Here is a 72,089-nt window from a genome sequence, read left to right on the forward strand (position 1 = left end):
GGGCCAGAGGAGCAGGGGCAGCACTTGGCAGCAACTTAGAACAGGGACCATGGCCCTTCTTCAGCACAGGCTGGGTTGGGGAAGGAATGGAAGGTAAGAGCAAGGAGGGGAGGATGGAAGGTGTAGAGGGGCAGGAATGGAATGTGTGTGGGGGAGACTGAGATGGAAGTTAAGAGCAAGGTAATAAGCAGTGGTATTAGGCAAGGTAATAAGAAGCTGGTATTTTTCTCCAGGGCAGTGGGGAAGGGCTTCAATTTTTACTTTTTTACACAGGGCACCAATTAGCCTGCAGCTATCCCTCTTGATGTGGATATATCTGGAAATACAATTTCCTGTGGATCATTTAGAGGGCACTTTTCAAAGGAATTCCACAGGGAAATCAGTGTTTACCCACGGAAAAAGATCCTTTAAAAATCGCCCTGGACCCAAGGTAGGAAAAGTTTGTGTGCTGCAGAAAGCATGAGTGCATTTCCCTGTGGGAAAAAGAGGCAGTGTGGATGTCGGCTCAGTGCAGGAGCAGATTGATCCCACATACTTTGTGCCTGCAAACTTCATGTTTAAATTCTTCCCATGGCACAGTCCCACTAGTGGATTTTCAAAGGGAAACTATGTCATAGCTGGCACTTATGGGCTAACCCTAGAGGGGTGCAGGGACCCCCTAGAGGTTGAACAGTAGAGGGGGAGAGAGAGAGAGAGAGGTTGCATCGGGCCAGCCAGCGAAGCTAGAAGTAGCGGTGAGAGTATGATGCACAGCTCCTACCACATCAGCTCCCTCCCACTGGCTCTCACAACTTGATCTTGCTATTGGGGTCCTCTAAAGGGCAGGGCCCAAGCCAATTGCCCCATGTCCCCGCCTAAAGACAGCACTAACCATTAAAATTCACTATTTCTGTCTTTCTCTGGAAAGTGGAAAATGGGATTATTTAGGAAAATCAAGAGGTGTTCTTGATGGAACCATACAATACTGATTATGGTTGGCAGGCAAAGATTCACAGATCACTGTCATTTCCTGCTCATACCCATATGTGACTTTTGTGGTTATAAAGAACTTCCTATGAACCAACACTAAAAAAAAATGAATACCAACATGCTATTATTTACCCCTTTTTTTTTGCTCAGTGGGACTTAGTCTTTTCCTTAGGTCTGTCAAGTGAAGATGTCTCAGTCCTACCGTGGAATCAGGGTGCTCCTCCTCATACTGGCTTTGAACTCCAAGACAGGTATGTACTGTACAGAAAACTAATCTAGAATATGGAGTACTATCCATGAGCAAATAGTAAAAAATAGGGAATGCACCTCATAGTAAAGTCATGTCAGCTGTGTTTATAGGTATTTATTTATTTAACAATTTATTTTTTTTTTATACCGACCTTCGTAGTAAATAACCATATCGGATCGGTTTACATTTAACAGGGGGTATAACTGAAGGAAACAATTCAGGTAAACAATAGATAACAATAGATATGAATAAGTCAAAGTTACAATCAACTGGAATCGAGAACTTGGAAGCTTATAATAAGCTGGAAGGAAGATGAAGGTAAGTAATAATAATAAATGAATACGATAGTGAGAACGGGTTAAAGCTTGAAGGTGCTTTAACCTGGAGGAGCCAGGTACTCTCAAAACTTATATACAGTTGCTCGTTACAGCGTTTCTTCAGAATCATATGTAATACTTAATAGCACTAATGATTTAGCAACTACTCTTTTTTGTTCTTTTGTGGTATGTGCATTTTATTTTATTTATTTATTTTATTTAAAAATGTTTATATACCGCCTTTACAATTCAAAAGAATTAATCAAAACGGTTTACAACCAAACATACATAATGAATAAACTTAAAATAAGACAAATTAAAAACTAACATTAAAAATAATAGCACAATAAACAATCATGTCCTAAGACTTTTAAACAATAAAAATTAACCCTGAATCTACAATATACATATTTAAAATAATATCAGCCCTGTCATTGCAAGTGAAGCACTATGTTGCCAGATAACTTCCCTGTGATTGAAGTGGGATGATCCAAGAAGCCCAAAGCGTCCATCAAAATCAAGGGCAACTATTTTGGCAATAAAGCCCTCTCCCAATTGCTTTCCCTCTTTTACAGTTTTTTTTTCTTAACTGCTGATTTGGTTGTGATGTTCCAGAGGCGTCTTCTACTGCTACCTGAAGCCCGGTCCACTTGCAACTAATTGACTGGTGTCACCCTACATTGTAGCTAATTATGTTGTGTTACCATGCTGTGTCCAACCATTTTCTAAAGGCTTCACTGGCGTAGCCCTTGCTGTTAAAGGCTTTCCCATTTTTTTCCTCATGGATCTGGTGTGTGATAGTGCCTAGTCAGCCTCCTCCTGAATTCTCAGTCTGGTTTCCTAAAGATCCTCATTCTATCCAGCTGCTACAGTTGTGTCACTCCCACACACCTCATCAGGAGCAAGTTAATTTATGTTTTAAGTTAAATATGATCATGTCTTTATGGGAGCAATTCTCAAACTGTCCACATTGGGACACAGTCCATGAGTTCTTTTATGCACAGACTTGGCATCAAACCATATTTTTTTGCTTTGAAACTCGTCTTACGGTGGGTACAAAAAAGTACCCACAGACATTTATATCTGCTTTTTGTGCAGGTACATTTTTTCATGTAAAATACAACACATGTAGATGTGAAAATGCCATCTAGGCAGATTATTTTCCTCTCCTAGAAATGGCTCCTCTAAATGTGGACAAAAAATACACAAGTTGTGGAACAACACACAGTTTTAGCCAAATTGAGGAAGATTCATTTTCAGATGGCCAATATTGTGCAGAAATTGCTCTTTACATGCATAAATGGCTTTATAGAATTAGACAGGTGGTCTACATTATACGATTCTCACATACAGTATCTTTAGAACAATGTATTTTGAAATTATACAGGTTTCTACATTCATATTAAAAATTGGGTGAGATGTGTTGCAAGCTGATTTATTGTGGGGGGGGGGGATTTCTCAGTCAACTTGCTTTAAAAAAAAAAAATAAGCAAAACCTTGCTTGACTTGTTTTCTGTACTCTGTTAATCATTTCATAAGAGAAATTATTAGAAGTGATAGGGAGAGATGGGTTGTTTTTCTTTTTGCTTCATGTGGTTCAAGAGACCTTTCTTTGGGGATTTTCTTGACATTAACCAACTGACAGTCTCCTTTAGAATTATACACACATACATACAGGATCTCTCACTACATACACACAGGCTTTCACTTTGTCTTAAATGCACACACATTCTCTCAGGGCCTCCCCTTCTTTTCTGCTGCTGGATGGGTTCTGCCATGGCCCTGATGGGCCTTTGATCTTCAGGCTGTGGTGGGACAGGCTCTGCTTTGGCCCCACTGGACCTCGCATCTTTGAGTCGCTGTGGGATGACTCCAGATCCACTTTGCCTCACATCGTCAGTCTGTGGCAGGATCGGCTCTGTCACAGTCCCACTGGGTGTTTGATAATCGGGTTGTGGCAGGATTGGTTCTGGCATGGTCCTGCCAGGCCTTTGTATTATGATCGGCAGCTTGTAGGATTTCCCCACGAGCTGCCTCAATTACCCCTGATAAGGTCCAATAAAACAAATCGGAAGGCGGTCCCACGTAGCCAAGGCAAAAACAAAAATGAGACAACCTTATACCGTGGAAAGATTTTTTATTGTTTCACAAAGCCCGACTCCGGCCGAGTTTCGCCAATTTAGGCTGCATCAGGGGCTTAGTCGTGCATATAATTATCTCTGCTTCTCAGTCTATCAACGTGTCACTCTCAAAATCGTACTGAACAAATCAGACGGTATATTGATGCATCCAGATATTTTGTATCAAAAAACATCGGGACAAGTCCTCATTTCGCTAAATGAGGACTTGTCCCGATGTTTTTTGATACAAAATATCTGGATGCATCAATATACCGTCTGATTTGTTCAGTACGATTTTGAGAGTGACACGTTGATAGACTGAGAAGCAGAGATAATTATATGCACGACTAAGCCCCTGATGCAGCCTAAATTGGCGAAACTCGGCCGGAGTCGGGCTTTGTGAAACAATAAAAAATCTTTCCACGGTATAAGGTTGTCTCATTTTTGTTTTTGCCTCAATTACCCCTGATACACCAGCAGTCTTCCACGGCAGAAATTCTGCTGATTTTCAGCAGCACTGAGTGCAGCAGAGGACGCTGCCAGGGTCAGACCTGGCACAACCGGGTCTCAAACCTTGCATTTGCATGGAGTGGCACACCCGGGGAGGCAGTGGGCTGGCAGCAGCAGGAGAGGCTGCCAGCGGAGCCTAACCAGCCAGTGGATGAAGAAGAAGAGAGCATTGGCACCGGAAGAGGGTATGAGCATGCTCATATTCTCTTCCAGCAGCCTTCACCATGATTCATACTTTGCGCTCCCTCCAGTGGCTTAGTGCCTGCCCGGGCTGTCTCCTAACTGCAGCCACTGCTCTCCTTGCACAGTCTCTCCAAATAGTGAGCAATGCCAGGCTGGGTGTGCAAAATCGACGAGGTGACTGCTGGTAAACGTCTCCCTCTCCTTCTTCTTGTGCCAGCCCCGGGTGGTGGAGGGCAATGGTGTGAGGTTTGCAGCTGTTGGAGCACATGCACGTGATTTTAATCTGAGGTGGGAAGGGAAGACATTTCTGGGATGATTTAATGAAAGGGAGGGATCTGGGCTTTTTTTGATGGGCATGGGACAGAGCCTGAATGATATGGGGGCAGTACAGTAATTGTTCGCACAGGGTAGCAAAAAAGCTAGCACCAGCCCTGGCCATGCCGCTCCCCCTCAGACTTTCCTTAGATGCCCCAACCTTTTGCCTGGACTTGGACTCTTTGTTCTCCTGGATCACCCTAGGGATCCACCTAGGATCTACTGGCCACCAGAACCCAAGGGCTCAATCTGCAGGAGAGGTGGCTGGTGTAGGCAAAGTTCCAGCCGGTCTCACCTAAGGGCTTCTCCACCAGCTGTCAGTGCAATCTGGTGGGCTCACCCTGTTACAGATTGCTGAGGCCATGGACCAGGCACTCCTGGTTGCTGTGTAGGCCATTCCTTACATGGTTCAATGGGTCCAGCAGCAGCAGACTGTTCTGGACCAGGTCACTGAGGTTCTGGAAAGACTGCGGTTCGCCTGGACGTGCTCCCAGTCCCACAACCAGCTGCTTCTCCGCCAATGATCTCACAGTCGACCTTGCCTTGTCTCTGGCCAGTACTGCAGCTTCCGACCCCAGGGGCTTCCTTAATTTGTGCTGGATACACAGCCAAGCCTCTTCCCTATGGACAAAGTGAAAGTGACATATATCCTTCTCAATTAGGAAGGTCAGTGCTGGCTTGGGACTCTCCCATCTGGGAGAGGGATGATCTTCTCCCCTCTAACCTGGATCACGTCCCTGAGTTCTGCCTCATATTCAATGAGCCTGGTCGCAGCATGTCAGTGACAGAACTCCTCCAGATCTGGTAAGGCTCCAGTCCAGTGGAGGAGTACGTGGTTTGTTTCCGAACCCTCACTTTGGAGCTCCACTGGAGAGAGAACAGACTAACAGTGATCTTTTGCCAGGGCCTCATTAGCCATCAAGGATGAGCTTGTGGGGCAAATTCTTCCAGCCACCTTGGACAGCCTTATCAGCTTGGTCATTTGGCTGTATCTCCACCTTTGGGAGCAGGCCCTGTGTACTACCTGTGGGACCTCCAGCCATTCCTCCCCCTCTCCTCCTCTGAGATTAATGGGGCTGCCACCCCATCTGAACAACCCATGTAGATAAAGTGATACAAGCTATCTTTGGAAGAGAAGCAGAAAAGAAGGCATCTAAACCTGTGCCTCTACTGTGCGGGTTTGGGGCACTTTACAACACACAGTCCAGCCCAATAGTGGACGAGGCAAGGAATCTCAATTTCATTATGGATTCCACTTTATCAATAAAACCTCAAATTTCAAGAGTTGTGAAAGGATTTTTTTTTTTTAATTCCTATGCTTCTTAGATTGCAGCCATTCTTAAGTGAGTCAGATTTAAGAACTGTTACCGATTCTCTCTCCCTTTCTTCTTTGGACTATTGTAATGCCTTGTATTTGGATCTTCCCCAAAAATCTCTGAAGCCATTGTAATATGCTCAAAATTCTGCTGCAGGATAATTATTGGGACACCTATGCACAAGCATATTTCACCTGTTTTGAAGAGCTTACATTGGCTCCCTGTTAAATGGTGAATCTCTTTAAGATACTGATGTTAGTTTTTAAAGGTTTCAATGGTGTTGTTCCTCCAAGTTTTAATGTAGCCCTGAAATTATACTGTTCATCACGAACCTTAAGATCCTCTAGCCAAATGCTTTTGAATGTTCCTTCTCCTAGGATTGTTCACCTTGATGAATCTCAGGAGAAACTTTTTCATGTTCGGGACCCTGTTTTATGGAACTTTCTCCCTCAAAGTCTAAAGGAAGAGTCCTCTTTGCTAAAATTTAGCAAACTCTTAAAGACTTTTCTATTCTCTCAGGCTTATGTGAACCCAATAGGAAGCAGATTTTATGATGTGCACTGACATATTATAACAGACTACAGTACTGATTATAGACCAAATATGACTATGATTGTAGTCAGTTAGAGATAAGGTATTTTATTTTTTTACATGTGCCTTGTTAATGTTTTATTATTTATGTTTTATGAATGTTTTTTGTAACCTGCTTAGTAATTTTGATTTGCGGTATATATGTTTTAAAATAAATAAATAAATAGATAAACACCAGGACCTAGGGTTGGTAGGAAAGGCCACCTTGGGCCATCCAGATCTCGATCTTCAAATTTTGGTTTCAGTTTGTCTCTCCGGGGATGGATTCTGAGTTAACCTGAAAGCCTTCCTAGATTCTGGTTCAGCCGGCAACGTCATAGCTAAGGAGCTAGTAAGTCGGCATGGGATTCCCAATAACCTCTTGGAAACAATCCTCACAGTTTCTTCAGTCACAGGAGAACCTCTGTCTGGTCAGATTATCCACTGCACAGACCTTCTGCAGATGCAAATAGGCCTGCTTCATCACGAGGAAATCCACCTTTATGTCCTACCAGGAGCCATCAAAAACTTTATCTTGAGCCTCCCATGGAGAGGCAACACCAACCCCCAGATCGACTGGGGTATGGAGATCTCCCAATGGGGTCCCCCTGTCAGATGCACTGCTTAGTCTTGCTCCTCAAAGATCCTGGGTCAAGTGACTGTCATTGATAACCCCAGCTAATCCCCATAGTCCTCAGCTGATGCAGATATGTACAGTAAGCAACAAGCAGAGATCTTACTGCCCCACCGTTCCTATGACTGTGCCATAGACTTGATTCACCCATAGGCTGAGTATACCCACTCTCTGCTCTAGAAATGGAAGCCATGAATAAATGCATCAAAGAGAATTTAGACGGAGGCTATATTCACACTTTGTCATCACTTGCTGGGGCTGTCCCTACACCCGTGTATTGATTATTAGGGTCTTAACTCCATTACTAAGAAAAATCTTATCACTTGCCTTGATCTTGGAGCTATTGGATCACTTATGCAGTGCCCAAGTCTTTACAAATGTGGACATTTGGGGAGCTTACAATTTAATCAGGACTCATGAAGGCGACGAATAGCAAAATGCCTTTTGACACCCACGGGTTGTGCAATGCTCTTGCTATGTTTCAATTCATGGTCAATAAGATCTTTCAGGTCTACCTCCCATGCCATACTCTACCTGGATGATATCTTAATCTTCTCCAAGTCCCTGATGGAACATCAAGCTCATGTCAAGCAAGTCCTTCAAATGCTCCATGAAAACCACCTCCTCGCTAAGCTGGAGAAGTGTCTCTTTTAACAGGAAGAACTTCCCTTTTTGGGGTACATTATTTCTGCCCAGAAACTCTGGATGGATCCAGACAAGTTAAAGGCCCTGTCGGTCTCAAGGCACTACAACGTTTCTTGGACTTCACCAACTACTATAGCAATTTATTCCTAACTATTCCTTGTTGGCAGCTCTGCTTATAGCCTTGACTAAGAAGGTATCAGATACCAAAAACTGGACTATCACTACCATTCAAGCCTTTGAACAATTCAAAGAAGAATTTACCCAGGATCCATGCCAACACTATTCAGATCCAACCAAATGCATCATCTTGGAGATAGATACATCCATCCTCAGGGTAGGCGCTGTCCTCCTGCAGCATAATACTTTAAAATCATCGGCTCAGTGTGCTGCAGCAGTCAAAAAAGCAAACAGAATGTTAGGAATTATTAGGAAGGGAATGGTTAATAAAACGGAAAATGTCCTAATGCCTCTATATCGCTCCATGGTGAGACCGCACCTTGAATACTGTGTACAATTCTGGTCGCTGCATCTCAAAAAAGATATAGTTGCGATGGAGAAGTACAGAGAAGGGCAACCAAAATGATAAAGGAGATGGAACAGCTCCCCTATGAGGAAAGGCTGAAGAGGTTAGGGCTGTTCAGCTTGGAGAAGAGACGGCTGAGGGGGGATATGATAGAGGTCTTTAAGATCATGAAAGGTCTTGAACGAGTAGATGTGAATCGGTTATTTACACTTTCAAATAATAGAAGGACTAGGGGGCATTTTATGAAGTTAGCAAGTAGCACATTTAAGACTAATCGGAGAAAATTCTTTTTCATTCAATGCATAATAAAGCTCTGGAATTTGTTGCCAAAGGATGTAGTTAGTGCAGTTAGTGTAGCTGGGTTCAAGAAAGGTTTGGATAAGTTCTTGGAGGAGAAGTCCATTAACGGCTATTAATCAAGTTTACTTAGGGAATAGCCACTGCTATTAATTGCATCAGTAGCATGGGATCTTCTTAGTGTTTGGGTAATTGCCAGGTTCTTGTGGCCTGGTTTGGCCTCTGTTGGAAACAGGATGCTGGACTTGATGGACCCTTGGTCTGACCCAGCATGGCAATTTCTTATGTTCTTATGATCACAATGACACACTTGTGACCTCTTCCTACTTCTCGAGGAAATTTTCCTTAGTGGAGAAAACTTATATCATAGCAGACCATGAATTGCTAGTGGTCACGTTAGCCTTGGAAGAGTGGTGGCACTTGCTGGAAGGAGACAAACACCTATTGACCATTTACACAGACTACATAAACTTCAAACTCCTGGCACGGGCCCAGAGATTAAAACCCAGGCAGGCCTGAAGGTCTCTATTTTTTAATCAATTTGACTTTGAGCTGCAGTATTGATCCACTGAAAAGAATTGTCTAGCTGATGGACTCTCCCAGTCCTTCGATACTGAAGGGTCTCTAGGCCCTCCACAACACATCATTGACCCAGCCAAGATTGTAGTTACTGCTATTGCGCTCACTTGCGGGACAGGCTTGTGAGCGGATCCACTCACCAACCCGATGCTGCAGCCCCGACATCGCCAATGAAGCCACAGCCTGAGTGCCACTGTCACTTGCCTCTTCCTGGCCCAAGTGCCGCCTACACTGCCACCTTGGTCATTTTTGCAACTGGAGTACCACCGATGCTTCCAGCTCTTGCCACTGCCAAGGTCCTTCTTTGTGGCTGGAGTCACCAACGCTGTCTTCACTGCCTGGATACTGCTGACTTCATCTCCTGCATCTGATGCTGGCTTCTCCCTAGGCGTGCCAGCAGGAAAAGCCCTGCGGCCCTTGCTGATGATGTCACCGCCTCATCATGTCTTCAGCCCTATAAAAGGGCTCTCTGCCAGTTCCTTGGGGCCTTCGTTGGATGTTCATGGTCGTCCGTGGTCTCTTCATCCTGCAAGGTCTTCCATGGTCATGCTCCTGTCTTGATGGTCTTCAAGTTTCTTGTTGGATGTTCCTGGTCTTCTTGTTCTTCATGTTCCTGGTCTTCTTGTTCTTTGTGGGAGCTCCTCCATGTTCTAAGTTCCATGTTCCTGGTCTCTCGTCGGTTCCTCATCCAAGTCTTCTGAGATTTGCCTCATCCAAGTCTTCAATCAAGTTCCTGATGTCCCTGTATTTGTTCCAAGGTCTGCCTTCTAGATCCTTTCATGTCCCTTCTCCAGGTGTGCCAGTGACGAGGTCAGCAACCAGCCCATGGGGGCTGTGAAGGGTGCTTCCTGGCACAAGGCTTGTCTCCAAGTCCATCTTCACTGGATCAAGTCCTTGGAGTCCATCCTTGTTTTAGAGTTCCTAGTTCAAGTCAAGTTCCAAGTCGTCTCGAGTTCCTAATCATGTACCTTGTTCCAGGTCTTGTGGAGCTTGTCCAGCCAGCAGATCTCTATGTTCCTCGATTCAAGCCATGTTTCTTATTCCAAGGGATGTCTTGGCTCCTGTCCTCATCTGAGTCTCAGTCCAGAGCCTGACTCACTCCCAGCATGGTCCGCGACCAACCTGTGGAAGGTTGTTTAGGGCACACAGCAGGATAGTATGGTCCGCGAACAGCCCAGGGGGCTGTGTAGGGTGCACTGAGGTGCAGTGCCCTGGGAAGCTGAACTCTAACCTGAACTAGAGCTTTCTTCTATGTTCCTCATCTCCAGAGCCTTCATCCATGTTTCTCGTCATGGAATGTCTTGTCCTCAGCCTTCTTCTGTCCTGACGCATTCGCATTCCAGGCAGCAGATCTGAAAGGGCTATCAAGCAGCTAAAGGGCTATCCTAGAGACAAGTATTGCATTGTTAGGGCTCACTCTGTGCATGCAGGTTCAGTGGAGATCTGAGAGCTTGTTCCAAGTCCAAGCGCCTCCCACAGTACCTTCCTTGGAGCCTTACCCTGAGGTTGTGCCTTGGTCCAAGGCTCACTATTTCTCAAGCAAGCAAGCGACCACACCCTGCTCTTGCAACAACTGTGACTTTCACAGTTCTTCCTGGAAAGACAGTGATGCCTTGACACCTGCGACAAAAGGTCATCCTAGTGTTACCCGGACACTGCAATTAATCTTGCAGCACTACTGGTGGCCTCAAATGAAAACCGATGCTCAATGCTACCTGGAGTCCTGCCCCACATGTGCCATGCAGAAAAGTGTCAGAGTATGAACATGGGGGCTGTTATAGCTGCTGCCAGCCCCCACAAAACTCTGGACCCATGTAGCCACAGACTTCATCTGTGACCTTCCCCTTTCTAGTGACCACACCACCATCTGGGTATTTGCAGACAGATTCTCAAAAATGGCATATTTCATTCCTCTTTCTGGCCTCCTGGTGGCACCTGATATAGCCAAGATCTTCATACAGCAAGTCTTTCGGCTGCACAGACTTCCACGACACATCCTCTCAGACTGAGGTGTTCAGTTTATAGCTGGTTACTGGAAGAGTTTGTGCCGTAAGTTTGTTATAACTCTGGACTTCACCTCCACTTATCACCCCCCAGAGCAATGTCAAACCATCACATTTTTGGCAGCCACTTCTAACCTATAAGCCCCCAATTTATAGAGGAATTTCATAAAATATTCCCCAGGAAGCCCAAGCTCAGAAGACTGGGGATGGGGCTTTGGAGGAGGAGTACTGTTACAATCAGCGGCTCATGGGATGGCCCTGCGAGCAGCCTCACTTACCCCTAACACCATCAATAGTCTTCTGTGGCAGGAACACTCATCATGGCTGACCGCGGCACAGGACACCGCCATGCTACTCCCCTCTGCCTCTTCTTAGGCATGCATGTGCAGAATGCTTCCTGCCTTAAAGGGCCCAGAGTAGGAAACCTACCCTGGTGCCTCCTGATAATATCACTGGCACTTCACTACTTAAGGCTCCTTCAGAGGAGCATTACACCTCAGCAACAGGTCCTCTGGTGTGCCTTGTGTTCCATTGCGAGTTGCTAATTCATCTCATTTTTCTTGCCTTGTCCATTTTTTGTCATTTTAATCTTCAGGCAGCGGTGGGATGGGCTCTGCTACAATACTGCCAGACCTTCGATCTTTGGGCCACAGTAGGATGGGCTCCACTGCGACCTTGCATCTTCAGGCCACAGCAGGAAGGGCTCTGCTGTAGCCCCACGTGGCCTTTCATCTTCAGACTTTGGCAGGATGGGCTCTGCCACGGTCCTGCAGGGCCTTCAATCTTTGAGCCACAGTGGAATGGGCTACTCTGTGGTCCAACTCTGGCAAGATGAGGCGGCCACCACATGAGTGTTTTTTGGGGGACACACTTTTTGCCACTCCAAAAATGTTACCACCTGAAGCGGCCACCTCAGCCTGCCTCATTATAGAACCGCCTATGGAGGTGACTTACGAAATGAATAAATGAACTGAAATGAAAATTTATCCCCTGAACATGTCTACTGTTGGATTTATCGGTAGCTTTATTACATTGACTGGCTACCTTGATGTCATCTGAGATATTACTCTTACCTCTCTTGTTTGACAGTTTCCAGTTCTTGTCCTTCTAACTATTATGCATCTAATGGATTTTTTCACCCTAAATGGATGATCTTACACTTTTAGCACTGAAGCTCAATGTGTAAAATCATGCCCTTAGGATGCATAGTGATAGACTGTCTCTTCTGCCAATTGGAGTCCAGACACAGATACTACCAAATTTTTCTGTATATCCACAATTTATCAGACTCTGCTCAGGCCTTCTCCTAATTTTTCCATTTCTTAGAAATTGCTTAAAGATATTGACCAATGAAACCCAGTAGTTTACTATAGTATGCTATTCTAATTTATTACTTTTACTGATATAAATGGTAATCCTAATTTTCAACAAGATTTAGTTTTGCTCTATTTTACATTTTTATTTTCATGCTTATAGTGCACCGTTGTCAGAAAAAGTTAGGTTATATATGGTGAGCATTGACCATTACACCTTTCCCAGTAGGCACACCCAACTCTGCACAGTCACACACATAATTGCATATGTAGATTGATTGATGCTTCATATGGTTCTTTCATAAAATTCTCTGTAATAATGACAAAATTACTTCTTTATTTCTCTAGCATGTGCAACTTTACATGTAAGGCAGAGTCCTCTGTACATTCAGGCCAAAGCTGCTGGATCCATCAATATCTCCTGTGTCTTAGACCCTGCATACAGTGAAAATATTGAAGGCATCTACTTGTATCGGAAGAGGGCAGAAAACATGGAATACCTATATTTCAGGGAAGAAAAAGCCGTGGTATCGGAAATGTATAAGGCACGCGTTCATGTTACAGGCAACCGGAAAGCTATAAATATATCAATCAGCTCACTGACAGAGAATGACACGGATTTTTACCTTTGTGCATTCGTAAAATTTGATTCTAATTATAACATTCTGAGTTTTTCTGGAGATGGAACTTTTCTTCATGTCCTAGGTATGTTGGTTTTTTTATGCTTTAAAACATTAGTTTTATGTTTTTATTGAAAGCAAAGGTCTTGTTGGCCTGAAAAACACTAAGGCTAGATTCATCAAAATGCTATAACCTTTGCATGAATAATGCGCACGATAAGGAAAAGGGGCATGGCTACAATAATTTTAGAGTTACCGCACCATGTGCTATTTTAGTTCTTTGCGAGAGAGAGAGAGACAGGCCTTCATAATAGTCAACTATTTATATCACTATAGGAGGGCCAACTGATAACTAGAGGCGACGTGTGGGTGGTGGTTTAGGGTTTTGGGGCCAGTTTGACATGCAGAGTGAGATGTACGAACAGCACAAAGATGTCTCACAAAGATGACATTTCTACAGTGTTCTCTCACCCTAGCTTAATGGACTCTACAATGTTCTCAAGCTAAGGCGAGAGAACATTGTAGAAATCTCATCTTTGTCTGACTTTCCTCACTCCAAATGACATCAAATCTTCACTGAGGTGTACTGTGCTGTTCGTACGTCTCACTCTGCATGTCAAACTTGCCCCAAAACCCTAAACTACCACCAATACTTCACCTTGAGTTATTAGCTGGCCCTCCTATAGTGTTATAAATAGTTGAATACTATGAAGGCCTCTCCAAAGGCTCTTTCTCTCTCACTCACTCACTCATTCTCTCCACTCCCTCTCCCCTCCCCAAGCCCAGAAATGGGCAAAATTCAATTTGCAATCTTTAGCACAAATTGCGTTATGGCCATTTCAAACATATCGCATGGCTCAACACCAGGAAAAATGTTGTACTTATTTCCAGCATTAAAAATGTGCAATAGCATGCTTTATGCTATCACATGGTGTGATATTGCCCCTCATTTTCAATAATCCCGCCCAAACCCATCCCCAATTCCACCCCTTTGAAAAATTTGCTTTCACACAATGTGATACCATTAATATCGCTTGCGCTATGCCATTAATGCATGCGTTATTGCGGGCACGCGATAAGGCCCTACCGCATGTGATACCAGCCACATCACGGAGGTATTATTCTAATTAGGGTAAGGGGAGGAGTGTGAGCGAGGTTTCGGTGGAGATATTTCCCGGCAGCACTGCAGGCGATAATGTTTTTCACACTATCGCCGGCAGCACCATGGGCAATAACTACACCTTTTCCTGTGGTGCCATGGGGGCGATAGTGTGCGGCGCAGCCACACTGCGGTGGGTGAAACTGCACCACCATAATGCAGCTGGCTGACAACAGTCGCATCTCCTCCAGGAATTCAGTAGGGGGGAGGAGGGGAGGAGGAATGGTAGGAGGAAAGAGGTTGGTTTAGGAACTACAGTAGCTTTTCTCTGTCCTGCTCTGTGCTCTGTCTATTCCAGTATCATTCCCTCCCTGCCTGGAGCAGAAAGCAGATGGAACTCAGATAACCTAGATATTTGATTAACCTTCACTGTCTTTTTCCCATGGATATACATAGGGGACAGCTTTTGAAAATGATTGGGATTATGGAGCTCAACACAAATTACAATGCTTCCAGCAAAAAAAAAAGGAAAAAAAACATAACACAATGGATTGTAGGCAGGGCCGGATTTATGATTATGGCGCCCATAAGGAGGCAATCCAGGATGCAGGGGTTTTGTCCCTGGAAATCAGAGATCAGCATAGGGTTCCTAGTTTTGGGCACCTTCAGAATTTGGTGCCCTAGGCACTTGCCTATGTTGCCGCTGCCTAAATCCAGCCCTTGTTGTAGAGTGTGCTTTACCAGCCTGTGTTTAAATGTCCAGAGTGCAGCATGTAATGCAGATATGGGAAACACTATGTGGCCAAAACAAGAGCTAGGCAAGCACTCAAAGTGCCACCAGTCATTCTTCTCCGCATCCCCCAACTCATCCCCGCCAGTCTCTTCCCCCTCACCCCATTGACCTGCAGCCCATCCATTCCAGTCTCTCCACCCATCCTTTCCTGCCCCACCACTCTCTCTCAACCCTCTTTCTTTCACAATCTCCTGATATTCTTCTTACTCCTCTTCCCATCTTATCTTCTTTTTTCCCTCCTCTTTTTACTCCCTCTCCACTTTTTTAAGTCCCCCCCTTCTGCATGAGCCTACTTTGACATTTATATTTGGGGGCAGGGGAGGTTTAACATCCCTCTGCCTGCTCTACTTTCTACATCCCCTTAGCATAGCTGGAGACTTTTGATTTCCAGTTACCCTGAGATTACCGTGGATTACTAGGAGTGGAGAGAGGGAGCACAAACTTTCTCCCCTCTTTCTTACACATACACATGCACACATTGATTCTCACGTGCACATGCTCACACACATACACACACCCTCTCTCTCTCACACACACACACACATGCTCCCTCTCTTATACACATATGCTCTCACACACTCCCTATGCTCTCAAAAATTCCCCTTGCTCACACACGCTTTCTCATACACTCCCTCCCTCATGTTCTCACATGCACCCTATACTCTCACACACATGCTTCAGGTCTCTCATACATACATTCTCTCACACACTCGTGAAAACACACAGACACATGCTTCTTCTTTCTCATTCATATGCTCCCTCTTATATCCACATGTTGTTTTACACACATGATCCTTCTCTCTCATATATACAGGTGCTTACATACACATACTCACACTCACTCTTTTTCTCAGAATTTGCAGCGAAAAGGGGTTCCATGGCCTATTCCTCATTCAGGCCACTGGTGGATTGGGATGTGCTGGAGGTTCTGAGGAATCCTTTAGACCTTGGCTGCCGGCAGGTTGGGGTGTGCCAGCGCCCCTTTGGCCCCTTCCTGATTTTGGCTGCCAGTGGGTTGGGGTGCGTCAGTGGCCCTGTGACCTTTTCTTGATTTCGGCCGACAGAGGGTTGAGGTGATTTGGCAAATCCATAGCCTCTTGCGGATTTTGGCTGCCAGTGACCTGGGTTGCACTAACAACCCTGTGGTCTCTTTTGAATCTTGGCTGATGGTGGGTTGGGGTTTATCTGTGGACCTGTAGCCTTGATTTTGACTGCCAGTGGGTTGTGGTGCACCGGCCTCTTCTTCGGGCGTAGAGGGATGGGGTCCATGGTGGCTCCAACAGGCCTCTCCTTCTTTGCTTCCCAATAGCCACTGTAAGTTCTGTGGACCCTTGCTGATGTGGTGAGATTACCTCAACCTATGGGGAAGGCCCCATAGGCTCTCACAGACAGCTGGTAGAGCTACAAAGAGAAGTGACTTACTAGGAGCTTTACCTATACCAATCCCTTTACCCCTTCGGTTGAGTCCTTGGAATCCGGGGACTGGTAGATTTTAGGTGAGAGTCTCTGTGGTTATAGCATAGGTGTCTATTCAGGGCAGACTAGGGTCAAAGGCAAACAAGAATAGTGTTCAGGCAAGGGTGAGAGGTAAGCAGCAAACAAGGAGCAAATCAGAATGGTCAGAGTCCAGGCAAGGGTCAGATCCAGAAGTCAGTCCAAGAAGAGGTTAGAAGACGAGATAAGGAAGGCTGAGGAGATGAGACAAATCTGGAGAGATGAGGCTGTTACGCTCTCCTCCAAAGGGGAGGAGCTAGCAATCTGTTAGGCTCACCTCCTCCAGAGGGGAGGAGTTAGCAATCTGCTGTCACTCAATCCGCCAGGAGGGCGGAGTTGGCAAGCTGTTCTGCTGTGCTCCTGAAAGGGGAAGGAGTAGCGATATGACATGACCTGCTCCTCCAGAGGGGAGGAGTTAGCTATCTGTAATTCTATTTGCGAACTGCTGTTAGATGCTCATAAGGAAGGAAGTAGCAACCTGTATCAATCTGCTAAGGTGTAGCAATCTGTTATGGATCAACTCTCCAAAGAAGAGGAGTTGGCAATAGGTATATATAGTACTTCGCTATTGAGATAGCAATTTATCATGCCCCCCGCTATGGAGTAGCAATCTGTATATATATATATATATATATATATATATATATATATATATATATATATATCTAAGCTGCTGGCAAGTCTCAGAGAAAGAGGAGTAGCTGTCTATATAATACTTCCGTGAGCGGAGTCAGTGGTCTGTAGTGGTTGGCTCCCACAAGCTGACAATAGTGAAAGGAATGACCACTTAGAGGAAATGGTGAATCCCTGGGCCGATGGCAGATGACAGCGCCCTCAGGAGGAGATCCTGAGAGGAACCACCGGCTAGGCTAGAATATGAGATAAACACAATAGTTCTTTATTAGACTGGAAGCAGGACCACCAGAGGTGGCAGTAGTGAGTCGCTGTGTCCGGCAAGGCTGAAGTCCTTCTGTTACTGGAATAATAATCCCTGGGTCGCTGAGCTGTAGAGAGAGACTAGAAGTAGTGGGTAGACAGGGTATACTGGATACAAGATGGTACACTCACAATAGTAGATGTCTGCAATGGTCTCTATGCCACAGAGAGTCTTCAGTACATTCAGGAACAGGAGCCGTAGGCAAGCACTGGTTCCCACAAACAGTCTGTAATAAGAACTCACAATTGCTGTATAAGAAATGGCTTCTAGAGTAGAAGAGAGTCTGTATAAGATTCTAGGAACATGGGCCCTCGAGGAGCGAGTACCGGTTCCTATCTGTAATCTTGCCAATGTAACTCTTGATCTCCGTACCTGCGATAACATCTTGGACAAAAGTGAGTCTTCAGAGCAATAGGAATGTAGGCCCTCGAGGAGCAAGTACCGATCCCTATGTAATAGAACTCACTGTGTTCACGTCCGCGATCGCTTCCAGGAAACGAGGAGTCTTCCGAGTGTTCTGGCAATCTGAAATCAAGAAGAGAGAACAGAGCCCTCGTAGAGCGGGTACTCCTGGTAAGTTTGAAAAGGCCGAGCAGTGGGGACAGGTTCCCCGGCTGACTCGGATTGTTGTTGCAAGTATTGTGGACTGCCGAAGCAAGTCCCGTTGGAGTTCCTTGCTAACTCGTTAGAGGTTAGCAAACAAAGACCTTTTAAAGTGCAAATGGATGACGTCACTACGGGGGGACGCCCCCGAGGTTCACGCCCTTGCTGGTACAAAGTCTGGAGAGTGCGTGCGCGGGCGCCCTTACGTCATCGGGAACATGGCAGATCCGTAGCATCAGGCCAGCCCGTGGGAACCGGGACCAAGAGGCGGAGAGAAGCCACGGTGCACTATCCGTCAGAGCCGAAGGGAGTCGCATCCCAGGTAGAGAGGGGCGAGAAGAGGCATGAATGCTACAGAGGCAAGGCTGGGCTAGAGAGATGAGGCAAGGCTAGAACACAAGAACAGGAGCAAGCAACACACACCTCACTTCCCAGTATAGATGACCCATTGTTGAGGATATGCTTGGGTAGGGATGTGAATCGTTTTTTGACGATTTAAAATATCGTCCGATATATTTTAAATCGTCAAAAATCGTTAGAGCCGCGATACAATAACAATTCCCCGGATTTATCGTCAAAAAATCGTAAATCGGGGGAAGGGGGAGGGGAAGGGGGAGGGCGGGAAAACCGGCACACTAAAACAACCCTAAAACCCACCCCGACCCTTTAAAATAAATTCTCCACCCTCCCGAACCCCCCCAAAATGCCTTAAATTACCTGGGGTCCAGAGGAAGGGTCCCGATGTGATCCTTTACTCTCGGACCTCCGTGCGTTGTAGAAATGGCGCTGGCGCTACCTTTGACCTGTCATATGACAGGTCAAAGGTAGCGCTGGCGCCATTTTGTTTTTTTGTCCCCCGACGCAGGAGCATAGGAGATCGCTCCCGGACCCCCGCTGGACCCCCAGGGACTTTGGCCAGCTTGGGGGGGCCTCCTGACCCCCACAAGACTTGCCAAAAGTCCAGCGGGGGTCCGGAACGACCTCCTGCAGTCGAATCGTGTTGCCGTACGGCCGGCGCCATTTTGCGCAAAATGGCACCGGCCGTACGGCAACACGATTCGACTGCAGGAAGTCGTTCCGGACCCCCGCCGGCGCCGGACCCCCGCCGGCGCCATTTTGCGCAAAATGGCACCAGCCGTACGGAAACACGATTCGACTGCAGGAGGTCGTTCCGGACCCCCGCTGGACTTTTGGCAAGTCTTGTGGGGGTCAGGAGGCGCCCCCCAAGCTGGCCAAAGTCCCTGGGGGTCCAGAGGGGGTCCGGATTCGACCTCCTGCAGTCGAATCGTTTTTCCGTACGGAAAAACGATTCGCGGTAGGAGATCGCTCCCGGACCCCCGCTTGACTTTTGGCAAGTCTTGTGGGGGTCAGGAGGCCCCCCCAAGCTGGCCAAAAGTCCCTGGGGGTCCAGCGGGGGTCCGGGAGCGATCTCCTATGCTCCTGACGTCGGGGGACAAAAAAACAAAATGGCGCCGGCGCTACCTTTGACCTGTCATATGACAGGTCAAAGGTAGCGCCGGCACCATTTCTACAACGCACGGAGGTCCGAGAGTAAAAGATCACACAGGGACCCTTCCTCTGGACCCCAGGTAATTTAAGGCATTTTGGGGGGGTTCGGGAGGGTGGGGGATTTATTTTAAAGGGTCGGGGTGGGTTTTAGGGATGTTTTAGTGTGCCGGTTTTCGATTTACACGATTTACACGATATTTAAAAAACCCAAACTGCGACGATCCGATTCCCTCCCCCTCCCAGCCGAAATCGATCGTTAAGACGATCGATCACACAATTCACATCTCTATGCTTGGGTGCGCAGCTGGGCCTTAAGCACCCAGTCACGTGATATCATCGGGAGGCACTAGCAGCCCTGATTCCAGCTGTGGGCCCCTTAAGAGGTGGCATGGTGCTTGCACCTAGACGCAGCCTGCAGAGGAAGATGAGGCAATGGCGGTGTCTTGCTGTGATGAGCTTGCCAGGCATCTCCCCAATGATGAAGGGGTGAGTGCTGCTGGTCAAGGGTGGTTCCCACGACGAGCAAATGTAAAAGTTCCCCCTTCTTAAGCCCCTCCTGAGGGTTCTTTGTTTCTAGGGAAAGCAGCAATGAAAATGCATTATTAATAAGGGGCTTGAAGGTTGACTGCTAGCTCCCAGGTGTTTTCTTTCTATGCTATGAAATATTCCAGTTTATTGTGTATTTGCAAGAGTCTAAATTTCCTGTACCTCATAGTGGGAGTCTTCTTCAGAAGGGATCTCTGCAGGTTTGGAAGGCTGCCAGGAAAGCCAAGAGAGAAGTAATGATTCAATAAGGAATCATAGAACACATCATGGATCCTTAACATGATGAGAAATTTGAGTCGATAAGTGACGAGTTCCGTTTGATATGGGACTGGGAAAGGGCCTATAAATCTGGGTGCCAAACGAAGAGACGGAACTCTGAGATGCAGATTCTGTGTGCTTGACCACACCTAGTCTCCCACTTTGAATTGCAGAGATGGTCTGCGCCTTTTATCAGTGTGATTCTTAACCTGAGCTGCTACCTTACAGCTCGATACAGTAAAGTGGGGCCGCAGTTACCCCATTCCTAACCCGCTTTCTACTCACTTTCCGGCCGCGTTAGCCCTTCCTGCGATACACTATCCCCTTTAACCCATCCTTACCTCCTCTTTAAATCCCCGGGTAACCCCTTCCGCACGCGGCATGTATATCAGATGTAAACGATCGGATTAGCTATGCCCTCCCATATAGTAACGCGCGCCCCGACTATCGCTATTTTACCCTGCCGTTTTGCCACGCGTTTAACCTGCTAACTTACCACCTACCCTTACCCCTGCATTAGAGGCAGGGATAATGGTAGACGGCAAACTTTCCCCCAAAAGGAAACCTCTAAAAACCTAAAATCCCCTCCTCCCGAAGCGACTCGACATTACTTTCTGTTGTTTTCTTACCTTTTGTTGCTTTTCAGCCCCTTCCCTTTTCTGCCGCCATCCGAAGCGTTCTTTCGTTGGCCGGAGCGCCCGTCGATTTGGGCGCTCCGGCCAATGAAAGCACATAGACGGGCACGCGTGACGCACGCCCGTGACTTCACGCGCGCCCATCTATGTGCTTTCATTGGCCGGAGTGCCCAAATCGTCGGGCGCTCCGGCCAACGAAAGAACGCTTTGCTCCGCTCGTGCCGGAGAGGGCACAGAACAGTGGGCTCTCACCTCACGCTGAGCCAGGAGAACCGGGACCTGCGCGGGGAAGACCGCTGCGAGCCGCTTTCGCCGCCGGCTGCCCCCTCTGGAGGGCGGCAGAGAAGGGAAGGGGCTGAAAAGCAACAAAAGGTAAGTTATCACATGTCAAGCCACTTCGGGAGGAAAGGATTTTCGGTTTTTAGGTTTTCCTGGGTTAAAGTTGGGATCCACTTCCTGGTGCCTGTCATTTCAAATGTCATTTGAAACGACAGGTACCAGCGCACCCAGGATACTGTATAGGCGCTGTATTAAGCGCCTATACAGTAAAATGGGTTGCGCGGGCCTAACGCTTCGCCTAACGCTTTGCATACGCGGCTTGCATTTGCAAGCAATTTAAATAGAGTATCGAGCGGTATGTGATCAGAACAGTGCGTGGGGCAAATGAGGGTGCGCCTGGCACTGCCACACTCTTTCTAACGCGGCCTTACTGTATCGACCCGTTAGAGATCAAGCAGTTGGTTTGCAGCCAAAGATCCTGGAGTTCTTGGGCAGTGAGGCAAGCTGCTGGACAGGGCATAGAGAGAGGCATCGGTAGAGCGACCCATAGGTGTTTACTGTACATAACATTGAAGGGAGAGGAGCCCACTACTGCCATGATTGTTGTGTGAAAACTCGGACTATGATAAGAGAATGGACCAATCATCTTGTCTCTCATTGACATACAGGCAAATGAAAGAACATAAGAACATAAGAAATTGCCATGCTGAGTCAGACCAAGGGTCCATCAAGCCCAGCATTCTGTTTCTAACAGAGGCCAAACCAGGCCACAAGAACCTGGCAATTACCCAAACACTAAGAAGATCCCATGCCACTGATGCAATTAATAGCAGTGGCTATTCTCTATGTAAACTTGATTAATAGCCGTTAATGGACTTCTCCAAGAACTTATCCAAACCTTTTTTTGAACCCAGCTACACTAACTGCACTAACCACATCCTCTGACAGCAAATTCCAGAGCTTTATTGTGCGTTGAGTGAAAAAGAATTTTCTCTGACTAGTCTTAAATGTGCTGCTTGCTAACTTCTTGGAATGCCCCCTAGTCCTTCTATTATTCGAAAGTGTAAATAACCGATTCACATCTACTCGTTCAAGACCTCTCATGATCTTAAAGACCTCTATCATATCCCCCCTCAGCCATCTCTTCTCCAAGCTGAACAGCCCTAACCTCTTCAGCCTTTCCCCATAAGGGAGCTGTTCCATCCCCCTTATCATTTTGGTTGCCCTTCTCTGTACCTTCTCCATTGCAACTATATCTTTTTTTAGATGTGGCGACCAGAATTGTACACAGTATTCCAGGTGCGGTCTCTCCATGGAGCGATATAGAGGCATTATGACATTTTCTGTTTTATTAACCATTCCCTTCCTAATAATTCCTAACATTCTGTTTGCTTTTTTGACTGCTGCAGCACACTGAGCTGACGATTTTAAAGTATTATCCACTATGATGCCTAGATCTTTTTCCTGGGTGGTAGCTGCTAATATGGAGGCACCTAATATGGTAGCTCCTAATATGGTAGCCCCTAATATGGAACCTAACATCGTTTTGAGGACTTGATTGATTCTCTCTGTTTGGCAATTGCCTTGCAGATCATAAGCATTAGTGAGATCCAAGGTAATGCCTAATTTTTTACAAAGCCCCTTCCAATATCGGGCCATGAACTGGACACCACTATCAGAAAGGATGTAAGAGGGTAGCCCATGTTGTTTGAAGATGTGCTGGACAAAGAGGCATGCTAGTTTGGGAGCAGAAAGAAAGCCTGGGTGAGGAATGAAATGTGCCATCTTGGAGAATCTATCCACTATGAATCATATCATGGTGTAGTCATGTGAGGAGGAGAGATCCATTATAAAATTATTGAACAGATGGGTCCAGGGTTCCTTGGGAGCTGGCAATGGCTGTAAAGCCCCCAAGGTCAGGCATGAGCAGTTTCATGCTACGCACAGACAGGGCAAGACTCCATGTAATTCTTCACATCCGTTTTCACTTGTAGCCACCAGTAGAAGTACTGAAGAAGTTCAAGGGTATGGGCCCATTTTAACACTTTCTTCTGGAGATGCTTAGGTACTACCATCTTCCCCGGGAGCACTGGCATGGCAACAGCAGCAATCTTTTACGGATTGATGATGTGCTGAGAAGTCTCCATTATGTCTTCCATTTGGAAAGAGTGGGAGAGGGCGTCCGCTTTCTGATTCTTGGCTTCTGGATAGTAATGGAGCTCAAAATCAAACTGATTAAAAAAAGAGAGACCAGCAGACCTGGCAGGGGTTAAGTTGTTGTGCTTGTTGAAGGTACTCAAGATTCTTGTGGACGTGTAAATCGTGGTTCTGTGCTTGGCCCCCTCTAGGAGGTGCCACTATTCTTCTAGTGCCAATTTCACCATGAGGAGTTCGCAATCCCCAATCGTGTAGTTCCTCTCTGTCAGGGAGAACTTTCTGGAGAAGAATGAATACAGTAGGAGGCTCCCTTGGTTGCTATGTTGCCTGAGGACAGCATCTTCCTCAAGGGTAGAGGCATCTACCTCCAGGATGAAGGGGCAATCAGGATCTGGGTGCTGTAGGCAAGGTCCTTGGAGAAGACTTGCTTGAGAGCCTGGAAGCCTTTGATGGCTTCTGTAGATCAATTCTAGGTAACTGCACCCTTTTGGGCACTGTGAAGGTTGAATATCCAGGAGAAATAGGCAGTAGTAGTTTGTGAATCCTAGAAAATGCTATAGCGCCCAAAGGCTGACTGGCTGGGGCCAGTCTAGGATTACTTTCTGCTTTACAGGAGCCATAATTAAGCCAGTCCGCAAAATGATATAATATAGGAAAGGAAGCTGTTCTTTCTCAAAGAGACACTATCACATTTACTACACAGAAGATGGTCTCGTATTTACTGCAGCACCTGTTTAACATATTCCTGGTGCAAAGTCAGGGATTGACAATAGATGAGTATTTGTCATCAAGGTAGACCATAACATAGGAACACAAGAGATCTTGAAAAATCTGATTCACCATATTTTGAAAGAGTACTGGGGTATTTGCAGTATTCATAATGCCCATCTCATAGATTGAACGCAGTTTTCCACTCGTTTCCCTCTCTGATGCGAATGAGATTGTAAACTCCCCATAGATCTAACATGGTGAAGACCTTGGTGCCTTGTAGGCAATCAAAGAGCTCTGAGATGAGAAGTAGAGGGTACTGGTTCTTTTTTATGATGGCATTAAGGTCCCAATAGTTAATACAGGACCAGACGGTGCGATCGATTTTGCCCATGAAGAAAAAAAAAAACCACTCCAGCAGGGGGAGAAGATGGCTGAATAAAGCCCCATGAATAAGTATAAGCTAGAGCTGCACTTTATATATTAGTTCATACAACGACAAGTGCAGACAAACACTCTTGTTGGTACAAAGAGAATTTTTTGCATTAAATATTTTTAATTTTTAATATGGCAACTCCACTGTTTTAATACAGGAACATTTAGATATAATTCCACGGGTCCCTCGACACAGACCCTGGGGTAAATTTTCAAAAAGGGCGCCCTCACGTACTTTTGTAGGCGCATCAGGCGCAAACAAAAGTACGCTGGATTTTAGTAGATACGCGCGTAGCCGCGCGTATCTGCTAAAATCCTGGATCAGCGCGCGCAAGGCTACCGATTTCGTGTAGCCAGCGCGCGCCAAGCCACGCAGCCTACCTCCGTTCCCTCCGAGGCCACTCCGAAATCGGAGCGGCCTCGGAGGGAATTCGCTAACGCCCTCCCCTCACCTTCCCCTCCCTTCCTCTACCTAACCCACCCCTCCGGCCCTGTCTAAACCCCCCCTACCTTTGTTGGGGGATTTACGCCTCCCAGAGGGAGAAGTAAATCCCCGCGTGCCAGCGGGCCGCTGGCGCGCCTAGACGCAACCCGGAGGCGGTTCCGGAGTGTGCGGCCACGCCCCCGGACCGCCCTGGGCCGAAACCATGCCCCCGGGCCCGCCCCCAAATGCCGCGTCCTGCCCCGAAAACGGCGTGCCGTTCGGCCCCGCCCCCGACACGCCCCCCTCGGAAAACCCCGGGACTTACGCGAGTCCCGGGGCTCTGCGCGCGCCGGCAGGCCTATGTAAAATAGGCGCACCGGTGCGCAAGCCCTTCTCGCGTAAATCCGGGCGGATTTACGCGAGCAGGGCTCTTAAAATCCGCCCCATTACATACCCTTCTCATTGCAGTATAACAGGTAGCAGGGAGTGCAAAGCAATACAGAGAGATGGACATTTAAACAAACAAGAATTTTGGCACAAATTTACTAACCAATCAAAGAGCAGGAATGAGTAGCCAATCAAATCCCAGACAGTATGACTTAGGAGAAAAGATTCCACTCTAAATCACAATTCAGACCATTCGGTACCACAGAGTCTAAGAGAAAAATCCATTTTTGTTCTTTTTTGAGAAGAAACTCATGATAATTACCTCCTCCCTCCCCCTCCCCCTCCCCCTCCCCCTCCCCCGTGCAGACAAGTGAACCACATCGATCATAAAAAACTTTAGATCAGATAATGTGTGGGCAAACTGAACCCAATGCTCCACTAGTGGAGCGTTTTCTCTACAATTTTTAATATTCGACCGATGTTCTATAATCCGAGTCTTAACCATTCGTGAAGTTTTCATCTCATATAATTTAGAACAGGGACAAATAATAACATACAGAACCCCAGAGGAAGAGCAGTCAGAACGACCTCGTAATACAAAAGTCTTCTATGTGGTTGGGTGTACAAAGTTTAACATAGGCATGGTTAAAGAACATACAGTACAATGGCCACAAAGACTGTGGCCACTTTCAGCATCAAGTGACTTAGTCGTTGTGTCATAACTGGGGTGAACAAGCATATCTCTTAAGTTCTTACCCCTCTGATATGTAAAACAGAGGGAAGTATTCAAAATTGTGCTCATTGCTAAAGCTGACCAATGTTTGCGAATGATGTTGGAGACAGCATTACCTTTAATTGAAAAAGGAAGGATACAGTTTATAGCATTCTGCTCGACTGGGTTTTTTGGTAAAAGCAATAAATCCTGAATAATATAGAGAGCATGTTTGTAAGCACTCCGTATAACCTTCCGGGGGTACTCTCTCGCACTAAACCTAGCTGACATCTGCTTAGCTTATACCATAAATTCAGCTTTTCCAGCTGAATTCAAGCTTGTACCGTAGCTTGTTGTTGTATGAATAAAACCCCATGCCAAATTCTCCTTGATGTACAGACTCATGGCCTCAGTCTCTGGAACAGGTAATGGGTAGACTCTTTCCCATGGGGGTACCTTGTTTGGAAGAAAGTTGATACTACAGTCGTAAAATCAGTGTGGGGGCAGGGTTTCAGCTCGCTACTTTGAAAATACATCAGAAAATTCAGCATACTGTGGTGGGAGCCCTGGCATAGAGGCAGCCAGAGACAGGCGGGCCGGTGGATGAGCGGATGTGAGACAAATGGCAAAAAGGAGGAGCCCCAATGTGACAGTTCCAAGGACTGCCAGTCGATGCCTGTCTGGTGTTGTTGAAGCCAGGTAACCTGAGGATAATCAGATTCACGGCCTGGGGAATTACATAAAAGGAGATGGTCTCCTTGTGGAGGAGGTCAGTCCGAAGAGTGAGAGGCACTGTAATCTCCAAAAGTCATCCTAGAAGAGGATTGCTGTGACCTCGACGTAGGTTGTGGACCCTCGGCCTGAGTTGGGATTGACGCCACCTGGGAAGAAGACCAACCACAGATTCCCAACGTCAGGAGGTGAGGCTGGTGGACGACAGGGGCTGGCTGGCTGAGGTTTCACCATTACCAACCCCATTCCTCGCAGGTTGAGCCCTTGGGTTCTGGGGGCCAGCTGGACTTAGGTAGGCCCCTGTGATGAATCTCTGATGAGTGATGATCTGAGTCCTGGGCAGGCAACGAGCAAGAGGCGTGAAGTCCGGTCCGAAAGTCCAAGGCAGGCAGCGAGCAAGAAGCATGAGGTCCAATCCAAAGTCCAAGGCACGCGGCGAACAAGAAGCATGAGGTCCAATTCGAAGTCCAGGGCAGATGTCAAGCAAGAAGCATGAGGTCCAATCCAAAGTCAAGCCAGGGGTATCCGCCCAAGGGAGAAAGGAGCAGAAACTAGAACAAGGCTGGAAGAGAGGAACAGGCACTGGGACGACAGGAACAGGCACTGGGATGACAAGAACCAGGAATGCAGGAACAAGCACGGCAAAACAAAGGACACTCCGAACAGACCTGTTGCCAAGTCACCACAGGGATGTCGGCTGAAGGTTTTTATAGGGGAGAGCTCTGACATCAGCGGGAAGGGCCAGTGGCGACTTCCTGTCGTGGGCCCTTTAAATCTTTGCCGAAGGGACGCGCCTAAGGCAGAATCATTTGGGGGCGGCACCAGCGGCATCCTGCATGCCGGAGGCCCTGCACCGGCGTTGGCAGTGACGGAGGCTCTCCAGCCTCAGAGAACAACACCAGCCCGGGCTGTGAGTACAACAAGGATCTTTGTAATCTGATGTTTACGAACCAGGACTTGGTCAATGACATTCCCTCCCATTCCAGAATCCAGGAGGGCTTCCGTATCCAGCTGACAATGCTCACTGGGAGATGGGAATCAGTAGTTGTGGGAAGAGATGTTCCAGCCTAGGGTTGCCTCCCTGATCAACCCTAGGCATGGAATTTTCCTGATTACTCAGGGCACTGTGATGCCAAGTGTCCACAGCCAGCACAGTATAGGTATAGGCCCAGCTGCCTGCTTCAGAACTTCTCCTCTTGGGGAGAGTTTAGCTCAGCCCAGCTGCATGGGATCTTCTGGTACTTTGGGTCTTGGAGATGACTAAGGGATTGGGGGTGACTGGAAATGGGGAGCCAGTACTATCGGACACTGGATAGCTTTATTCTCCTGATCTCTTTCAATGGAAGCAATGATCAATACAACCAGCCAACAAAATCAAAAACATCCAATGAGTTAGGAATATCTTGGCCAGCCAATTCATCTTTGAATCTGCTGGAAAGGCCTTGCCAGAAGATGGCGATGAGACTATCTTCCCCCAGAGCAATTCAGAGGCAAGTGTGTGAACTCTACTCTATGGATACTCCCCAAGAGCAGAAGGTCATCACTTTCCCATATGGGAGAGGCCCAGGATAGTGCAGTACCGCCTAACAATGAGAGGATGTAATTCACCTTGGACCAATCAGTGGGAAAGAGACTGGACTGCAGCTCAAAATGCATTGGGATTGATTGATGAATCTGTGACATTATTTGGGATCCCCCTGATGGTGTGGTGGTGGAGGGAGTTATAGGACTGAGCCCTTGGATTCTGGAGGCCAGCAAGTCTTAGGTGAGAGTTCCTGTGGTTACAATATAGGTGTCTATCCAGGGCCAGACCAGAGTCAAAGACAGTGGCAAATAAGAATAGTCAGCGTCCAGGAAAAGGTTAGAGGCAGTTGGCAAGCTAGAATGGACAGTGTCTATCCAAGGGTCAGAAGAGGTGAGGAGATGAGGCAAGGCTGGGCTGGAGAGATGAGGCAAGCTGGAACAGAGGAACAGGAGCAGCAACACACACTATACTTCCCAGTGTAGATGACCCATTGCTGAGGCGATGCTAGGATGCTTTTTAAAAGGTGGCGTGATGTGCACCCAGCCCACAGAGGAGGGAGGAAGATGAGGGATTGGCAGTGTCTTGCCATAATGAGCTCACCGAGCAGCTCCCCATCGGTGAAGGGGTGAGTGCTGCCGGTCACGGGTGGCTCCCACTACAAGCAAACATAACAGCCATCAGAGGAGACTAGGGATTACAGGATCCATGTGCACAGGGTTAAGGACACCCTTGCTCTGCCTCCTTATTCAGGAAGCCCAATGGTACATTCCTTCTTGCTTCTAGTGCATGGAGCTGACAGATCTCCTCCAGGGCACATGTCTAAATGATGGATCCTTCCAGGCCTGCTTCTGCAGCAGGACCTGGAGTTTTCTGACATTGGCCCAGAGATCTGGCAATTCTTTTAGAATTTCAGAGTCTCCAGGCCAAATCCAGAGAGTTCCCAGGTATGCCTCTTAGCCTGCTCTGCTCCCCATTTCCTCTTGACCTATCCTTTCCTGTTCTACTCCCAGTTCCTCTACAATCCTTTCACTGCTTTCCACTCTTCACCCATCCTTAGCATGTAAGCTTCCCATCATTAGTAGGTAGGGATGAGCAGAGATAAAAAAAAATTGTTTTGTTTCTTTATTTTTCTTTCGCTGGGGGAGGAAGAGTCATTTTTTCAGTTTGTTTAATGTTTTATGGGTTATTTTCCTGAATTGAAAAAAAAAATTAAAAACAAAAATTATTTTTATTTATTTATATTTTTATATTCCACTTTTCACCCTTTTTCAGCGGATTACATTTAGGTACTTTAGGTATTTCCCTATCCCCAGAGGGCTTACAATCTAAGGGGTAAATTTTAAGACCTGCGCACGGGCGTACATGTGCGCACGCTACCCGGCGCGCACAGGGGGGTGCCTTCCCCCATTCCCTCCCAGGCCGCTCCAAAATCGGAGGGAATTTCCATACCCCCCCCCCCCCCCCACACTTTCTCTTCCCTTCCCCTACCTCCTCTGGCCTTCCCCCCCCCCCCCCCCCTACCTATTTCTTGTTTAAAATTTACTTCAGTCTTGGGCTGAATTAAGTTGCGTGCACCAGCTTCTGACCCCACCCCTTTTTGCAAGCCCTGGGACTTTCACGTGCCCCAGGGCTTTACACGCGTCACCGGGCATTTTGAAAATAGGCCCAGCACACGTAACCTTTTGAAAATCCAGCCCTAAGTTTGTACCTGAGGCAATGGAGGGTAAAATGACTTGCCCAAGGTCACAAGGAGCAACAGTGGGTTCGTAGCCCGCTGCTCTAACTACTAGGCTACTCCTCCACTCCTAAATTAAACCCTAAAAACAAACAAAAAAGCAAACAAAATGGGTCTCCTGAAGGCCTTCCAACCCCTATCCTTCCCCTACGAAAGCCTTAGGTCCTAGGTCTACCCAGCTGTGCCAAGCTGGGGCCTACCTGGGCCTCTCCCATACCCTCTGCCAAGTAAAAATCAAGCCCAGGGCCCAGGACTATCCAGCTGGACCTCTCAGGCCCAGCCTGAGGCCCCCAGGGCCCATTCTACTCCCCCCATGATACCATTTGCCAGGGCCCAAGACTTCTTCCCAGGCCCCACTTACCCCCATCTGTGAAGTCCTTAGGATGGAAAGGGGAGGAGCAATACTGTATGCCTCTGCCCCACTGATCACAGATTTAAAAATGGTACCAGCTACATAGAGAGAGACGGCAAAGTAACATATGACCATAGAACATAATGGTGCTGGCTACACCTGAGACAAGTGCAGAAGTGATGTCACTTCAGAGCCTTTCTCCATTTGGCTGGAACAATTTTTAAATCTGCCATCAATGGGCAGGGGCGAATGACATTGCTCCTGCCCTTTCTATTCTATGAACCCCATGGAAGAGTTAAGTGAGGGCAGGGGAAGAGGTACCCGGCCTCAGAAAATGGTTCCATGGAGGAGTGGGAGGGGACCAGGGAGGCCTTGGCTGTGCGAGGCTCAGCCCAGCCAGGTAGGTCAGGCCCTGAGGCTCCCAGATGCCCAATTTGGCAATTTTTTTTAATGTACCAAAAATGCTTGAAAATATTTTGATATTTTCGGGAAAGGCAATTTTTGGTTTGTTCCATTCAGAATTAAATGAAAATGGCCTTATTTATTCAGTTTTACCCATTTAGGTAAAACAAATATACATCCTAATTAGCAGGTTCACCTCCCCTCTCAATCTGCGATTCCCTCACCTCCACAGTTTGGATCACTTCCCTGTTCTGCCCCTTCCTGAACCTTCAGCCCAAGTACCTCTCTTTTTTTTTTTTTTTTTTTTTTGAAAGGCTCCTGTCTCCCCATCCCCTGCAGCATTTCTTCTAGCACTCACAGGTTTTAGGACAGATCCAGTCACAAGCCTGCAGAATTCACAAAAGACACACCACATCTGCATGCCCTGAGCCCTGAACCCTGGCAGATCATCAGTCAGCTTCTCCCCAGCTCCTGCATGTGCTACCTCAGCTTGTAAACCCCAGAGATAACAATTGCCTTCAGTGGAATGTAATAGGGAACATTTTTATTATCATTATTATTATTGTTGTAAACAAGATGAACGGCGTGTCCCTCCATTCCTCCTCAGTTCAGACCCTGACCACAGCCCTTCTCAATACTGGAGCTGCTAAGGTGGATTAATTTTCAAGAGTGAGATTTTCAGACCATGCCGTCACACACCACCACATCCTCTCCCCCCCTTCCACATCCTTCCAGGAAAATACCTTATTTACTCCGATGTCTGCAAGGCTGGAAGAAAAATAACAAATAATACCACCTGCCATCAGCCCTTGACCTATCCCAGCTACCACAGAAATCATCACCAAACTTAAAATAAACAGTTTTTTCAACTTTTGTGTTTGTGGTTTGAATTTATCAGTGTCTTGCTCACTCTTGGCTTTATCTTAATTCTTCTCTACAGTCCTCATACCTTTTCTTTTAAAGCTTATTTGCCGCTGTTCCTCTCATTTCTTTATCATTCCTGTTATTTTTCGTCCGTGTGTATATCTCTTTCTATCCACTGGTGTCTCTCTGCACGTTATCTTCTTGCACCTTCTCCTAACCTCACCTCTCCTGCCACTTCTATCCCTCTCCTTCCCCCTTCATGCCTCTTCCCTCTATCATGATCCCCTCTCTTCTCACAACCCTTTGCTTGGTTTTCCTCCCCATCAGCCTCCTTCCTCTCTATCCCACACAGCTCCTTTCCCGGTCCTCTTCACCTCTCTCTCTCCCTTTGAGGCTCCCTTTCTTTAAACCTAACCCCATGTCCTCTTCTTATCACAAACCATGTCCTCTTTCTCTCTCACCTTGTACCCTTCTCCTTTCTCTCAGTTCCTTTCCCCTTCTCACAGCTCATTTCCTCTTTCAGCCATCTCTACTTCTCTCCCAGCCTCTTTCCCTCCCAGCCTGTGTCTGTTCCTCTTCTTCTCTCTTCTCTCATAGCCCCTCAAAGTCCTTCTTCTTCTCTGCCATCCGTAATTCCTTCCTCCATCTCCTCTCCAAGATTCTCCCAGCAGTATTCTGTCTCCCAGCCAGTATCCCCTTATGCAACCAATTATCCCATCTCCCAGTCACCATTCCCTCTCCTCTCTCCATCTCCCAACAGTTCTCTCAGTCCCTCCCCACCCCATAACTCTCCCCCCTCTCACCCCATTCATTGATTCTCTGGCTTTCTCTCGCAAGTCTTCTTTCCCTCCGCCAGTCCCTTTAACAGCAGCCTTCTTCATCTCCGCTGTATCTCAGGGAAGACCAAAGGCAGAAGCCTGTCTGTCCTGCACTGCTGCTGCTGCTGCTGCTGCTGCTCTCTGTTCCCCTGCAGCAGATTGCTGAGGAGCTGCAGGGGAAAATGGGACAGTAGCAAGGAGACAAATAAATTACTTCCTTCCTGCCTTCCCCTAGAGTCCTGCAGCATGGAACTCCCAGCTCACAATCCATAGTTCATGAGACAAATTTGGAGGTATTCAAGCACCCACAGAGTTGGCACCTATGCAAACAGTTCCAATAAAGTTTAACCCCTTGCAAGGAGGGTAACTGTTGAAAAGGATGTTACTTTGAAAGTGAAAGACGGATAGGTATAGTATCCATAATATGAAAAGGTGTTATTCAGTTCATTTTGGATTTGAACAGCCATGATTTTGACTAGGGTTGCTAATTACAGGTAGACCAGGCAGCTGGTCCAGTCTTGTTTTACCCCCCACTACATGTATTGAGCTGCAGGGCCATGTACACAACAGGGAGAAATCCAGCACTCTATAACCTTGCTGATAATCACTGGTCCTCATTAGTACAAACATCTCCAGTCTCATTATCAGTGGACCAGTAGTCTTACAGAAATTATCATTGTTCTTGTAGGCCCAGGTGAATGTCTTTGTCCTGCTCCTTCCGTTGAGAAGGTTGAGAACCACATACACATTGCTGCAGTCATTGCTTTATCCATCTTTAGCTTCATTTGTATAGTCATCGTTGTCATATGGCTTTCAAGGAAAGTAAGTATTCATTTTCTTGTTATTTCTTTTTATTATTTTATTTTCAGTATAAGGAAGCTGTTTGGGAATTTAGAATTGCCAAAAAAACACCAGCCTTCATAATAACTACTGTATTTTTCACACAACAAATACATTTTAGCAAAGTTCATTTTGCAAGCATGTATTCTCTGATCCTGCATTCTGCAAAATGTACAGTACACACTTACCAATACCAACAAAAGAGGCAGATTTTTAAAGCCCTGCGCTCGTAAATCCCGATCTTTACGTGTGTGGCCAAGCCTTACATGTGCGGGCGAAAGCTCCATGAGGCCCAGCCATGCGCGTAAAGGCCGGGATGTGCTCAAGTGCCGGACCTCTTGGAAGGGGCAGACCGGAGGGCATGTTTTGGGCGGGGAGAGGCAGGGTGGGGGCGGGCCAGGTCAGTGCCATTGTTCACTGTCCCGGAGCCTCGCACGCTGGCCGGCTGCTGGCGTGGGCAAGTTACTTCAGGTCAGGTCCTGAAAACTTGCAAAATAAAAAGGTAATAACATTGAATAAAGGGTTTTGGAGGGTGGGGAGGAGAGGAGAAGGGAAAGGGTGGTTAGGGTAGAGGGTAGGAAAGTTCCCTCCCAGGCGCTCCTAAATTGAAGCGAACTGGGAGGGAACTGAGGAAAGCCCCAATGCGTCACCATGTGACTATAGACAAAATTTCCCACCCCACCCCCCCCTTGTGTATGCCGCCACCGATTTCATAACATGCAAGCACGGTCGCATACATGTTATAAAATTGTGCGTCCATGTATGTGAGCCTGGTAGCATGCGCACATGGACCCGTGCGCGCATCTTTTTAAAATCTACCCCAAAGTATACAATCTAGAGCATGAATAGACTTACTCACGTTGGACTGAATGAGAATTTATGAGTCTCTTCCCTTTAATATATATCTTGAAACAAACATCTGAGCTTTAAAATGTTTATCAAAGGTCTCCTTTCATTTTCTATGAAATGTTTACTAAATTGGGAGGATACCTTTCAAACAAATGCACACTGTGGCATATACTCACTTATATGGCTGGGAGCAGAAGTATTTTATAACCTGTTCATATGATATATGCAAATTTTATAAAATAGACGTTACCCTATCCTGCAACATACATGTGTATGTAGGCTTACACGCAAATACTAGGGGTGTGCATTCGTTTGCAACATATTGGCAATCCGCAACGTATATGCCATATTCGTTGTATTCGTGGGGGTCACGAAACGTATGGCGAACCCCCATGAATACAACGAATCACTAACGAATAAACCCCCACCCTCCTGACCCCCCCCCCCCAAGACTTGCCAAAAGTCCCTGGTGGTCCAGCGAGGGTTCTGGAGGAATCTCCTGCACTCGGGCCGTCGGCTGCCAGTATTCAAAATGGCGCCGATAGCTTTTGCCCTTACTATGTCACAGGGGCTACCGGTGCCATTGGTCAGCCCCTGTCACATGGTAGGAGCACAAGATGATGCTGGCCGTCCATTGCTCCTACCATGTGACAGGGGCCGACCAATGGCACCGGTAGGCCCTGTGACATAGTAAGGGCAAAGGCTATCAGCGCCATTTTGAATATCAGCAGCTGACATCCCAGTGCAGGAGATTGCTCCAGAACCCCCGCTGGACCACCAGGGAATTTTGGCAAGTCTTGGGGGGCTCAGGAAGGTGGGGGGTTGTAGTTAATTAAATTTAAAGGGTTGGGATGGGGTTTTTTTTTGAGGAAACGAATACATATGTAACTAATGAATGGATCGGGGTCCCCCGAGAAAAGATGCAACAGATTTGGGTCCCGACGAATATGAATACCGGGTAATGATTCAGATGGACTGAATCAAATCACGGTGAACCTAGAAGATGTGGTAGGCCTGATTGACAAACTGAAGAGTAGTAAATCACCTGGACCGGATGGTATACACCCCAGAGTTCTGAAGGAACTAAAAAATGAAATTTCAGACCTATTAGTAAAAATTTGTAACTTATCATTAAAATCATCCATTGTACCTGAAGACTGGAGGATAGCAAATGTAACCCCAATATTTAAAAGGGCTCCAGGGGCGATCCGGGAAACTACAGACCGGTTAGCCAGACTTCAGTGCCAGGAAAATAGTGGAAAGTGTTCTAAACATCAAAATCACAGAACATATAGAAAGACATGGTTTAATGGAACAAACTCAGCATGGCTTTACCCAGGGCAAGTCTTGCCTCACAAATCTGCTTCACTTTTTTGAAGGAGTTAATAAACATGTGGATAAAGGTGAACCGGTAGATATAGTATACTTGGATTTTCAGAAGGCGTTTGACAAAGTTCCTCATGAGAGGCTTCTAGGAAAAGTAAAAAGTCATGGGATAGGTGGCGATGTCCTTTCGTGGATTGCAAACTGGCTAAAAGACAGGAAACAGAGAGTAGGATTAAATGGGCAATTTTCTCAGTGGAAGGGAGTGGACAGTGGAGTGCCTCAGGGATCTGTATTGGGACCCTTACTGTTCAATATATTTATAAATGATCTGGAAAGAAATACGACGAGTGAGATAATCAAATTTGCAGATGACACAAAATTGTTCAGAGTAGTTAAATCACAAGCAGATTGTGATAAATTGCAGGAAGACCTTGTGAGACTGGAAAATTGGGCATCCAAATGGCAGATGAAATTTAATGTGGATAAGTGCAAGGTGATGCATATAGGGAAAATAACCCATGCTATAATTACACGATGTTGGGTTCCATATTAGGTGCTACAACCCAAGAAAGAGATTTAGGTGTCATAGTGGATAACACATTGAAATCGTCGGTTCAGTGTGCTGCGGCAGTCAAAAAAGCAAACAGAATGTTGGGAATTATTAGAAAAGGAATGATGAATAAAACGGAAAATGTCATAATGCCTCTGTATCTCTCCATGGTGAAACCGCACCTTGAATACTGTGTACAGTTCTGGTCGCCGCATCTCAAAAAAGATATAATTGCGATGGAGAAGGGACAGAGAAGGGCTACCAAAATGATAAGGGGAATGGAACAACTCCCCTATGAGGAAAGACTAAAGAGGTTAGGACTTTTCAGCTTGGAGAAGAGACGACTGAGGGGGGATATGATAGAGGTGTTTAAAATCATGAGAGGTCTAGAACGGGTAGATGTGAATCGGTTATTTACTCTTTCGGATAGTAGAAAGACTAGGGGACACTCCATGAAGTTAGCATGGGGCACATTTAAAACTAATCGGAGAAAGTTCTTTTTTACTCAACGCACAATTAAACTCTGGAATTTGTTGCCAGAGAATGTGGTTCGTGCAGTTAGTATAGCTGTGTTTAAAAAAGGATTGGATAAGTTCTTGGAGGAGAAGTCCATTACCTGCTATTAAGTTCACTTAGAGAATAGCCACTGCCATTAGCAATGGTTACATGGAATAGACTTAGTTTTTGGGTACTTGCCAGGTTCTTATGGCCTGGATTGGCCACTGTTGGAAACAGGATGCTGGGCTTGATGGACCCTTGGTCTGACCCAGTATGGCATTTTCTTATGTTCTTATGTTCTTATGAATGGGACGAATCCGTCCCTGCTGCACATCCCTAGCAAATACATGCAATGCATTGAAAGCACATATATCAATGCATAGACTTTTCCAATCTATTTTAAAAATATGCACACATATTTTATGAGTGAAAAGAAAGTATGACTTACTCACAAAAGTTCTCCAATTTTAAAACATGCACACATAAATGAAATTAGCCAGTTTACCAGTTAGTCCACCATTTCGCCCCGTCCTTTTCCAGGTCATTGAGATTTTCTTGTTTCTTCAGCTTGAACTCCTCCCAGTTCACCCGGATCTCCCACCCATCAGTACTACACAATAAACATGTTTAATATCTTGCCAGATAATTAGCAAGTATAAAAATATGTTTGTTTGTTTTTTAAACGTCTTTTAAAATAGTAATTTGTACATGTGTGTTGTCCCTGACCCAAAACTTCTCTAGACCTCACATTTTTTGTGTATATGTGTGCATGAAAGTGAAAATAGACATGTAAATTTTACTTTAATAAAATACAGAATATATGAGTAGAGGCTATGTGTTTATATGCTAATTTTACCCGCAAGATGTTTTAAAATTCACCCCATATTTTAACTATACATTTTAATGAAGAAAGAAATTGAACTAAATGTAGACCTTGTTTTGTGTGAATTTTGCTTACTATTAAGGGGATAATTTTGTAACAGCCCACATAAAAAGAGTCAGCAAAACTATGCATAAGAAATAAGAAATTGCCATGCTGGGTCAAACCAAGGGTCCATCAAGCCCAGCATCCTGTTTCCAACAGAGGCCAAACCAGGCCACAAGAACCTGGCAATTACCCAAACACCAAGAAGATCCCATGCTACTGATGCAATTAATAGCAGTGACTATTCCCTAAGGGGCAGATTTTTAAACGAGCGTGCACGGGGTACATTTGTGAGCACGCTACCCGGCAGGCACAATTGTACACCCGATTTTATAACATGCGTGTGCTACCACCTTCACAGAATTGCTACCTTGTTGAGTTGGCAAAGACTCAAATTCATTCCTGTCTGCGCTACTCTGCCGCTTCCATGCTGCCGCTGGAAACTCTCCCTCTACCCTTCAGGGTATCAACTAACCTGGTTACCTGCTCTTCGGGGGCCCTCTGCTTTATTTCAGGTGCCTTTCAGGGAATAGATACTCGCTCCTCATTTTGCCTTCTGATAGGAATGTGGTTTTCTTATTTAATGGTTGGGAGCATCACTTTCACTTTTAGTAAAAGTGAAAAATGCTGTAAGTCTGAAAGCAAGGTGCTTCTGTGAGTGTAATGTGTATGTGAGACAGGGAGGGTGCTTCTGTATGTGTGTGGTATATATGTGAGTCAGGGAGGGTGCTTGTGTGTGTCAGTGTGTGTGTGCGAGAGAGATGGAGCATGTTTTTGGCTGGCTTGTGGCTGTGAGAAAGGGCATGTGTGTGATTGAGCCTGTTTGTAAGTGAGATAGAACGTGTATGATTGAGAGCTTGTGTGTAAGTGAAATAGAGAGAGCATGTGTGTGATTGAAAGCCTGTGTGTTAGTAAGAGAGAGCGAGAGCATTGTGTGATTGAGAGAGACTGGCCAGAGAGGTGACTGGTATGTGTGTGTGTGAGAGAGAGAGAGAGAGAGAGACTGGTTAGGGAGATGAGTGATGTGTGAGAGACAGAAACTGGTCCTGAGGGTGTGACTTGTGTGTGTGTGTGTGTGTGTGTGTGTGTGTGTGTGTGAGAGAGAGAGAGAGAGAGAGAGAGAGAGAGAAGAGACTGGTTGTGGTCCCTAAGGAAGAGGGCTGTGAGGACAACTTCAGCAGCTACTGCTGCTTCTGGTATGTCCTGCAAGGAAAAGGAGTAGGAGAACTGCTGGAGAGGGTAAGTAAAGGTGGCTTTTTAAGTTCATTTTTCTTGATTGATTACCATTTTAATTATTGGGTAGTATGTGATGTGTCTGCTGTTTGAAATATTTTATTGGTGTTTGGTAAAGCTTTCAAAATTTGCATTAATCTGTTAGTGAGGTGACACCAGAATTTGAAAATATCTTTTAGTATGATGAGCTGTAAGGGAAACATCCAAGCTCCATTGTTTGGGGGAATTTCAGTGGATGCACAGAGTTACAGACCTGGAGGTGCAGGATTTATATTGACATTCTGTCCCTTCCTATATATTCCTGACTTCACTCCCATAGCCCTATAGGATTAGTTGAATGAGGCTATCAAATAATTTTATAGTGTGAAACTGGCCAGCTTTTTAAAATTACCCAGATGAGCCTTTGGATTTTTTTATTAACCCTTTTTTTAATAACCAATTTGAAAGCAGGATCCATGCTATAGAGGTGGGTGTGATGAAGAAATGTCATTTTAGCTCCCCCCCCCCCCCCCAAATTCTTCTGTCTAGCGACACCACTGATTTTCTGTGACCTTAAGCATTAGTACAAGAAGGATTAAGGGGGCGATGCTGGAGAGGTACACAAATGCATTGGCCCCTGGGTGCCGGAGACCCTTGGTGCTCCACTGGGTGCGAGTCATATGGGGCCGCAAGTGGTGGCAAAGAGGAGTGGAGATTTGGTGGGCCGCGAGCAGTGCCCAACCTGCTTGTGACCAGAAAACCACACAGTCAACGGGCGTGATCGAGAATGAGGTAGGAATCGGGGCCGAGACCGGGGGGTGGCGGCGCAACGGGGGAGCGCAAGGGAGAAGGCTCGCCTAAGGCGCCAGATCCCCTTGCACTGGCCCTGGGGATGACTTCTCCTTTTCAACTACTTTACGCTGCCTGGAAAAAGGGGTCCCCATGACTGGTACTGCCACAATCCCCAGATGTCAGTACTGTTGGGTGTTGCTTCTGCATATGATGCATCATGCCAAAATTTGTTAGATGTCTCACTTGCTTGCCTCTGCTAATATCCCTGGCACAGTAATTACACTGAGCAAAACACGGGTCCTTCCTCACTTTAAAGTGGCTCCAGATCACAGATTTCTTTCGTGATCCCTTCTCTAATTAAGTTTTTTCTGGATGGAACTGCCTGCCCCTCCAGAGATTTTAGATTGGAACAGCTCCCTATTTAACTTTAATGGGGACTGCCTTTGAAGTGCCTCCTCTGCCAGTGCCTCCTCTGCCAGTGCCTCCTCTGCCAATGCCAATCACTCAACCACATCTACCTTTTGTTGCGCTCGGGGGTGGACTCTTGTCCTGGAGCAGTGGAGAACGGCTCCCTGGTAGGGACCAGGAAGCACCTGCACCCAGGAGGTGGAGCACTGGAGGAGACAGAGGCTAAGATGAGCTTCACCACTGGAAGCCCGAGGTCCCCCTGGAAGGAGCTCGTAGGGACCCGGGTCGCTTGGACTTAGTTGGGCCTCACAGGGTGTCCTGGAGAGATGGAAGTCCAGCGTGCCCACAGACAGGAGAGGAGCGTGGTCAAGTTTGAGACTGGAGGTCAGATGGAGCAAGGTGGACCAGAACAGCGTAGGTGATGACTAGGCTAGGAACAGAGCCAAAATCTGGAGATGTGGTCAAGCAGGCAGGGGGGTCAGAATCCGGGGGTCAGTCCGAGGAGTGGTCATCGAAGCAGGGGTCAGTTTCCGGAGGTCAGACTAGGTCACAGGCAGGCCGAGGTCAGAAGGCAGGCAGCAGGCAGGCAGGTCGAGGAGCAGGCTGAAGTCAGAAGGCAGGTGGCAGACAAGCAGGTCAAGGAGCAAGCCGAGGTCAGTACCAGTGAAATAGTCCGGAGGTACTACCTGGGGAGGCGGACGGACAAACAGGAACAGAAGGACGATGGAGAACTAGGATGCAAGAACAAGGCAGGAACAAGACTGGAACAGAAGGATCCTGGAATGAGACTGGAACAAGGTTCAGATGCAGTGACAATCTAGCAAGAAACTAACCCGATTGCCAAGGCAAGGAAGTACAGGCAGGGACTTCTTTATATCAGGAGTCAATCAGGGCACACCATGGAGCTAGGACCCGCCCCTTGCCCTACAAGAGGCTGGGTGGTCAGCGCACGCGCATGTAGGGGCTTGGCCAACGCCACCGAGGATGCCGAGCTTCGGCGTGAGGCTTGGTGCGCAGTGGAAGGCGCGGCGACCGCCGCCGCGGGACGCTGAGACCTGGAAGAGCTTTCAGCTGCTGCTAGGGAGGCCGACCCGGGACCTGCCATGGAACCAGAAAGGTGAGCAGGCCTATGCACAGGCTGGGCACGGACGGGGTGCGTAACAGTACCCCCCCTTCTAAGCCTCCCCCTACACGGCTGTGGTTTATCAGGATGAGTCCTGTGAAAGGTCTTCAAGAGTTCCTTATCAAGGATGTTGTGGGAAGGTTCCCACGAATTCTCCTCAGCCCCATAACCCTCCCAGGCTAGGAGGTACTCCCATTTCCCTCAACACCGACAGACATCGAGGACCTCTCTTGCCTGGAGGAATGAATCAGGTTCTGTAGAGACCCGTGGAGGAGAGGGAACTCTACGTGAGGGCCAGGAGAGGACCAAAGGCTTCAATAAGGACATATGGAACGTGTTATGGATACCCATGGCACAAGGTAGCTGGAGTTGATACGATACAGCTCCTACTCTTCAGATTACAAGGAATGGTCCAATGTACTTAGGAGCCAAGCGATAAGAGGGAAGTCTCAGTTGTATGTGCCGAGCGCTTAGCCACACTTTCTGGCTAAGCGCTCGGCACATACAACTGAGCAGGATGTCTATGGGCATCCGAATTATGCTTGGAGCGTTCAGCGGCCTGGGAAAGGCGCACTTTTACTTGGTTCCACACTTGACAAATGGTGTGCCATGGATTGCGCCGCTGGAGAAGGAACAGTCAGAGGAATTGGAAGAGGCAGCCGAAGTTGCCGTCCGAATACCACGGAGAACGGAGATACATCAGGGGCTGCAGCAACATGTGTATTGTGTGACAGCTCAGCCCAGGGAAGATCAGACCAGTTATCCTGTTGATCATTTATATAGGAACGGAAGAATGTCTTCAAGGTCCGATTGGTCCTTTCAGCTTGGCCATTGGCCTGTGGATGGTAGGCCAATGTGAAGCTTAGGGAAATATTAAACTTCTTAAATAGGGAACGCCAGTACTTGGTGGCAAACTCTGGTCCCCGGTCGGATACAATCTCCTTGGGGAGTCCATGGAGGCGAAAGATGTTTTTCAAAAACAACTTAGCTAATTCTGGGGCCGAAGGAAGGCCCGGCAAGGGAATAAAGTGACCCATCTTCGAAAAACGGTCGATGATGACCCAAATTACGGTATTGTTCTGGGATGGCGGCAGGTCTGTAATAAAGTCTGAGATGCTGGACCATGGCTCAGTAAGTGCTGGAAGTGGTTGAAGTAAGCCCCAAGACTTCCCAGTAGGAGATTTCTGTTGGGCACAGACGGGACACGAGTCCACATATTTTCGAGACTCTTGTACCATGTTGGGCCACCAATAGTGTCTTCATAACATTTCTAAGGTCCTGACACGACCTGGGTGTCCTGCCAACTTGGAATCATGGGCCAATTTCAGCACTCGTTCACGTAATCTACGTGGAACAAGTTTTTCCAGTAGGGACTCTAGTGGTCACAGCAAGGGATATTTAGGCGGGATCTATGATGAAGCTAGGAACTTCAGGGACATCTTCCGGTTCAAATGATCTGGATAGTGTTCTTGGAACCTGGATGGAAATAGAGAATGAAGTTGAACCGTTCAAAGAAGAGGGCCCATCAGACTTTTCGGGGATTCAGGAGTTGAGTCTCTTTAAGGTGCTCAAGATTCTTATGGTCGCAGCTGAACCAGGAAGCAGAGAAACTCACTGAGGTGAGCCCTACTGACTTTCATTTTTATCGTTGTTTCGCCGGCCCTGACGTCATCAAGACGAGCCGCCAGCACCCATAAAATCGGCGCTACAGCGGCGCCAAGACCACAGATGAACCAGGAAGCAGAAAAACTCACTGAGGTGAGCCCTACTGACTTTCATTTCCATCGTTGTTTCGCCGGCCCTGACAGCATCAAGACGAGCCGCCAGCACCCATAAAATCGGCGCTACAGCGGCGCCAAGACCGCAGATGAACCAGGAAGCAGAAAAACTCACTGAGGTGAGCCCTACTGACTTTCATTTCCATCGTTGTTTCGCCGGCCCTGACGTCATCAGGATGAGCCACCAGCGCCCATAAAATCGGCTCTACAGCGGCGCACCGCAGCCACCGGCACGCTGCCAAAGCCACGTGCGCCTAAGGGGCGTGCGCGGTTATGTTCGGCTTTGTCCGGCTTAGCCTGGTTTAGAATGGTTTAATGGGGGAATCTCTGTTGATTTGTCTGCCACAGAGGTAAAAAATAATCACAGTTTGCTAGGCATAGGCGAATCTCCTGTTTAGAGGATTTATGTTGTGGAAAGTATGCCTCCAAAACGAAAGGGGAAAATAAGGGTATACCCCCCTACGTCCCTTCCATCTCCTATACAGCAGGAGATTATTCGCTAAATGTCAGCTTCTGCACAAAACAGTCCAGCAACTAAGGATACTGCTGATTCAGAACCTGTGGGAGGAAGGAAGGACTGGATCTATTGAGGAGGCTTCACTGAGTCCCAACCTGGGTTTACCACCATTGCAGAGGGCGAGTGTGACTTCTCCTGGGACAACATTGGAGCAGATAAGTCCCCTTGGTGCCAAGTTTGACTTGGCTAACTTAAGGAATAGAAACCCAGTAACAGGAACGGAGGTGGGCCGGTTAGGAGTTTTGGAGGGACTGGCCCCCCAAGCGACTGCGTCTGAAGAGGAAAATCTACTACCTGGTGGAGAGTCTTTGGAGATTGTGACATGCCCTATGGTGGTAACACTAGAATTGTTGTGGGACTTGATGGTGGCAATGTCAAATAATATAAAAGGGTTGGAAAAAAAGATAGATTCTATAGCAGGAAAAAGTCAGTAGGATATAATGGTAATCCAAAATGAGGTGAAAAAATCTGAAGAGATAATCAAAAACCTTGAGGAAGCAGGTAAAAAGTCTATGGAATTTCAAGCTGCAGTAGTAAAAGATAGAGAATTTCTGTCTAGAAGATTGGAGAACTTTGAAAACAATTCTAAACATCTAAATCTTCGCCTGCTCAACTTCCCTAGGGTAGTTGGGCAGGTTCCGATGGAGATGTTATTGTGTTTCCTAAAAGAAGTATTGTCTTTTTCAGAAGATGAATTGCCACATATACGTTTTTGTTATTTTTTACCTAAGAAAAATGACAATTTGAATACAATAGAGTTGCCTTTTCAAGGAAATCTCACAAATGTTTTAGAAAACTCTAATAATCAGATAATAGGGGAATATTACTTGTATCCTTTATGAATTTCCTTGATTTAAATAAGGTAATGAAAAAATATTTTTCTAAATATCCAATTTCTTTTCATGATAATATAGTAAAACTTTTCCCCGATCTATCATTTGCGACCCAGATTAAGAGAAAGGGGTTCTTGGTTTTTCGTCAAGAAGTGTTATCTTTGGATTACTCATTTAACCTGAGATTTCCCTGCAAGTGTTTAATAAAGAAAGAGCAGGATATGTTTATTTTCTTTTTACCTGACCAATTAAAAGATTTTTTGGAACAGAGAAGGCTACCTACCTCGTCCCCAATATCTAGTGAATTAGAATAAATATAGTGCAATAACTGTGAAATGTTACTGAATATGAAAAGATTTTCTATGATTTCCTCCACTTGATTATTTGACCTCTGGTTTTTTCCTAGTTGGTAGATAACAGTTATTTCATTGATATTAATATAAAGAATAATTGTGGAAGGTATTTAGTTTGAAGAATTCAAACTGTATTGAAGTAATGGTTAAGTATCTGTATTAATTTTGAAAAAATCAATAAAGATATAATTATAAAAAAAAAAAGATTCTTATGGTCAGTGAAGATGGTAAATTTGTGCTGCAGCCCTTCCAACTAGTGGCGCCACTCTTGGAGTGCCAACTTGACTGCGAGGAGTTCTCGGTCACCAACGGTATAACATTGTTCCGTAGGAGAGAACTTATGTGAGTAGAAAGAACAGGGTATCATTGCAAGAAAACTGGCTTAAGACAGCTCCTGCGCCAATCGTCTAGGGTCCAGATGCTGAAGGCAAAGGCCAGAACAGAAAGCCTCCTTAATCGTCTGAAAGGCGGCTTGTGCTTTAGGTGTCCATATCCAAGTGTTAGCCCCTTTCCTGGTCATGGCGGTAAGCGGGGCAACTAAGGTAGAGTAATTGGCAATGAAGCTACGGTAATAATTGATAAAGCCAAGGAAACATTGTAAGGCCCGAAGGCCTACTGGCTGGAACCAGTTGCAGATCCCCTGGACTTTCTCTGGATCCATAGAGAAGCCTTGGTCTGATATGATATACCCTAAGAAGGGTAAGCGATTACGCTCATACAGGCATTTTTCCAACTTGGCAAACACATGGTTCTCTCTCAGATGTTGAAGAACGATCCGAATATGGTCTCGATGAGATTCAAGGTCTTTAGAAAAGATCAGGCTGTCATCAAGACGACTACGAAGGAGTACTTAATTCATAAGGTGTTGAAAGACCGCTGGGGCATTGCATAGCCCAAAGGGCATCACATTATATTTGTAGTGACCGTCCCTCATATTAAATGCGGTTTTCCAGATATCTTCAGGTTGGATGTGTACCAGGTTGTACGCACCTCTCAGATCCAACTTGGTGAAGATCCTTGCCCCTTCAAGGTGGTCGAACAGCTCACTGATAAGGGGCAAGGGATATTGGTCTTTGTGGGTTATGGCGTTGAGCCCCCTGTAATCAATACAAGGGCGTAGACCGCCGTCCTTTTTCTTAATGAAGAAGAACCCCGCGCCAGCAGGGGAATCAGAAGGATGAATGAAACCCTTTTCTAGGTTCTCTTTAATATACTCAGACATGGCTTGGGTCTCGGGTTGAGACAACGGGTAAGTTCTGCCTTTGGGAGGTGTTGTGCCCGGAAGAAGCTCAATAGGGCAATTGATCTTGTGTAGAGAGGCAAGGTATCCGCTTTCTGCTTTGAGAAGACATCTTTGAAGTCAGAGTACTGCGGAGGCAAACCAGGTAAGGTAACAGACTTCAGAACAGGGACTACAAGAGATAAAGAACGTAAACAGGTCTTCTTGCATATAGAGCCCCACTGCACCAACTGCAGGGAATGCCAATCGAACTGGGGTTCGTGGGCAGCCCCAGGATAACTGGATGTGTGGATCATTTTAATACATAGAAGGACATCTCCTCCTCATGGAGAGTGCCCTTGGTAAGACGAACAGACGCTGTCTGGTGGGTGATGAGCCCTGGAAGATATTCTCCCTGGATGGAGGCAATGCGGAGGCTCATCTCTAATGGCTGAAGAGGAATGTTCAATAGTTTGACAATGTCATCCATAATGAAGCTTCCACTTGCTCTGGAATAAACAAGAGCAGTGGTGGCGAAGGAGTGGGCCTCAATGCCCAGAGAGACTGGAAGCAGGAGTTTGGGGCAGGTGACAGTAGCATCTAAGCTCGGGACCCCCGCCGGGCTCAGGCGTTGCAGTTTCCTGGACAAACCGGGCAGGATTGCAGACGATGTCCAGAAGTGCCACAGTAAAGGCAAAGACCATCCTTCTGCCAACGGAGATGTTCGGTCGGAGACAATCGCCCACGGTTCACCTCCATAGGTTCCACCACGGAAGAAAGTGATGGTGCTGAAGTCTTCATTGGAGGACTGGGAACACACGTGGGACATGGTGTAGGAGAGTGGGGAGCCTTTACTTCTAGGTGTCTTTGCTGGAGGTGATGATCAATCTTTCCGGCAAGGGAAATCAGGTCCTCTAGAGACGCAGGAGTCTCATGGACGGAGAGCTAATCTTTGAGAGCACAGGAGAGTCCATCTAGGACAATCTTCTTGCCACCCATGCTGTTGCACTTGGGAGTGGACCTGGAACGAGACTGGAACAAGACTGGAACAAGGTTCAGATGCAGTGAATCTAGCAAGACACTAACCTGATTGCCAAGGCAAGGAAGTACAGGCAGGGACTTCCTTATATCAGGGAATCAATTAGGGCGCGCCGTGGAGCTAGGACCCGCCCCTGGCCCTACAAGAGGCCGGGCGGTCCAAGTGCACGCACATAGGGGCATGGCCAATGCCACCGAGGGCGCCGAGCTCTGGCGTGAGGCCTGGTGCGCAGTGGAAGACCCGGCGACTGCTGCCACGGGATGCCGAGGCCTGGAAGAGCTTGCAGCTGCCGCTAAAAAGGCCAACCTAGGACCTGCCATAGAACCAGAGAGGAAAGCATGCCCGTGCATGGGCCGCGCGTGGACGGGGTGCATAACACCTTTCCCTCGCAACAAACAACAAAGGGACTACCTTACACCGGGCTTTTTTAATAAAATCTTCCACGGTGTAAGGTAGTCCCTTTGTTGTTTGTTGCGTTGGCTATGTGGGACCGCCTTCCGATCTGTTTTATTGGACCTAAAACCTTTCCCTGACATCATGGATTTAATGTCACTGCCTACTAGGGATTTCCTTGACCTCTCAAAGTTCCACCTAAGTCCCAGCAGTCCGGATCCCTAAGGGCTCCTCCTGGGGGGACCGTGGGCTTCCAGTGGCGAAGACACAGTTCCTCTCCTTGACGTCACAACTCTTCGTCTGCCTCCACGGTCACCTCAGTCTTCAGTGCCGAGGGTCAGCTGGTCACATCTTCTGTTCAGCCTCACCACCCGATGGGAGAACCTACGGATCTTCCTCCTAAGGTATACCATCCTCTTGTCGGCCCAAAGGTTCACAAGCCTGAGCATAACATTGAAAAATAAGAGTAATCTGAATTCTTTGTTTAACTGCCTGTAAAAGATCCCCACCGGATTTCTTGGAATAGTAGATGAGAACTAGGGGTTTAAGATTATATCTGAAGTAAAGATAATAATTGTGGAATTTATGATGGACCTGACCTCCACAAGACTTGCCAAAAGTCCCTGGTGGTCCAGCGGGGGTCCGGGAGCAATCTCCTGCACTCGGGCTGTAGGCTGCCAGTATTCAAAATGGCGCCGATAGCCTTTGCCCTTACTATGTCACAGGGGCTGCCGTCCATTGCTCCTACCATGTGACACGGGCCGACCAATGGCACCAGTAGCCCCTGTGACATAGTAAGGGCAAAGGCTATCGGCGTCATTTTGAAAACCTGCAACCAACGGCATGAGTGCAGTAGATGGCTCCCGGACCCACGCGTATGGCCGGCGCCATTTTCCGTACGGAAAATGGCGCCGGCAGGAGATCGACTGCAGGAGGTCGTTCAGCGGGGGTTCCATACGCGTATGGCCGGCGCCATTTTCCGTACGGAAAACGATTCGCGGCAGGAGATCGCTCCCGGACCCCCGCTGGACCCCCAGGGACTTTTGGCCAGCTTGGGGGGGGCCTCCTGACCCCCACAAGACTTGCCAAAAGTCCAGCGGGGGTCCGGAACGACCTCCTGCAGTCGAATCGTGTTGGTCTATGGCCGCCGCCATTTTGCAAAATGGCGGCGCAGAATGGCGCCGGCTGAAGACAACACGATTCAATTGCAGGAGGCCATTCCGGACCGCCGCTGGACCCCCAGGTAATTTAAGGCATTTGGGGGGGGGGGGGTTCGGGAGGGTGGGGGATTTAATTTAAAGGGTCGGGGTGGGTTTTAGGGGGTTTTAGTGTGCCGGTTTTCCTGCCCTCCCCCTTCCCCCGATTTACGATTTTTTGACGATAAATCGGGGGAATTGGTATTGTATCGTGGCCCTAACGATTTTTGATGATTTAAAATATATCGGACGATATTTTAAATCGTCAAAAAACGATTCACATCCCTAATATTTTATATAATGTGCACATACTTGACCAGATGATATAAAATTAATTCACATATGGGTTTGCACTCACTCATATTAAATTTGCCATCTTTGTGCATCTGGTTTATTGTGTGGGAGTTGGACATGTGTAAAATAAGCACATTTGTTAGACTGAGCTAAACTACCTTTGAATTTCTGTTTTATAATTTTGTATTATGGTTATGTTTATTTATTTTTGCTTTATTCTGTTTTACATCTGTTGAGGAAGGTGATCTAAAAGCTAAACAAATAACTATATAAATATTTCTACCACAGATGATGAAGAATCGTACCATTCAGCAGAATCTATCAGTCTATGAAGACATGAAAATGCTTTCAAAATGCACAAGCAATACAGCAGCACAAATACCAAAGCCAGTTGCCTAAACTAAATATTAAAAGGCTGACATACAAAAGAGAAATCCATCCCAACCAACCAACTCTCACCAAAACCATGTCTTTCCAGCCAGGTTTTCCATTCTATTTTTAGGATACAGTGTGTGTTTGGAGGCCATGACTGTGAATTAAATCCTGAATCCTGATTCTAAATTTTTCTTATTTGTAAAATGTCAAAATATTGCCAAGCCTCATATTTTGTATTATTTGTTTAAACTAGTAATTAAAAATTAATTTCTTGGCTCCTCTTTGAAGGTTAATAAATTGTACAAGTTCTACTATATCTTTGAAGTATTTTACCCTGTTGAAAATCATTCAGGACCTCTAAAATAGTCGAAATAAAAAATTAGCTACATTTGTAAGGTTAGAAAACAGTCCACAGGTATGCAATGAGAAGTGTCTATGAAATAAATTGTTAATGAACTCAGGGAGAAGGGGTATTGAGTTAATAAATGTATTGTCTGAATGACAAAGCAACTTTTTATCCAGGGTAGTCAAACTCAAGTCCTTATGGACACCAATCCATTCAGGTTTTCAGAACATCTCTAGTGAATGAAAAAAGATGTACATACAATTAAAGCAGCATCTATGCAAATCTATCTCATGCATATGAGATAGATTTGCATTTGAGATAGAAAACCCAAGTAGATTAGTGTCCACGAGGATTGGAGGTTGCCTATCCCTGCTTTTGATGCTCAGTTTTAGATGTCTGTTTTCAAGGTCCAATCATCCATGCATTTCATTGATTTGAAAACAAAAAACATCGGGCCAGATTTTAAGAGGTTCGCACGGGTATAGATTTGTGCACGCAACCCGGCACGCAAAAATCTACGCCTGATTTATAAAATGCGTGCGCAGCCACACCATTGTTATAAAATCTGGGGTCGGCGCGTGCAAGGGGTGCGCACTTTCACTTGCGAGCGCCGAGCCCTAGGGGAGCCCCGATGACTTTCCCAGTTCCCTCTGAGGCCACTCTGAAATCGGAGCGGCCCCAGTGGGAACTTTCCTTTTGCCCCCCCCCCCCACATTCCCCTCCCTTCCCCTACCTAACCCGCCCACCAGCCCTACCTAACCCCCCGACCTTTGTTTTTAAATTTGCACCTGCGTGCTGGCACGCGATCCCCCAGACTAGAGGCCCTACGGAGGCCTCTGGCCATGCCCCCGCCCTGCCCCGGACCGCTCCCACCCCGCCCATTTTTTCAAGCCCCGGGACATACATGCATCCCAGGGCTTGCGCGCGTCGCCGGGCCTATGCAAAATAGGCTTGGCGCATGTAACCCCCCTGCGCGCGTAAATCCAGCTGCCCCATCATGTTTTAGAAAGTAAATGCCACCAACATTCATTGCTTGATAAAAGTATTCCTTATTAAAGACTTCAGATTTTATAATAGCTATGATCCTTGATTTTATTTCATAGAATACATAGAAAAAAAGGGCAATAAACAAAAGCTTATACAGTGATACCTTTTACTGAACTATTGTGGGCTATCAAAATAAACAATACCAACAGCTGAAGGAAAGATCTTTATTTAGATAAAGTATGGGATATTCCAGGAGAGTGTGAGATTGCCAGCAAGGCAATTCAGAAGTAGTCATTGTTGACCTAATAGATTAGATAGGTAATACCTCCAATTTATACACCAAGAAACTAGTTTGTTTCCAAAACATTTCCCTAATCGGTTGGTATTATAGTTTTATCTCATATATGTTAAGTCATGTAATTTCTTGTAAAATGGAACCCAGAAGGCAAGAACGGAATTTCATGTTGAACTTTGACATAGTTGTTTACTTTTGGCATATGTTTTAGCATTTCAGCGTATTCTGGCATGTCAGCAACCTTGAATAATATGTACAAGTCTGATCAGTGCAATTTTACAGTGCTGTAATGATTTTCTACACAACTAGTCTGGCTTCATAGGAAACCTTCCTCAAAGCACCCTTACATTTCCTTCTTTGTCATATTTAGTATGGCATATTTAGTAATGACTGATTCAAATGATAAATATAAAAAGGTTTACTGGAACTAAATCCCCAGTCTTGAGTCATAGGAAATAATGAGATTAAAAATAATTTGCTGTTTTGAAGCTTTGAAGTCAAAGTGATCCCCCTAGAGAGGAAGAGGCAGGAAATGGCCAATTATTTTGTTTATCATGCATGGATAATCAATAGTTAATAAAGTTCCATTATATAGATTACTGTAAATGTTTGTAGGATGTGGACAGAGTTCCAGAACTAAGCTTTTTCTGAGGACCACTACTGGTAGGAATAAATGCAAGGTAATAATATGATATTTTAGCTAAGCAGATCTAAACTTACATTTTCTTACATATACCATGCCACCATACACAACATCATCGCATTACCTATACCCTTAGACAACCACCAGTAAGTCCATATTCAGTCAAATGAACAGATGTGTTACAATTCCAGCTCCTACACAGCCTCATCATACCCTGACTGTGGTACCTCCCCACCAGCCAGAGGCTTCCATCTCTTCCTTGGACTCATGACTCAGCCTTTCTTTCAGCCTCTCCTCCATCAGGGGACTTCAGCAAGCACACTCTCCAAGCTGGCCAAGAATCTCCTCTCTGTCCTCACCATGTCCATGTCTCAGCCCTATGTAATCCAGCCCTGCCATAGCCACCTTGTCAGTTCATGGAGTTACCTATGGCTCCTTGTCCTGTCTTCTGACTTCTTCACTCTTTGTTTTGCCTTGGGTCCCTGGACCTTCTAGCACCTTGCCTTGCCTTGCCTTTTGGCCTTCGTCCTCTAGCATTGCCTTGGGGCCTCCGGGCCTTCTGTGCCTTGTCTGCCTTGTGGACTCCAGGCCTTCTGTTCCTTGCCTTGCCTTACCCTGTGGCCTTTGAGCCTTCTGCCCCTTGTCTTGAGGCCCTCATGCCTAGTCTATATTAAGAACATAAGAATATGCCATACTGGGTCAGACCAAGGGTCCATCAAGCCCAGCATCCTGTTTCCAACAGTGGCCAATCCAGGCCATAAGAACCTGGCAAGTACCCCAAAACTAAGTCTATTCCATGTTACCGTTGCTATCCTGCCTTGAGGCCCTTGGGCCTTCTACTCTGTCTTGTGGTCTATATGTCTTATTCTGTTATCTGGTAGCCTATGGGTCTTCTACCTAGCTGCCTTTGGGCTTGTCACAGTCCTGTCTTGTCTCAGTCCAACTCTGTCCTAGCCTGGTGTTGTTGTATTCTGTCCCAGTCCTTGTCCTGTCCTTGCTCCTAGACCCAACCTTGTTCCAGACCTGCCCAGCCTGTCCATGGCCTTGCCTGGTTCAGTTTCACCTTATCCAGCCTGTCTACAGCCTCATCTGATCTAGCCTGTTCACAGCTTTGCCTGATCCTGCCTGTTCACAGCCTGGCCTGATCTAGCCTGCCCACAGTTTCACCTGATCCAGCGTGTTCATGGCCTTACCTGATCCAACCTGTCCATAGCTTTGCCAGATCCAGCCTGTTCACAGCTTCAACTGATCTAGCCTGTTTAAGGCCTTAGGTCTTACCTGATCCAGCCTGTCCACAGCTTGGCCATATCCAATCTGTTCACAGCTTTGCCAGATCCAGCCTGTTCACAGACTCACTATGTACTGTCGCCGCAATGGAGTCCTGCTGGCCCCTAGCATCCAAAAGCCCAACCTGCAGGGAAGGAGGCTAGCTTGGCAGACGACTGCCCTATGCCCCATACTGCCATCCCATACTACCCCTCAAGCAATGTTCCCTGAACAGGGAGAGTGTAACAAGATGCTTCCTAAAAGAACGCTCCTTCAATTCTTGTCCTCTTACTCATAACCACCTGAGCAAGTAAGGAATTTTTTTGTTGAGGCTTTACTAGTCTTTTATTCATTTTGTTCATTACTTGCTTTACTATGGAGGAGAGGTTTTTTCATAAAACATCTAGTTCATAGACTCTGAGGTTGGGAATTAAGTAACATGTACATTTGTACCAACTGGATGGATCTGATGGGGTTAGTTGTTAGGGATGTGAATCGTTTTAGGACGATTAAAATTATCGTCCGATAATTTTAATATCGTCTTAAACCGTTATGGAACACAATACAATACAGATTCTAACGATTTATCGTTATAAATCGTTAGAATCGTGAGCCGGCACACTAAAACCCCCTAAAACCCACCCCCGACCCTTTAAATTAAATCCCCCACCCTCCCGAACCCCCCCCCAAATAACTTAAATAACCTGCGGGTCCAGCGGCGGTCCGGAACGGCAGCGGTCCGGAACGGGCTCCTGCTCCTGCATCTTGTCGTCTTCGGCCGGCACCATTTTCCAAAATGGCGCCGAAAAATGGCGGCGGCCATAGACGAAAAAGATTGGACGGCAGGAGGTCCTTCCGGACCCCCGCTGGACTTTTGGCAAGTCTCGTGGGGGTCAGGAGGCCCCCCACAAGCTGGCCAAAAGTTCCTGGAGGTCCAGCGGGGGTCAGGGAGCGATTTCCCGCCGCGAATCGTTTTCGTACGGAAAATGGCGCCGGCAGGAGATCGACTGCAGGAGGTCGTTCAGCGAGGGTTCCGGCGCCTCGCTGAACGACCTCCTGCAGTCGATCTCCTGCCGGCGCCATTTTCCGTACGAAAACGATTCGCGGCGGGAAATCGCTCCCTGACCCCCGCTGGACCTCCAGGAACTTTTGGCCAGCTTGTGGGGGGCCTCCTGACCCCCACGAGACTTGCCAAAAGTCCAGCGGGGGTCCGGAAGGACCTCCTGCCGTCCAATCTTTTTCGTCTATGGCCGCCGCCATTTTTCGGCGCCATTTTGGAAAATGGCGCCGGCCGAAGACGACAAGATGCAGGAGCAGGAGCCCGTTCCGGACCGCTGCCGTTCCGGACCGCCGCTGGACCCGCAGGTTATTTAAGTTATTTGGGGGGGGGTTCGGGAGGGTGGGGGATTTAATTTAAAGGGTCGGGGGTGGGTTTTAGGGGGTTTTAATGTGCCGGTTTTTCGATTTTTCGATTTTTCGATTTTTTAACGATTTTTCACGATTTTTCACGATATTTTACCCCCCAAAACGGCAACAATACGATTCCCTCCCCCTCCCAGCCGAAATCGATCGTTAAGACGATCGAGGACACGATTCACATCCCTATTAGTTGTCTTTTTTTCACTTAACAATGAGGATGGATATCCGAATGATAAGTGGAAGCAGAAGCAATCACAGAAGTGTTGACATAACGATTGATAGAGAAGTTGGGAATGGTGTATCCAAGGGTGAAGGAAGATAACTGTTCTGCTCATCAGTTCGTAGTCCCCTGTGAGCTGCCACACTCTCTGCAGTGTTCCCCAATGCCAGGGAAGTCCAGCTGCTGCAGTGGCAACCTAAAACTCCGTTCTCCCGCTTGCACTGCAGCCAACGTGTTCCCACAATGCGCCGCTCCTCTAGGCATCTGGCACGCGATCATGTCCTTTTTAAAGGGCCAATGGTGGGAAAATAGGGTGATGACATCACCAGTCCAGGACTATTTAAGGCTGACTCCTGCTTCTAGGCCTTGCCTTGGCAATAGGTCTCCTCATTAGAGTAGCTATTTGCCGCATTCTCCTTGTGATTTCCTTCGGTTCCTGTTTCCTGCTCCTGTTCCTGTGCTCCTGGTTGTTCCGGCATCCTGATCTGGTCTCTCCTGGTTTTGTCTTCTCCTGTTGTCTCGCCTTGTCCTCCTCCCTTCAGACTGTCTCTTGATTTGGATCTCGGCTTGGATCTTGGTTTAGATTTTGGCTTCTTCTTCGATACTGGATTCTCGGCTGACCTCTTATAGTTTGCTGGATTGCTGCCTGTTCCTACCTCGGTTTGTCTTCATGCCTGCTTTCTGCTGACTGCCTTGATCTCGGCCTGAACTGACCTGTCTTCTTCTCACTGGCTTCTTCTACCATGACAGATTCTTCTTCACCCAGAGGCCCGCGCCTAAGTCCAGCTGGCCCTGGCACCCAAAGGCTCAACCTTTGTGGAACGTAGGCTGGTATTGATGAAGTCCTGATTTGGCCTCTGCTCCAGTTAGCTCCGCCTCCCAATGGTGAGGACCTTCAGGGCTCCTCCTTGTGGGTAGTGCTAACCTCACCTCAATCTAAGGGTCCATGAAACAACAATAACATTCTTTTGTAAGCTCTTTGCAGCTCTTATAGTTATTTATCCAATGTCCAGATGAGGGTACACTTTCTTTTTCTTTCCTGAGGAGGATTTCTATGATTTTTGGGTCATCCATACAAATCATATGACTGGGTTAAGATCAATCAGGTTCAAGAACAAGATCAGCAGGGACTTGGCGATCATGGACAGGTACAATTGTATTCAGCAAAGCCAGGAAGCTCAGTAGTGGATAATGAGTCTTGAAACCAAGGGACTGATAATAAACATTAGGTGAAGTAGAATTGTCCACAGCAATATGAGCTGAACTGTTTGTCCTTTTAAAATTTCAGGGTTGTTATTGATAGAACATTGTAAAATTGTGATGGGTTGTCAGTGAGTTGCCCCAGAAGCAGCTTAGAATCTATAGAGACTATTCCTGGCCAATGACACTGGAAACAGGAACTGGATTTTCCTTCTATGCCAGCCACCTTCCCTTTGGGTTGGGCCCTCTGGTACTAGTGGTCAGCCAGGCATGAGAGACAGATGTGAACAAAGTGAGAGGCCTGGAACTGAGTAAGGAACTAGAACACACAAGGAAACCAGAAGCCAGAGAGGAGACCAAGCAGGAGCACAGGCTGTAGAGTCAGGAGATGAAGAAGTCTTCCAAATACAGGATCATGTCAGAAAATGTGTTAGAAAAAGTGTTTCTTTGTAGCCATGCGCATGTATAGTATAGCCAGTTATATCAAGTTAGTATTGAAGCATAGGAAGTGCTTTTTTATACTCCCTCTACTTTTCTACAAAGATAAGGGCTTAAACTAGGATGCCTTCCAACTTCAGGCACCTGTGTCCTTGCGGGGGGGGGGGGGGGGGCAAAATAGTACAAGAAACTGAACTTTCTTGAGATTAGAAGCACAGACTAGCCCCCACCTGACTATTCTGTCTATTTAAACCCCTGATAAGGACAGTACAGGGAGAGGAGCAAAGATAAACCCTGACTGACCACAAGAGAGACATTAAAGGGCTAATTGCTTCATGATATTGGCAAGTATCTGATTATAGTTATTTCTGCATAAGAGAACCCTAGCTAGTATATTTAACCCTAGCTAGTATTAGCAAATTATGTACTAGAAAGAATTTATTTTACAAGAAAAATGCCTTTAGTAGACATTTATCTAATTGCTATAATTTCAGTAACTATTGTTATCATAATTATACTTATGGCTATGTACTGTTTGATTAAGATAAGATTTGAGAAATATAATGCTTCATAAGCTAATCACATGCCTTAAAAGATTATAACTGTTATCTGAATAAAGAGACTGTTATTTTCATACTTCCAGACTGAATTCTCTAAACAACTCTATTGGGGAACCCTCATCCCTAAAATAATAAACTCCTTCCCTAAGGGTTGGAGGGTCTTATGAAAAGCTAAGATAGGAGCAGAGCTTATCCTGACTTTCACTGACATGACACCCCAGATGAGACCCCTTTAGAAAGATAGTAATGAGGTGATGTTCCAAACGTGCCGTGGTATATAAAAATCCTTTAAATAAATAAATAGGGAAAAATAAAATAGGAATTTTAATTTCCAATAAAGTGATATTACCTATATTAATATAGAATGGCAGACCCCTATAGGATAAGGGCTAGCCAAGAGACTATATTTCGTAGGTGGGTAGAGGCAAACCACATTCAGGAAGGTCAGTCTTTTGTACTAAATTTGCAGATAGTGATTCCTCCCTGTGCTATCACAAAGATATTTGTCAATTAAAAGCCCTGATTCAACAAGGGAGATATCAGGGATTAGATCATAGGGGAGGTGAAAACTTCATACCCGTTACTCTCCCCAATTATCAAATGTCATACACTCTTAGTAAGTGTCTATTCACAGACACTCTGACCATTCCAGTATCGGAGAAGTGAGGCGGTTTGGCTTTCACGGAAACCCGACCTTGATGCAATATTATCATATGATCCTCCCGCTGCGGGCGATGTCCTGACTGGAAAACAGGGTGTGTACTACACCGCTGTCCTGAGATGCCTTTTAACATTACGAAATCATTATGGAAGCACCTCAACCCTGACAGGGACACTTGTGGGGCATGGGGGCGTAGTGAGAGCGACCATAAAGCAGACAGGGTAAGACGGACTTTAGGTACTCTCCCTACAGACATTAACCAGGTACCAGAACATCTGGCTACCCCATTAGTAGCATTAGAGGCAGGTCGATGGATGCACCAGACACTATATAATTTCAACCCTAATGCCTCAAAATTTAGTTTCACCTCTGTCCGCTTATGACTCCTGAGGAACTTATTATGCCTGGTGCTATCGAGCAATAAATGGTAAACCCTTGATCACTAATCTAGGGGACGTATTACAGAAAATATTACATAAGTATGGGATATCTGCTGCCTACTCACTAGGAATGTTAGTGACTTTAGAAAATTTTGATCAGGTGTGGGAAATCCTGAAAGATATTATGCCTGAAACCTCTATCCGCATTGATCTTAGTAATAGACTAAGCACTTTGGCTCCTGCTGAAAGGAACCAACGATTTCCATTCCTGATCCAACAGGCATACAAGGCAGCAGGAAAACCCTTAATCCCAGGGAAGCCATTCAAATTGGCACACCAGGGGCCGGATAAACATAAAGACAGAGGAAGGGACAGCCAGAGGTCTCAACCTGATAAGCACACCCGAAGGGTAAGCTTTAATTTTAGAAACCCATACTCCCAGGAAAGGAATCATAGGGAGAATAGGGAGTTCAAGGAATCTAGACAGGAATACCCACCTCCTCCACAGAGAACTCCTCCAGGCACCAGGTGGGCTCCCCAGTACCCTGTGAGGAAAAATAGAGGGACTCCACCTATACGATATCCAGCACCAGAAAGACCCCCCAGGGATATCTGGAGCTACAGATAAAGCTGATCGCCCTCCCACACCTACCCCGAGAAAACCAGCCAAGTGTGCCACACACCATGGCAGCCCTGGCCCCAAAACTCAACCCCCCGTGGATCCAGATTAAGGAACGGGGTAGACTTTATGTGGGGATGGTAGATACGGGAACTACCATTAGTATACTGACACAAGAATGGGGTACTATACAGTATTCACAAATAATCAGGATATGTAAAGTGTAAAAATATTCCAATGAAAAAGACCTTTACATGAAATTTATTCCGCCCAAATTAAAATAATATAATAGCCCCTTTTAAGGAGTAAAAAGACCTCAGAACCCAAGTGTCAGTTTTGTACAAAACTTTAACACATTTACGGGTAGGTCAATCATTGGTCTTTGAAAAAACCTCCCCCAAGTGCCTTTATTTTTATTTATGATTTTTAATGTAATTGTTTCTTTTATTAAAATCACTGTTTGATCCTTCTCGTGATATCCAAACAGAATTTTTTGACATAAAACTTCCTCGTCTGAAATCATGCAACGCTTATTGATAATTACATTTTGATGGCTCAAAATAGCTCAAAATAATTTGGAAAAATCAAACTTATCTTAAAGTCTCAAAAGACTGTTGGCTGTGAAATGGAACCAATGTTTTTTTTTATACTGCCTATAGCAGAAAAACTGTGCAAAGCAGTTAACAGTAAAGCACATGGGTAATACAATATCATATTACAAGTACATCAATGCAATTGACTAAACAAAAAGAATACATGTCCATTTGATGAAAAGAACATACAACATCAGGAAAAAGTCAAATGAAAGAAGTGTGCTTTCAGCTGTTTTCTGAAGGATTCATAATTATTCATTTATCTACATCTCATTGCTTTTAAGGAAAAATTATTACCTGGTCAAAAAGCAAGAATCTTATAATGAAAACAATTTTGAAAGAAGTTAGATTTATTTATTTATTTAAAAAAAATTACTGCCTTACCAATAGGTTGAAGGCAGTTTAAAGAAGATCTCAAAATTAGCTTTGCACACAAATGTCCATGTTCCCCTGAGATGGTTTATACATATCCAGATTTTCAAAATATTTAGATACCTTCAAATCAACACTTATTTTTGTATAAATATACTTAGATGAGTTACATTGCTTGCCCAGCAGGGAAACCTGGACTGGATACCTCAGATAGAGCCAGAAGCACATCAATTAGGGGATGAGCAAATAAGTCGGGCTCCCATGCTCAGATAAGCGCAAACTCCCACAGCTCACACATCTCACAACTTTTCAAAAAGGGGAGGCATGGGCATGGTCTGGATAAGGCATGGGCGCAGGGGCAGTTCTATAATGAGGCAGGGTGAGGCGGCTGCTGCAGGCGGCAAGATTTCAAAGCGTCAAAATTGCCCCTGCCACAGCCGCCTCAACCTTCATGCAGGCAAGCTCTCACGGCAGGACTAGCGGCGTGGAACAGCAACATGCTGGTGGGGGTTTCCACTCCCTGCCAGCAAAAGAAAGATCCTGGCATCCCGCGGTGGCTTGGATTTGTAACATGCTGGCAGGGTTTCCACTCCCTGCCAGCAAAAGATAGGTCCCGGCATCCCGCAGCGATGCGGCATTTGGACGTGCCGGCAGTGTTTCTCCCTGCCAGCAAAAGAAAGGTCCCACGGCGGTGCTAGTAAAAGAGTGCAGAGAGAGTGGGACAGCAGCCCAGAGTCCCAGGTGGGATGTGCATGAGAGGATGGTGGGGGGCATGTGAAAGGGTAGTTCAGTGGGGAGTAATAGTGGGAGTTGAACCTGGTTTCCCTGGGTTGTAACCCACTGCATTAACCACTAGGCTACTCCTCCACTTGCTATAAGTGATATTTTTACTTCAGAAGATTGTACTTTGAATGTCCGTTTTCCCTAAGCAATCTGCCCTTTTAGGTTGGGGAAGTTAATACATTTTAAAATGGAAAAGAATGCATACATTTTTATTATGTGGGGAGAGGAGGGGAGTTGAAAGGCTGTAAGATTTGTCTAGGGCATCTAATACCCTTGCATCAGCCCTAAGAGAGAGTGTGTCACACACACAGACTCCCACCGTTCACCAACCTCTCACACCCCCAGGGGGCAGATCCTGGAGAAGGGCGGGAGGCAGGCAATAGGGAATGGAGGAGTTCTATTTCTAGACCCAGGAGGTGGGGCGGCCAAAGGCCACCCCGCCCCATTAAACATTTCTCCTGTGCCCCCTAGTGCAGACACCGAAGACTGAGAACAAAAAAATAAAAGGCCCAAAAGCTGAGTGGCTAAAACAGTGGACTGCAAACAAGGGAACATAAGAACATGCCATACTGGGTCAGACCAAGGGTCCATCAAGCCCAGCATCCTGTTTCCAACAGTGGCCAATCCAGGCCATAAGAACCTGGCAAGTACCCAAAAACTAAGTCTATTCCATTACTGTTGCTAGTAATAGCGGTGGTTATTATCTAAGTCAACTTAATTAATAGCAGGTAATGGACTTCTCCTCCAAGAACTTATCCAATCCTTTTTTAAACACAGCTACACTAACTGCACTAACCACATCCTCTGGCAACAAATTCCAGAGTTTAATTGTGCGTTGAGCCAGGGTTCAAATCATATTGCCATAATTTGTGACCTCGGGCAAGTCACTTCATCCTTCATTGCCCTGGCCCTCAGTTATATTGATTTCACCTGCACCAGGCCATGGAGGGGGGGGGGGGGGGGAGCACCATTTCATCCTTTCCCTCAGGAAGCAGATTGCCTTGAGCCACCCCTGCCTGGGCATGTCTAGGATTGGCCAACAGATGCACATAAATATTTACATGCCCCGGCGCGTGCTGAGATCCCCTGCCACACAACTTTACTTCTGCTATGAATGCATGGCATGAAAGTTAAAACAGAAAGATCGAGCCATTATGGAGAGGTTTAAAGAGTCTGGGGAAACTCAGAGGAGTGCAGGTTATCAGTCCAGAGGAGTCTGGAGATCCTAGCTGTTAACTGGGCAAACTGGTGGATGAACTGGTAAGCTGGTAATGGCATTGGCGCATGTCCCATTTAAAATCCACCGACTTATGTGGTAGAAGCGGGATTTTCCTGCCCAATTAAAATCTGGTGCACATGTGCGTGCGGCTAGACTATTTTATAACATACACACATAAACGTGTGCATGTTACAAAATAGCTTCATCCCTGGGCGCGGACCAACGCACGTGTGCAAATGTGCACCAGCACACCGGTTTAAAAGTTATCATCCCTGAATTTGGTCTCTCTCTGGGATCTTCTGCAGACCAATCCAATCACACAAAAACACTCCATTCTCAGGCTGTTGTTCAAAACAATATCTTTAGTGCGCACCTGTGGCAGGCATATAAAACTCAGTCCAGCAGTACATTAGAGAATAGTGCACCACACTGAACACAAAGTCCAAAAATATAAAAACACAAATCTCGGTCTCTTCCACACAACCTCCTTTCCATAAAGGTAAGCTCTTTGGGGCAGGTACCTATCACCCTGGGCCCTTCCAGAGCCTTTTGGTGATGAAATCTTCTTCACTATTGCTCTTTTCTCTCTTAGTGGAGTCTCTGACTGCTGGATCTGGTCAGTGTTTCTGGAGATTTTCTTGGGGCAGGTTGTATTTCTTTCTGGAACCTCCCAAGACAATCCTCTATTTCACTCTGTCTCCGAAGAGATCGGACTTGGCTCAACCCGGATGTGCAAACCATGAAATTGAACAGGGCGGAACGCATCGGGAGCAGGGAGAGGTCCCTATCCCACTGGTGGGGGAAGAAGCACAAGGCCCGAGCGGCTGCGAGTGGACCCCTACCAACTGGCGACGGAAGAAGGAGAAGGTCCACGTGGCTGCTAGTGGGCTCCATCCCACTGGTGATGGAAGAAGCAAGCGGCCAGAGCAGAAGATGAAGTCCTTCCTGCAATTCCTCCTCATGTGCTAGCCCCATGGTAATTCAATACTCACGTGATGCACGAGATGAGAATACAGGAAGGGCTAGCACCAGGAGTGTTGAATTACCATGCAGCTAGCATGCAGAAGGAGCTACAGAATGGCTGGTCTTTTCAACAAAGTTACAGGCCAGTGGCAGCAGCAGTGGAAAAGGAATGACCCATGGACCCTGGAGGCGGTGTGTGTGTGTGTGTGTGAATTGGAGGCTACCTGGGATAAGTGGGTGTGTGATTGGGAGCCTGTCTGGCATAGGTGGATGTATAATGGGAGCCTGCCTGGGTTGCATGTGTGTGTGTGTATATGTGTGTGTGTGTGTTCATGCATGCATGGGAGTCTTCCTGGAATGGGAAGGGGTGTGTGTGTGTATGTGAAAATGGGAACCTGCCTGGCATTTGGGTAGATGTGAATGGGAGCTGGCCTGGGATTTGGGAGGATGTGAATGAGAGCTTGCCTGGGGTATCTGGGTTGTGTGTGTAAGAGAGACTCAGACAAATGAGAGAGAATGGGAGCTGTCTGGGTTGTGTGTATGTGTAAGAAAGAGAGGGAGGGAGAATGGGGCTGCAGGTGGATCCCAACCTGACAGCAGCTGAAATGAAGAGGATGGCCCATGGCTGCTGGTAGATCCCAACCAAAGAAGAGCTGGGGAGACACCTGGGGGTTTGTCTGAGAGAGAGTGTATACATGTGTGAGCTTGTGTGTGTGTATGTATATAAGAAAGAGAGGAGAAAGTTTGTGCATCCCACTCCCACTAATCCACAACAATCTCAGGGTGACCAGAAATCAAAGTTCCCAGGTATGGAGAGCTTGAATTTTTAAAATCCTTTTTAGTTTTATTTTTCAGGTATTTTTTGATGTGTCTGCTGTTTTGAAATATATTTTTTTGCATTTGGGACATTAAAAAAAACCTTGTATATGAGTTTTAATTATTCAATCTTTTCTTTAAATCTGTTTTTTGAATATTATTATTAGTATGTTTTTATTATTATTATGATTATGCATTTATTTTATTTCTTGATTTTATTTTTTGAGGTTTGAGGAATGGGGATGGTTCTGGGTTTTTTATTTTTTATTGTTGCACTGCATAGAGAGACTGGCTTCTTGTGGTTTCCAATTCAGGTTTTGTCACATTTATATTTCTACTTTATAGTTGCTCTATTCTGTAGTTGGTAAGGTTCTATTTATGTTCTGCATGTGTGACTGAGGTGAGGTATTCTCTTAATAGGAAGTATTTTAGCGCTTTCAGAGGGTCAAGCCCACTTTACAATAGGCCTATTACCCAGGGGCAGTTCTTTCATGAGGCAGGGTGAGGCAGCCACTTCAGATGGCAGAATTTTGAAACGGTAAAAAGTGCCCCTTCAAAATACCTCTACACAGTTTATCTTGTTATTGTACGTTACTGTACATTTTGTTCCTGTTCTATGTAAGGGCATTCCCAACTAGTTATAAGTTACATGTAAACCGATACGATGTGCAAACTGTTGTCGGTATATAAAATTCTCTAAATAAAATAAATAAATACTGCCTCACCCTGCCTCCAGAGACTGGCCCCCCCAGCAGCAGGACATGATGTCGGGATAAGCGTGTTTATCCTGTCATCTCCTGCTGCCGCCAGGCCAGTCTCGCAGCTTTTACCATGAGACTGGCAGCAGGAGATCAATGCCCGATCCGCTCAGTGGCAACAAACGTCCCTAACCCTGGGCAGTAGGAGTCGTCTTTACCCCAACATCATCTCCTGCTGTTGCAGAGCCAGCCTCGCAGCTTTTACCGTGAGACTGGCGCCCCGGCAGCAGGAGGTGACGTCGGGGTAAAGGCAACTCCTGCTGCCGCCCTCCCCACAACTGATGACGTGTATGTGGGTGACTGCTTGTGTGTGTGTGTGAGAGAGAGAGAGAGAGAGAGAATGAATTGCTGCCTGCCTGGGGCCTGTGTGTGTGTGTATGTGTGTGAGAATGAATGTTTGCATGCCTGTGGTGGGAGGGGGGGGGGAGTGGTGTGAGAATGAATGGGAACCTGCCTGGGTGTGTGTGTGAGGAAGCCAGTGAGAGCGTGTGTATGTGAATAAGAGAATCCGGGGGAGTAAGAGCTTGTGTGTATGTGCGGGGCGGGGAGAGAATCTTAGGGGGTGGAGGGGCAGGGGGGGCGGGGAGTGCCATTTCGGCCTTCGCCTCAGGCAGCAGATTGCCCTGAGCCGCCCCTGCTGCTCCTACTTGAGATCCAATTATGTTTTTGCAGGATTTCTGGTTGGCGTCACAGCAGTACATGTAAATAAAATGACATTTTTACCTCAGAATACTGTGCTTTGATATTCTTCATGTAAAATGTTATTCTAAATGCATAATTCTTAACTGTGTGTGTGGAGCGGGCGAAGGGGGGAGGTGCGGGGCGAGGGGAGGTATTGTGCAAGGTTAAAAGGTTTGCCTAGGACACTAATACCCTTGCACCAGCCATGGGTTGAAGCAGAGAAGGAGTGTCAGTTTTTAAAGTTTACATCACTGGAGGGAACTGGCTTTTTTTTTTTTTGGGGGGGGGGCTCAGGATAGACAATGAATGAACGGGAGGGGGGGGGCGCAGTAGCACAGTAATTGTTTACACAGGGCAGCAAAAAGGCTAGCGCCTGCCCTGGAAGAGATCACTTCTTTCTGCTGGTCCTCAGATGCAGTTTCTTCGCACAACACTTCTCTTCTGGATTCTCTGGAGATCCAGGATTTCACCCCTCCTAGGTTCTTTCCTTTAGGGCCTACCTTTGCACAAAAGGCCCTGTTCCTGTGAAGATACCTTCTCCCTCAGCCCTGTGCTATGGCTGATTCCCAACTGGAACCAGATAAAGTTAGTTGGATGCTCTGAATATTTTGTATTAAGAACATAAGAACATAAGAACATGCCATACTGGGTCAGACCAAGGGTCCATCAAGCCCAGCATCCTGTTTCCAACAGAGGCCAATCCAGGCCATAAGAACCTGGCAAGTACCCAAAAACTAAGTCTATTCCATGTTACCATTGCTAGTAATAGCAGTGGCTATTTTCTAAGTCAACTTAATTAATAGCAGGTAATGGACTTCTCCTCCAAGAACTTATTCAATCCTTTTTTAAACACAGTTATACTAACTGCACTAACCACATCCTCTGGCAACAAATTCCAGAGTTTAATTGTGCGTTGAGTGAAGAAGAACTTTCTCCGATTAGTTTTAAATGTGCCCCATGCTAACTTCATGGAGTGCCCCCTAGTCTTTCTATTATCCGAAAGAGAAATAACCGATTCACATCTACCTGTTCTAGACCTCTCATGATTTTAAACACCTCTATCATATCCCCCCTCAGCAGTCTCTTCTCCAAGCTGAAAAGTCCTAACCTCTTTAGTCTTTCCTCATAGGGGAGCTGTTTCCTTCCCCTTATCATTTTGGTCGCCCTTCTCTGAACCTTCTCCATTGCAATTATATCTTTTTTGAGATGCGGCGACTAGAATTTTACACAGTATTCAAGGTGCGGTCTCACCATGGAGCGATACAGAGGCATTATGACATTTTCCGTTTTATTCACCATTCCATTTCTAATAATTCCCAACATTCTGTTTGCTTTTTTGACTGCCGCAGCACACTGAACCGATGATTTCACCTAAAGAATAAAGAGAAATGTTTGGGATTAATAAAACTTTGCAAAGTGTGGGCACTGTTTGGGATTTAACGGGTCTGGGGTAACTGGGGGTAGTGTAGACTATCAAACTGGGGGAGGTTGGAGGAATTAGCTGTTAACTGGGTGAACTGGTGGATGAACTGGAAAACTGGCGTGGATGCGCAACCCCTTTTAAAATTCCATGACTTATGCGGCAGAAGCAGAATTTGCATGCTCATATGCATGCCCACTAAAAATTGGGTGCACATGTCCGTGTGCCAGGGCCATTTTATAAAATGCATGTATATACACGCAGAAGTTATAAAATAGCCGCGCCCCTGGACATGGGCTGATGCTTGCGCATAAATGTGCACCTGCGCGCCAGTTTGAAAGTTACCGCTAAGCATCTGGTACAGTTCATCTAGCAGCTAATTGAAATCATGATTGTCATTGCAACTGTATTTGCCTTCAGAAGATCCTCCTAGGTTTGGGGGATTTTTTTGTAGTGCATGTTGCGGTCCCAGTCACGGTAGTCGCGACTAGGCCCTTACCTCCTTGGTCTCCGAGGGTCTGCGGCCTGTTTCGCGGCGTCCCCACAGGGGGGACGCCGCCGTGAAGCCCTGCTTGGACTCCTTCTCCCTAGGCGCGCGCGCGCATAAGCCGCACTTATGAAGGCCATTTCCCGCCACCAAAGGCTCCGCCCTACCCGTGACGTCAGACGCCCCAGCCTATGTAAGGTCGCTGCGGAGCCCAGGGCTTTGCCTTGCAACGGGGTTCCTTGCGGTTCTCAGTTGCTCCATGCCCCGGAGTGCGCTATTGCGTTAGCGACTCCGTTCCTGCCTGAGACTTGTGTTCTTCCGTGCTCAAGTCTGCGATTGTCTGGTCTGTTTGCGCTAACCTGTTCTGCTTCAGTTCCATCTTGCTTCCAGGTTCCAGTAGCCAGTTCCGCTTCAGCTTCTGTCTGGTTCCAGTAGCCAGTCCTGCTTCAGCTCCTGTCTGGTTCCAGCAGCCAGTCCTGCTTCAGCTCCTTTCTGGTTCCAGTAGCCAGTCCTGCTTCAGCTCCTGTCTGGTTCCAGTAGCCAGTTCCGCTTCAGCTCCTGTCTGGTTCCAGTAGCCAGTTCCGCTTCAGCTCCTGTCTGGTTCCAGTAGCCAGTCCTGCTTCCGCTCCTGTCCGGTTCCAGTAGCCAGCTCTGCTCCAGTCCCTGCTTGCTGCAGTCCTAGCCTGCTTCCGTTCCCGTCTGTCTTCTGACTCCAGCTTGCCTGCTCCAGCCTCAGCTTCCGTGATCTCCTAAGTCCCAGCGGCCGGGCTCCTACAGGCTCCTCCCAGGGGAGTACCGGCTTCCAGGGTGAATCACCTAAGTCCCAGCGGCTGGGCTCCTACGGGCTCCTCCCGGGGGAGTACTGGCTTCCAGGGTGAAGCTCGCCTCCAGCTCCTGCCTGGTATCCGCCTCCCGACCTCTCCCCAATCTCTCACAGGTCAGCCTAAGGGTCCACTAAACACTTCATTCACAACAGTGCATGTGGGTTTGACTGCAGGAGCAGGGAGAGCAAGTGTGTCCAGTTCAGTTGTATAAAGCTCTTCAGGTTTGAAAAGTAATTGTCTGAATTTTTAAGAAGCTGTTTTAGTGAAAACTAAAGTGCTAGTTTGACTTTCTGGAGAAAAAGAATTGTGTGTTAATTCAAAGACTGGGGTTGAAAGTATGGATGATTGTGTGTGAAGTTTGGCTTCCTTGAAGCTGTGGGCAGAGTAAATAAATTAAGCTCGAGCAACATGTGAGAAATAATTCTTGCTCCTTTTTAGAATTTGTTTTAGAGAGAGTGAATGCTAAAGAATATTGTTTAGTTGGAAGAAAAGTCAAGATGGGAGGCTGACCAAATAAATGCTGCTAATCCTTATTAAAACAAGAAGTCCAGAGTGGTTATAGTCATTTCAGCAGGAAATCCCTAGTTTATTTTACTTATTTTGTTTTTCGAAAGGTATGTTCCAGCAAAGACAGGCTGAACACTGTAAAAATGTTGGTTCCCCTGGGGAAAGAGAACTCTGGAGGTCTTTTGTAGTGCTTGCTGACTCTGATGCAAAGTTGTTTCCCCTGTTCATTAAATATACAGGCTGCAGCCAGTTTGCATGTACCTGATAGAAGTCTTTACCCACCAGTTGCTTCCAGAGAAAGGAAATTTAAGAGAAGCCTGGGCTTGTGTGTGGCTGCACGACAGAGTGACTGCGCTGTTTTAACAATTCTACAAGGTTCTCGATATGTGTTAACAACAACATTCATACAAAGTTTTCTTGTGGAAGTTAGGATTGGATAGGGTAGCAGGATTTTGCCACATTGATTTCTTCATAGTCAGGGAGTAGATTAAAGAGAAGACGACAGAAGATATCAGTACTACAATTTATGACACCCATTCAATTCAATAATAAGATGAGAGTAATCAAGCGTGGATGACTCTGCCAATTTATCCACTTTGCCTTCTGTATTTCTTATTGGCTCCTCATTTATTTCTGAATAGTTTCTATTGATCTTATTGCCACCTCTTACTTAGAGGCTAATAAAGCAGCTGTGGCTGACAATTATTAGATCAGCCAGAACTGACCCATACTATTTTCTTCCATATAGCACGAAATGAAATTGTCTGGGAGAATTTTTCTGATTGCTATTAATTTCCTTAACCCTCTGCTTTCCATTTATACCACAAATCTTCCCCTCAACTGCAATGCTTTGCTCATCGCTATTCCGCTATCAGACAGTATAGCCTGGGCCCTTTTCTCGTCTCTCTTTACACTCATTCCCTTGGTTTCCTCCCATGAATTTTACTACCATATTTAACCAATGACTCCCAGGTCATTGGCTAAATATGGTAGTATTGCCTTATTTGCCAAAATGAAAAACCCAAATGATTTGGGGGGTTTCGGGAGGCACCAGCGATTCATTTGAAACAAAACAAACCAAATCAAAAATAGGCTTTTTCTGTTCAGACTCCACATTTGTTTCAAACAAATGAACATCCCTACTGGCTGGAATTGGCCTGCTTAGCTTCCAAAGGTTATCAGGTCCAAGTTCTCAGGGCTGTGCTATTGGCGAATACTCTGATTAAAAATACCAAAAAAAGCATATGCATATATTGGACATATGACAAAGGTCATAAAAATGGGCTGAATTAGTTTGAAATTTCTGAGCTATAGCCAATCATTTATTTATTTATTTAGACATTTTATATACCGTTGTTCCATGTAAAGATCACAATGGTTTACAATAATAACATTCATAGGTATAAATCAGCAAATAATAACGGGTTACAAAGAAAGTCTTCATAAACAGATATTAACATCTATCGAATTGGTGAAATAAGAACATAAGAACATAAGAAAATGCCATACTGGGTCAGGCCAAGGGTCCATCAAGCCTAGCATCCTGTTTCCAACAGTGGCCAATCCAGGCCACAAGAACCTGGCAAGTACCCAAAAACTAAGTCTATTCTATGTTACCATTGCTAATGGCAGTGGCTATTCTCTAAGGGGCGGATTTTAAATGCCCTGCGCGCGTAAATCCGGCCGGATTTACGCGCACAGGACCCTCATGCACCGGCGCGCCTATTTTGCATAGGCCACTGGCGCTCGCAGAGCCCCGGGACGCGCATAAGTCCCGGGGCTTCGTAAAAGGGGTGGGAAGGGGGGCGTGTCGGGGGCGTTCCCGAAATGACGCGGCATTTCGGGAGCGGGCCCGGGGGCATGGCGCCGGCCCGGAAGCGTGGTCGAGGCCTCTGGACCAGCTGCCGGGTTGGGTGATGGCGCGCCAGCAGCCCGCTGGCGCGCGCAGATTTACATCTGCATTTAGCAGGCGTAAATCTGCCAACAAAGGTAAGGGGGGGTTTAGATAGGGCCGGGGGGGTGGGTTAGGTAGGGGAAGGGAGGGGAAGGTGGGGGGAGGGCAAAGGAAAGTTCCCTCTGAGGCTGCTCCGAAATCGGAGCGGTCTCGCAGGGAACAGGCAGCACGCGCTAGGCTCGGCGCGCAGGTTGCACAAATGTGCACCCCCTTGCGCGCGCCGACCCCGGATTTTATAAGATACGCGCGGCTACGCGCGTATCTTATAAAATCCAGCGTACTTTTGTTCGCGCAAATTTTTAAAATCTACCCCCAAGTGAACTTAATAGCAGGTAATGGATTTCTCCTCCAAGAACTTATCCAATCCTTTTTTATACACAGCTATACTAACTGCACTAACCACATCCTCTGGCAACAAATTCCAGAGTTTAATTGTGCGTTCAGTAAAAAAGAACTTTCTCCGATTAGTTTTAAATGTGCCCCTTGCTAACTTCATGGAGTGTCCCCTAGTCTTTCTACTATCCGAAAGAGTAAATAACCGATTCACATCTACCCGTTCTAGACCTCTCATGATTTTAAACACCTCTATCATATCCCCCCTCAGCCGTCTCTTCTCCAAGCTGAAAAGTCCTAACTTCTTTAGTCTTTCCTCATAGGGGAGCTGTCCATTCCCCTTATCATTTTGGTAGCCCTTCTCTGTACCTTCTCCATTGCAATTATATATTTTTTGAGATGCGGCGACCAGAATTGTACACAGTATTCAAGGTGCGGTCTCACCATGGAGCGATACAGAGGCATTATGACATTTTCCGTTTTATTCACCATTCCCTTTCTAATAATTCCCAACATTCTGTTTGCTTTTTTGACTGCCGCAGTACACTGAACCGACGATTTCAATGTGTTATCCACTATGACGCCTAGATCTCTTTCTTGGGTTGTAGCACCTAATATGGAACCCAACATTGTGTAATTATAGCATGGGTTATTTTTCTCTATATGCATCACCTTTACTTATCCACATTAAATTTCATCTGCCATTTGGATGCCCAATTTTCCAGTCTCACAAGGTCTTCCTGCAATTTATCACAATCTGCTTGTGATTTAACTGTTCTGAACAATTTTGTGTCATCTGCAAATATGATTATCTCACTCGTCGTATTTCTTTCCAGATCATTTATAAATATATTGAAAAGTAAGGGTCCCAATACAGATCCCTAAGGCACTCCACTGTGCACTCCCTTACACTGAGAAAATTGTCCATTTAATCCTATTCTCTGTTTCCTGTCTTTTAGCCAGTTTGCAATCCATGAAAGGACATCGCCACCTATCCCATGACTTTTTACTTTTCCTAGAAGCCTCTCATGAGGAACTTTGTCAAACGCCTTCTGAAAATCCAATTATACTACATCTACCGATTCACCTTTATCTACATGTTTATTAACTCCTTCAAAAAAGTGAAGTAGATTTGTGAGGCAAGACTTGCCCTGGGTAAAGCCATGCTGACTTTGGGGGTCATTTTCCAAGGTGTTATTGCGGGAGATAAATTCGCAAATCGCGCTAACAGCCGTTAACGCGATTTGCGAATGCAAATTCGTAATTTAATATTCAGGGGGCGGAGTATATGTAAAACAGGTATCATGTGCCGCAGTGTTAGCGCAGCTCCTAGCTACAACTCTTTCATTTGCATTACGTGCCAGTAAAGGGTTATCACGGTCCACGATATGAGAGAGAGAGAGAGAGAGAGAATCACAGTTCAGAAATGGCGTCCTGACTCCCTGCTGTACCACCAGGGAGTTTTGGTAAGTCTTGGAGGGGGGATTAAGGAGGGTGAGGGGTTTAAATTTTTATTTGCACGTATGGACATAGACTCAACTTATGGAATTCTCCATATGTCCATATTGACCGAAATTGACCCCCCCTTTCGACTTATGGACTTATGAACATAAACTTTTGCTCTGCACACTATTAGACACTATAACCCCTAGGTCCCTCTCCTGCTCCATGCACATCAGCCTTTCCCCCCCCCCCCCCCCCCCATCGAATACAGTTCATTCGGATTTCCACTCCCCATATGCATGACTTTGCACTTCTTGGCATTGAATCTCAGCTGCCATATCTTCGACCACTCTTCCAGTTTCCTTAAATCCCGTCTCATTCTCTCCACTCCTTCCGGCGTGTCCACTCTGTTGCAGATCTTAGTGTCGTCCGCAAAAAGATAAATCTTACCTTCTATCCCGTCCGCAATGTCGCTCACAAAGATATTGAACAGGACCGGTCCCAACACCGATCCTTGAAAAAAAAAGCACTAGAGAAATTCTAAACTAACAAAATCAGAAAATTAATACACATAACACTGGTTTGCATTGCCAGGATAGAAGAAATTCAACAAGTTGTAAGCGAACTCGAGTGCAGTTATAAATGTTATGAAATGCAGGCAAACGGATACCTTGCATTTCTTACAAGAATATAGAAAAGAGTATTGAAGAAAGAGATCTGCGTGAGGATATTGATTTAGAAGTGACAAGTACAAGCACAGCAAAAAATTGAGAGCTTAAAGGGAAACTGTGTCCCAACATTGCAGCCTTTCCAA

At 46.3% G+C, this 72,089-nt stretch overlaps 1 protein-coding gene across 2 annotated transcripts; it reads left to right on the forward strand.

Annotated features, from left to right (window-relative positions):
• The first annotated feature begins 1,136 nt into the window (after positions 1–1,136).
• Positions 1,137–49,909, forward strand: LOC115089519. 2 transcript variants are annotated; one of them, XM_029597587.1, is made up of 4 exons: positions 1,137–1,220; positions 12,893–13,249; positions 33,257–33,390; positions 49,002–49,909. In XM_029597587.1, the coding sequence occupies exons 1-4, from the start codon at positions 1,157–1,159 to the stop codon at positions 49,110–49,112; spliced, it is 666 nt and encodes a 221-aa protein (XP_029453447.1). In that variant the 5' UTR covers positions 1,137–1,156; the 3' UTR covers positions 49,113–49,909. The 2 variants fall into 2 exon arrangements, with proteins under 2 accessions (XP_029453447.1, XP_029453448.1); XM_029597588.1 differs by lacking the exon at positions 33,257–33,390.
• The last annotated feature ends 22,180 nt before the right edge of the window (positions 49,910–72,089 follow it).

This window comes from Rhinatrema bivittatum, chromosome 4 (genome assembly GCF_901001135.1).
Source record: "Rhinatrema bivittatum chromosome 4, aRhiBiv1.1, whole genome shotgun sequence".
NCBI lineage: Eukaryota > Metazoa > Chordata > Amphibia > Gymnophiona > Rhinatrematidae > Rhinatrema > Rhinatrema bivittatum.

What these genes read in the sequence shown, in the direction of transcription:
- LOC115089519 (XM_029597587.1), top strand. Translation starts at nt 1,157, where the DNA reads ATGTCTCAGTCCTACCGTGGAATCAGGGTGCTCCTCCTCATACTGGCT. An exon ending in GGCTTTGAACTCCAAGACAG is followed by an intron (nt 1,221 to 12,892) that starts GTATGTACTGTA and finishes TTATTTCTCTAG; the next exon opens with CATGTGCAACTTTACATGTA. An exon ending in AACTTTTCTTCATGTCCTAG is followed by an intron (nt 13,250 to 33,256) that starts GTATGTTGGTTT and finishes TTGTTCTTGTAG; the next exon opens with GCCCAGGTGAATGTCTTTGT.